The sequence below is a fragment of the Elephas maximus genome, chromosome 22 (genome assembly GCF_024166365.1).
Source record: "Elephas maximus indicus isolate mEleMax1 chromosome 22, mEleMax1 primary haplotype, whole genome shotgun sequence".
Classification (NCBI taxonomy): domain Eukaryota; kingdom Metazoa; phylum Chordata; class Mammalia; order Proboscidea; family Elephantidae; genus Elephas; species Elephas maximus.
The window spans coordinates 32,332,879-32,404,967 of record NC_064840.1 but is presented as its reverse complement, the minus strand read 5'-3'; positions in this window follow the sequence as shown (position 1 = coordinate 32,404,967).

Below are 72,089 nucleotides of genomic sequence, written 5' to 3'. Positions count from 1 at the left end.
GCAGGTTACTCTGCTGGGGTTAGTAAAATAAGCAAGACAGACAAAAAGTCCTGCCTTTGTGGATCTTAAGAGGTAGACACCAAAATGAATATGCAAATTATATAGTATGTTAGAAAGTCACGGAGAAAAACAAAGCAGGCAACAGGGACAAGAGAGCCTGAGAGGTGGGGTTTGACTTTAAAAACAGGGTGGTCTAGAGAGGCTCTACTGAGAAGGTGACATTTGAGAAAAGATGAAAAGGAGAGAGTCATGGGGATTTCTAAAGGAAGACTATTCCAGGCAAAGGGGACAGCATGTGCAAAAGCCAAGAAGCAGGAGTGTGACAAATAGCCAGGGGGCCAATGAGGTGGAGTGGACATGTGGGCCAGAGGAGCAGTGGGCCCAGGACACAAAGGGCCTTGAAATCTCCTGTAAGGGTTTGCATTGTCTCCTAAACCCCCACGATTCAGCACACTCTTCTGAAGACTGAACTGGGGGACAGCACTGAGCATGCCCACTCCCTGCAGCAGTGGGTCCCCTTGTCAGTGACAGGGATCTTTGGCTACAGGACACCAAATCTGAAGTTGGCTAACTCAGCACAGGGGATAAACTGGAAAGATAATGGACATTCCCAGAACCCTTGGGAGGCTGGAGAACTGAGAAATGAGACAAAACCAAGGCAGCTCCAAAGGGCCAGGAAAGGGGATTCCTGGGAATAATCACTGAGCAAGGACAGTGTGGTTAGGGCACCACCTCTCCAGTGAAAGGAGCTCCCACACTACATTCATCTGTTTAAGGTTGCATTTCCAGGGAGGGAACGTCAGATTGGCTTGGCCTGGGATACAAGTCTGCTCCTTGGCTAGGGGAGGGGAGCCTCCATCACAATCCCCCACCCCATTATCTCCAGGAACCTGGAGAATGTGAAATAGTTGGTTGGCAGCCAAATTAATAAATAAAACATGTATTGAGGAGCTACTCTGTGCTGGGCACTGTGCTCCTATATTACAACCAAGGAAAGCCAAGCCCAGAGAGAGAACCTTCTTGGGCAAGTTCACGCAGCAAGTGAGAAGCAGTCAGGATTCTGACTCCCAGACCCAAGCGATTGAGACATGGTTCTATGTCTTGGCTGCATCTGAGCAAACTGGGGTACTTTAGAAAAGGGGGGGGGGGTGGGGGGAAGCTTAAGCATCACTCTAGGAACCCCTTTTTTGAAACCTATGTTTTTCATTTCCCTGCAAAGCATCAAGACTGTGAACTTGACCTGTGCTGGTTCTTCCCTGAAAACCTGGAGTTTTCACCCCCAAGAAAAAGGACTTGAAGGTATCTGACAGAATAGCAACAGGCAAGTGGGCTGGGCAAGAATGGGACCAGGGCTTGCTGTGGTTCTCATTTGGGACCCTGGCTCCCTCTGTTGCAGTTGGGCCACTCACCACTAGGGGCACCATCATCTAGTGGCAGCCTGGGAAGAGTTGGACCCCTCCCTGTGGTCAGAGCAGGAAAACTTCCCTGGGCCCCAGAAGCTTCCCCAGGCCCTGTGAATCTCATCACCTGACCCAGGCTACACCTCATACCTGCATCACTCACCAATGGTGCAGCAGCTGGAACCTGTAAGAAAAGCAGCTTCCACCTGCAATGAATCTTCAGCGCCCTCTATTGAGGACTGGGACGCTCAGCGAAAAAGAGAAAAGCTTTAAAAATTCAGATTATGAACAAGCAGGTACTGAAAAAGAAGTGTGGAGCTAGGCAACATATGAAAAAAATTGGTATTTCATTACCTCACAATTCATAACCCAATAATAAGGCTAATAATAACAGCTAAATTATAGTCAGCATTTAATGTTTCTGGTGCTGTGCTAAGAACTTCTCACATATTATCTCATTTAATTCACCAAAATAAGCCCTTGAGGTTAGTTCCTTCTATTATCTGCATTTTATAGTAGTGGCCCAGGGAAGTTGAATAATTTATCCAGGAAAAAACTATCAAATAAGCAGAGGCTGGATTCAAACCCCAGTATTATTGAGCACCTTACTATTCAGAGATGCCCCTGGTCTTGTGTGCCCTGTGCAGCAGACACTGTAGGTTAACCCCCAAACTTCCATTGCCCAGCCCTTTTTTTAAAAATAAAGCCCTGAATTTGTGCAGGTAGCCACCTCCTTGTCTTGGCCACATGCCTTGTGGGAGGTGAAGCCCTTTCTCTGTGTGGGGGAGGAGGGGTTTTGGGGGGGTGAGAGACAGTGGATGGGTCTAAGCCAATCACGGTGGGCCTCTGCCCTTTGCCAGTGATGGGCTAAAGCATGAGCATGTGACCCAGTTGTGGCCAATGAGATACAGGGGAGGCATGCTTGGGGCTTTGGGAAAAGGTCTCCTCGCGCGGAGAGTGGGTGCCACAGAGACTATGTCTGTGCAGCTCTCCTTCTGGGTTTCAGCCTTTCTGTGTGGGCAGTCATTGTCTGACCAGGAGGGAGGACGGCCTAAGGGCAGGACTGACACAAGGAGGAGGATAGAGCCAGCAGCAGAAACACTGAGAAATGGGGCATGAGCCCAGAACCCCCTACCTCTGGACATTTCCTCATTGTAGAGTTAGTTGAGATAGAGCTTTGTCATACCTGAACTTGAAAATAAATTACTGACACATCTTTTTCGATGTAGTATGCTTATATGTTTCTGCACCCATGAATAGGATGATCACTTAAAAATGATCATCTCCCTATGTCAATAAACATAGATTGAGATTACTATTTTTCATATTTACAAAAGAATTTGGTAACTATGGGTGCTCCGTATTGTTAACCACCTACACCCTGGTGGTGCAATGGATAAGCCTCAGTAATGGAAAGGTCAACTGTTTGAACCCACCAGCCACTATTCAGGAGAAAGATGTGGCCGTCTGCTTCCAGAAAGATTACAGTCTTGATACTTCAATGGGACGGGTCTACTCTGTCTTACAGAGTCACTGTGAGTTGGAATCAACAACAGAGGGCTTGTTTTTGTGGGAGGATTGCTATTATTGAAAATTTTGATTAATTCAATTGTTCCTATCATGAGCACTTTTATTCTTGGTGGTGTTGGTTGTTAGGAGCCGTCCAGTTGGTACCGATTCATGGTGACCTGATGTACAACAGTAGGAAGCACTACTGGGGCCTTCACCATCTGTACAACCCTTGCTGTTTGAGCCCATCATTGCAGTCACTTGTTTGTTCTTGGAGAACGCCCTTTATTTCCTTAGGATTTAATCTGCAAGGATGGTGGTGGTGGTGGTTGTGTACTGTCAGGCCAATTCCAACTGACAGCGACCCTATAGGATAGAGAAGAACTTCCCTATAGGGTCTCTAGGTTGTAATCTTTACAGGAGCACACCGCCGGGTCTTTTCTCCTGCAGAGCAACTGCGTGTGGTTGAACTGCTGACCTTTCAGTTAAGTGCTGAATCACTATACAATTACCAAGATTAGTATCTGGTCTAAAAATGTAGCAGGTAAGCTTTAAAGTAAACGATGTTGCAGAAAACACTTTATTGACTAGTTTGAGGCTCCCAGTAAACAGACACTGCTAATGTAGATACAGACCTCTCGACCCCACATAAAACACCAGAATCCCCCTGCTTCCATGCACATGGTCTGGGGGACTATTGAGGAGCTTGGGTGGTGAGGGCCTTAAAGGAGGGGAGGTGTAAAAAGAGGAGATTGTTGATAGCAGGTTCTTAGGACTGGGTTTGAGTCCTGCGGGGAGAAAGGTCAGAAGTTGACGAAACTCTTAATGCTGCTCTGTCCCAAACAAATTTGCTGCTGGGGCCTGGTAGGAAAATGATGCGAATGTGACTTCACAGACTGCCATGTTCTAGAAACATCTGGGTCACACTGGGCAGCACTTGTGGGCTCCAAGGTTGTGAAGCTTTGGAGCCCAGGGATGAAGGTGGGAGTCTCCAGAGGGGTTTTAAGAGGCTGACCGGTATTCTCTTTGACGGACGGTTGGAGGGCAGCCCTGGTTGGAAGCAGAGGAATGAATGAGATGACCTCAGTGTAGTGAATTTCCAAGATTATAAGTCAAAGAAGAAATAACAATCTTGCATTTTCCCATAGATAAATAATAACTGCTAAACTTTGCTCCAAATGATTTTTATTTCAAAAAGACTGAGTTCTTTTTCCAGGTTAATTCCATTCATTCATACCTTTGTCACAACGTCTAAAATTTTTTTCTTAAGATATTATTGTGCCATTTTATCAATAAATAAATGACTTACACCCGTCTAAGAAAACCACCATGTCTAATTCTTAGAATCCTGGTGTGAAGAGCCAGAGGTGATCTGCTTTTGCAGCTCATAGTTTTGCAGATGGTGGAATGGAGACCAGAGTACTTACCAGGGCTCTTTAACATCCTGGTAATCATATTAGTTCCAGTATCTATAACTCAGGGTGCACTTAGAGTGGGGAGGCTCTTTTTATAGATTAGGTCCTGTCATCCCCACAGGGGAGCCCTGGTGACAAAATGGTTAAGAACTGGGCTGCTAACCAAAAGGTAGGCAGTTTCAATGCACCAGCCACCCCTTGGAATCCCTATGGGGCAGTTCTACTCTGTCCTATTGGGTGGCCATGAATTGGAACTGATTTGATGGTACATAACAACAGCAGCAACATCCTCACAGGACCCTGTGATGTAGGCACCCATTCTACATATGCGATGTCCACATACCTCAGACTGATGTTATGACCAACTCAGTGTCACACAGCACATACAAGGATGAGCTAGGACTCACACATTTTCCTGAGTCCAAATGCCAGGGACTTAACCACTACACTTTCCTACTGCCCACAGCAGATGCTGTTTATGGAGCTCCTACTATGTGCTGGGCCCTGGGTGAGGCTGGGCGAGTACAGAGATGAGTATGACAGACCCAGTGGTGGAATTTATTTGTTCAGTCAACAAATTCTCCCTGCAATTCTACTATGTGCCATACGTTATGCTCTCCAGATGCTGGGATTCCACAGAAAGCAGTTGCAGTGTTAAGAGAATCCAGGAGGGATCCCTTGAGCAGCAGGGAGGGGAGCCAGTTTCCTCTCAGGGCTCCGGACATACACTCTGACAGGGGTTGGGGTGGTTCACATCTCCCCAGGGAGACTGATTCTTCTTCTCCCACCAGCTCCTCTCCTTCGGGCCCTGTGCAGGGTTATCCAAAGGAAGCCTGGGTAATCCTGGGTTCTTTTCGTAACCACTTTCTTTAGCACTTATGTTCTTAGAAGTATCTGGAAGATGTGATAAATATCTTCTCTCCATGTTAGAAGTCAAGACTTCCCTAAGTTTGCTAAAAAAATCTCAAAGAGATCCTTCTCTCTTTTTTACTAATAAGAAAAAGAAGATTTTGCCAGTCATTGGTCTTGTATGTGTTGAGCACTTATGGGCACCTGATACTCTGGGATGAATGACATAATGTCTTTGGAAAATTGGGATGGACGAGGTATGGTGAGAGGGCAGGATAAGCTGACGGCTAGCTGCCAAGGACAGTGAAGTTTTCGTGGAGCCTGAAGCTTCCACAAGTCTCTGAAACCTCATCAAGTAGAAGAATATCAAACTGAAAATACAAATTTTAGTACAAAAGCAAATATTCCCTTATAATGAGAATACTCAACAAACTATAAACTTAAGCTGAATAATAACACTGACATCACAAAACCGAGAAAAGAACATATTTTTATTAAGTGACACCATTCTATAATAGTTTCTTTCCATTTTTATTTTATTTTTTCCCTTCAGATTTTCTGCTCACTTTCATCACTTCTACACAGCAAACTGGTTTTTAATATAATTTTCTATAGAAAGAGTAAAAAATTGTCACCTTTCCTTGAGCATGAATTATAGAAATTTGTTCTTTATTAGTCATACCTTCAAAACACATTCTCTGTCCTATATCTTTATTTGTAATGCCATGTAAATTTAGGGGTGGTTGTCAAATTTTAGAAAGTCTCTATCAAGTTTCTTTCCTGTTTGAGCTGATATATTTCTGGGTATTTCAAGGTTTCCTCATGCAGTAACTGGGACTGCCTTACTTAATGCCGGGAACATGAGTTCATTTGAAGAGTATCATTTATGGTCTTGAGCCACATCATCCTTAAGAAGCTTTTAAGGTGCACAGCATAATGTGGCTGATATATTTCCAATGCAGACTGAAATTTTTAAAAAGCAGTAAAGAAAATTCAGAGTTCTCTCTTTTTAGGGGTTATTTCCAAAATATTGTTGTATGCCGCTGAGTTGATTCTGACTCACAGTGACCCTAAAGGACAGAGTATAACTGCCCCATAGGGTTTCCTAGGCAAAAATCTTTATGGGAGCAGATTCTCAGGTAATTTTCCCTGAGGAGCTCCTGGTGGCTTTGAACAACTGACCTTTTGGTTAGCAGTGCTTAACTGTTGTAGCACCAGGGCTCCTTAATAGCTCATATGGCAGAAACCATTATTTTATTATTAGGTGCTGTTGAGTCGGTTCTAACTCAGCAGCCCTGTGTACAACAGAACGAAACACTGCCTGGTCCCGCACCATTCTCACAATTGTTGCTGTGCTTCAGCCCATCGTTTCAGCCTCTGTGTCAATCCATCTTGTGGAGGGTCTTCCTCTCTTTGCTGACCCTGCACTTTACCAAGCATGATGTCCTTCTCCATGGACTGGTCCCTTCTGATAACATGTACAAACCACATAAGACAAAGTCTCACCACCTTCACATCTAAGTAGCAGTCCAGCTGTATTTCTTCCAAGACAGGTTTGTTTGTTCTTCTGATGATCCATGGTATATTCAGTATTCTTCACCAACACCGAAGGCATAAATTTGTCTTTGGTCTTCCTGGAGTTAGAAAACCAAAAAGGAAGAACAAACTGGGCATTTCTCAAGCTGAAAGAACTGAAGAAAAATTGAAGCCTCAAGTTGCAATATCGAAGAACTTTATGGCCAAATATTGAACACCACAGAAAGCATCTAAAGATGATAGATGGAATACAAAGCGTTACTGTACCAAAAAGAATTAGTTGATGTTCAACTCTTTCAGGAGGTAGCATGTAATTAAGGAGCAATGGTATTGAAGGAAGAAGCCCAAGCTGGGTGAAGGCATTGGAAAAAACAAGGTTCCAGGAATGAACAGAATACCAATTGAGATGTTTCAACAAAGGGATGCAGCATTGGAAGTGCTCACTCATCTATGCCAAGAAATTCGGAAGACAGCTACCTGGCCAACCTACTGCAGGAGATCCATATTTGTGCCCATTCTAAAGAAACATTATCAAAGAGAATGTGGAAATTATCCAACAATATCATTAATAGCACATGGAAATAAAATTTTGCTGAAGAAAATTCCAAAGTAGTTGCAGCAGCACATCAACCGGGCGGGAATGGCCAAAAATTCAAAGCCAGATTCAGAAGAGAACATGGAATGAAGAATATCATTGCTGATGTCAGATGGACCTTGGCTGAAAGCAGAGAATACTAGGAAGGTGTTTATCTGTGTTTTATCGAGTAGGCAAAGTTATTAGGCTGTGTGAATCATAACAAATTATGGATAACGTTGGAAAGAATGGAATTCCAGAACACTTAATTGTGCTTATGAGGAACCTGAACATAGACCAAGAGGCAATTGCTCGAACAGAACATGGGTATACTGTGTGTTTTAAAATCAGGAAAGGTGTGAGTCAAGGTTGTATCCTTTCACTATATTCATTCAGTCTGTAGGCTGAGCAAGTAATCTGAGAAGTCTGACTATATGAAGAAGAAGAATGCTGCATCAGGATTGAAGAAAGACTCATTAACAAACTGTGATATGCAGATGACACAACATTGCTTGCTGAAAGCGCAGAGCACTCGAAGCAATTACTGATGAAGATCAAAAACTACAGCCTTCACTATAGATGACACCTCAACAAAACCCACACAAGTGGACCAGTAAGCAACATCATTTTTAAGGGAGAAAATATTGACGTGGCCAAGAATTTCGTTTTACTTGGATCTGTAATCAACATCCATGGAAGCAGTAGTGAAGAAATCAAACCACACAGTGCATTGGGGAAACGTGCTGCAAGAGACCTCTTTAAAGTGCTACCAAAAACCATGTCCCCATGAAAATAGGTAAGCGTGAAATACACCGAAAATTCATTGGTATAAAACGAAATGCTGTTGTTGTTGTGGTGGTGTGCCACCCAGGCAATTCTAACTCACAATGACCCCATTAATAGAGTAGAATTACCCCCATAGGGATTTCTCGGCTGTAATCTCTATGGAAGCAGATCACCAGGTCTTTTTTTTTTAGTTAGAATTCTGTTCTATATTTTTCTCCAGCTCTGGCCAGGACCCTCTATTGTGACCACTGTCCGAGCAGTTAGTGGTGGTAGCCAGGCACCATCTCGTTGTACTGGACTCAGCCTGGTGGAGGCAGTGGTAGATGTGGTCCATTAGTCCTCTGGACTAATCTTTCCCTTGTATTTTTAGTTTTCTTCATTATTCCTAGGTCCCAAAAGGGTGAGACCAGTGGAGAATCTTAGATGGCTACTCACAGGCTTTTAAGACCCCAGACACTACTCACCAAAGTATAATATAGAACATACTCTTTATAAACTATGTTATGCCAATTGAGCTAGATATTCCCCGAGATCATGGTCCCCACAGCCCTCAGCCCAGCAATTTGGTCCCTCAGGGCCTTTGGATGTGACTATGGAGCTACCATGACCTTGCCTTGTACAGGTTTTTTGGGCTTCCCCAGTATTGTGTACTCTCTTACCTTTCACCAAAATTTCCACTTATGTATTGTCTTTGAAGTCTTTTTCCATCCCCACCACTCGCCTCCCTTGTAACCAGCTAAAGTTGTTTCTTTTCGTATGTAAACCTTTTCATGAGTATTTACAGTAGCGGTCTCATAGAATATTTGTCCTTTTGTGATTGAATTATTTCATTCAGCATAATGCCCTCAGTTTAATCCATGTTATGAGATGCTTCCCAGATTCATCTTTGTCCATTATCGTTATGTCATACTTCATTGTGTGTATGTGCCACAGGTTGTTTATTTGCTCTTTTTGCTATTGTGAACAATGCTGCAATGTACATGGGTGTGCATATATCTATTCATGTGACGACTCATTTCTCTAGGATATATTCCTAGGAGTGGGATTTCTGGATCATATCGTATTTCTATTTCTAGCTTTCTAAGGGAACTGCCATATTGTTTCCCAAAATAGTTGTATCACGTTGCATTCCCACCAGCAGTGCATAAGAGTTCTGATCTTCAACATTTCTTATTTCCTGTTTTATTGATTTGTGCCAGTAATGCCTGGGTGAGATGGTATCCCACTGTGGTTTTGATTTGCATTTCTTTCTTTTTTTTTTTTAATGGCTAGAGATCATGGGCATTCCCTCATGTGTCTGTTGGCCACTTGAATGTGTTCTTTGGTGAAGTGTCTCTTCATTTCCTTTGCACATTTTTTAATCGGATTATTTGTCTTTTTTTTTTGTAGAGGTGTTGGATTTTCTTGTAGATTTAGAGATTAGACCTTTGTCTGATTTGTAATAGCCAATTTTTTTTCACAGTTTGTAGTTTATTTGCTATTTTGGTTAAGTCTTTTGATGACCATAAGTGCTTAATTTTTAGAAGATCCCAGTTATCTAGCTTATCCTCTGTAGCTTGTGTGTTGTTGGTAGTGGTTTGTATCCTGTTAATGCCATGTATAAGGGCCTCTAGCATTGATCCTATTTTTTTCTTCTATGAACTTCATGGTTTTTGGGTTCATATTTAGGTCTTTGATCCATTTCAAGTTAGTTTTTTAATATGATGTGAGGTATGGGTCCTGTTTCATTTTTTGCAGATAGACATCCAGTTTTGCCATCACCATTTGTTAAAAAGACTGCATTTTCCCCATCTGATGGACTTTGGACCCTTGTCGAAGATCAGGTGACCACAGGTGGATGGATTTAGATCTGTTTCTCAATTCACTTCTATTTGTCAGCATATCTTTTGTTGTACCGGTACAGGCTATTTTGACTAAGGTAGCTGTATAGTAGGTTCTGAGGTCAGGTAGTGCAAGTCCTCCTACTTTATTCTTCTTCAGTAGTGCTTCTTCCCTTTCCATATAAAGTTAATGATAGTTGTTTCCATCTCTTAAAAGAATGTTGTTGGTATTGGGATTGGTATTGCGATGTATTTGTAAATTGTTTTGGGTAGAATTGTCATTTTCGCAATGTTGAGTCTACATATCCATAAGCATGGTATGTTTTTCCATTTATGTAAACCTCTTTTGGTTTCTTGCAGTAGTGTTTTGTAGTTTTCTTTGTATAGGTCTTTTATATCCCTGGTTAGACTTATTCCCAAATATTTCATTTTTTAGGGGCTATTATAAATGGTATTGTTTTCCTGATTACCTTTTCATTGTTCTCTTTATTGCTGTATAAGAATCCAACTGATTTTTGCATGTTGATTTTGTGTCCTGGTCCTCTGCTGAATCTTTCTATTAGTTCCAGTAGTTTTCTCGTGGAGTCTTTTGGGTTTTCTATGTATAGTATCATATTATCTGCAAATAGGGAGAGTTTATCTTCTTCATTACCAATCTGGGTGTCCTTTATTTCTGTTTCTTGACATATTGGCCTAGCTAGGACTTCCAACACAATGTTAAATAGGAGTGGTGATAAAGCACATCTTTGTCTTGTTCCTGTTCCTAAGGGGCATATTTTCAGCCTCTCTCCATTAAGAATGATGTTGGCTGTTGGTTTTGCACATATGCCCTTTATTATGTTGAGAAATTTTCCTTCCGTACCTATTTTATTGAGAGTTTTTATCAGGAATGGGTGTTGGACTTTGTCCAATGCCTTTAATGTGTTGATTCAGATGATCATGTGGTTCTTTTCTTTTTATTTATGTGGTAAATTACATTGATTTTCTAATGTTGAACCATCCTTGCATAACTGTTATGAATCTTCCTTGGTCATGGTGTATTATTTTTTTGATATGATGCTGAATTTTATTGGCTAGAATTTTGTTGAGAATTTTTGCATCTATATGCATGAGAGATATTGGTCTGTAATTTTCTGTTTTTTTTTTTTTTTTGTGGTGTCTTTGCCTGGTTTTGGTATCAGGTTTATGCTGGCCTCACAGAATGAATTCTGAAGTATTGCTTCCTTTCCTATGTTCTGAAATAGTTTGAGTAGTACTGGTGTAAGCTCTTCTCTGAATGTTTGGTAGAATTCTCCAGTAAAGTCATCTGGGCCAGGGCTTTTATTTGTTGTGAGTCTTTTTATTACCTTTTCAATGTCTTCTTTTGTTATGGGTCTGTTCAGATTTTCAACATCATTTGGTGTTAGTTTGTAGTGTGTTTCTAGAAATTTGTCCACTGCCTCTAGGTTTTCAAATTTGTTGGAGTATAGTTTTTCATAATACTCTGTTATGATCCTTTTTAGTTCAGTTGGGTCTGTTTTTTTATTTGAGTTATTTGCATCCTCTTCTGTTTTTCTTTTGTCAGTTTATCCAGTGGTTTGTCCATTTTGTTGATCCTTTCAAAGAACCAAATTTTGGTTTTGTTGATTCTTTCTATTGTTTTTCTATTTCATTTATTTCTGCTCTGATCTTTATCATTTCCTTTCTTCTGGTGGCTGTGTTCTCTGTTTGTTCAAGATGTATAGCTAAGGTTTTGATTTTGTCCCTTTCTACTTTTTTGATGTGTGCACCTATTGCTATAAATCGGCCTCTGAGCACTGCCTTTGCTGTGTCTCAAAGGTTTTGGTATGATGTGTTTTCATTCTTATTTGATGCTGGGAATTTTCTTATTCCATCTTTGATTTCTTCTATTACCCAGTGGTTTTTAAGCAACGTGTTATTCAGTTTCCATGTATTTGATTTTTTTTCCTTGCTCTTCCTGTTATTACTTTCTACTTTGATGGTGTTGTGATCAGAGAAGATACTTTGTATTATCTCCATATTTTGGATTTTGTTGAGGGTTGCTTTGTGGCCTAAGATGTGGTCTATTCTGGAGAATGTTCCATGCATGTTGGAAAAGAATGTGTACTTTGCTGCTGTTCTACATATGTCTAGGATGTTAAGTTTGTTGATTGTAGCCTTTCAATCTTCTGTATCTTTGCTGAGTTTCTTTCTAGATGTTCTGTCCTTTACCAAGATTGGTGTGTTGAAGTTTCCTACTCTTATTTTGGAACGGTCAATTTCTCTTTTCAGTGCCATTAGAGTTTGTTTTATGTATTTTGGAGCCCAGTCATTGGGTGCATAGATGTTTATTATGGTTGTCTTCATCATGGATTGTCCCTTTAATCATTATATAGTGCCCTTCTTTGTTTTTTATGGTGGATTTTGTCTTAAAGTCTATTTTATCTGAGATTAGTATTGCCACTACTACTCTTTTGTGGTAGTTGTTTGCTTGATATATTATTTTCCATCCTTTGAGTTTAACAAATTTATGTCTTTGTTTCTAAGGTGTGTTTCTTGTAGACAGCATATTGATGGATCCTGTTTTTTCATTCATTCTGTCACTCTGTGTCTCTTTATGGGTGCATTTAGGCCATTTACATTTGGTGTAATTATTGATAGGTGTGAGTTTATTGCTGTCATTTTCTAGTGCTTTTCTTTGTGATGCTAACATTTTCTTTGTTCTACTTACTCCCTGGTGCTGAGTTACTTTTGGTTGTGGATTTCTTTTGTGTTTGTAGATTTTGTTTTTATTGAGACTGTGTTTTTCTTCTTTATTTTGATCAGTAGGTTTGTTAACTTTCTTTGTGATTACCTTGAAATTTATCTTATCTTCCTAGGTTTGAAGGAGTCTGTTATTACTTGGTATTACCTTGCCTTCCTCTCCATTAGAATTTTCTATACCTACACCATTTATTCCCTCTTTTATTGTTCTAACATTGCTGTCATTTACAGATTAACCACTCTGGTACCTTGTTGCAATTCTTCTCATTTTGGATAGTCCTTGAGAATGTATTTCCTACGTTGCTATCTGGCTGGTACAGTCTCATGTCCTACACTCAGGCTGTGGTCTGATGTCATTTGTTCTCAGACCAAAGGACTTCCTTTAATAATTCCTGTAGTTTTGGTTTGGTTTATACATATTCCCTTAATTTCTGTTTATCTGGAAATGTTCTAATTTCATCATCATATTTGAACAAAAGTTTTGCAGGATATATTATTCACGGTTGGCAACGTCTTTCTTTCAAGGTTTTATGTATATCATCCCATTGCTTTCTTGGCCTGGATGGTTTCTGCTGAATAATCAGAGCTTATGGGGTTCATTGAGATTCTTGGATGGTCAGCTTTTCATCATTCATGATATTAGGGAAGTTTTCTGTCGGCAATTATTCAATGATCCTCCCTGTGTTTTCTGTTTTTCTTTCCCTGTTCTGGAATTCTGATCACTTGCATATTTTTGCTTTTGGGTGTATCCCACATAATTCTCAGGGTTTCCTCATTTTTCTTCGTTCTTTTTTCTGATTTTTCCTCAAGCAGAATTGTATGCAAGGGTTTGTCTTCAATATGACTGACCCTGTCTTCCATCATTTCAAACCTGCTCCTCAGCCCTTCTATGCCACTTTCCATTTCTGAAATCTTGTTGTTTATCTTTGGATTTCTAATTATTGTTTTTGTATGATTTCTAGCTGTGAATTTATTTTGGCATTTTGTTCCTGTATTATTTTACTGTATTGTTCCTTCTTCTTGTCTGTATTTTCCATGAATTTGCCTTTTCCATAAATTTGTCTATTTTTTCCTCATTTTTGTATGCTTTTTACTTCAATTCATGGATAGCTCTGAATATTAGAGATTTACATTCCCTGTCAGGTAGTTCTAGTGCCTTTTCCTCTACTGGAAAGTCACCTAGTGTTTTATTTTGGATGCCTACTGGAACCATCCTCTTCTTTTTTTTATGTTTTGATATTGTCTGCTGTCTTTGGGTCATTCAGTAGTTCTTGAGAGTGTAGTTCTTTATTTCTTGATTGTAGATTTGTTTGTTTCATCCCGTTTTTTTTGTTTTATTTGGTTATGTCTGAGCAGGAGGGTTGTGTGTTCTTTGTTGTTAGCATGTCTGTAGTCATGGTATTTTTCATCTCCTTATCCAATGGGTGGGGTCAGTCAATCAGCTATGGTGCAGTAGGGCAGGTCCAGTTGAAGGGGTGGGGCTGGGATGGGTTGTTTTTGCCACATATTAGGGTCGACAGACAGAGTGAGCCAAGATAAGTGCCAGGCAGCTTCCAGTAGGCTGTGCCTGTGGTGCTCAGAGATGTGATGTTCACAGCATGGTGCAGGTAGGTAGTAAAGAGGGGGCATGTTGTGATGTATGGATCTAGTATGGGTAAGGGAAAGAGGGGAGAGAAACAGGAGCCAAAGACAAACAAAAGAAAAACAAACAAAAGAGAGTGCAAAGGGAACTTGCCGTTTGGAGTAGAGAGATGAGAACGCAAGAAATGGACAAAGGAAAAAGGAATTAAAAAAAGAAAAAGGGAAAAAGAAAAAAATGAGCTAAATATTTGAAAAAAAAAAAAGATGAAAAGAAAAGCACCCAAGGGTCCAAAACCAGCGAGGCAGAGAAGACTGGGGAAGTGCCTCCCAGGCTGTGCAGTATAGCCTGCCTTTTAGAGGGGGTATAGATGTCCCACAGCACCAGGTATTCAGGAGACAGGAAAAGAAGGTAACTATAGATAGACTAGAATGGAGAAAGGGAAAAAGAGAGAAGGAAAAAAGAAAAGAAAAAAAAAAAAAGAGGGAATACCCCCAGGGATGCCCCCAAAGCAGCTTCGGAGATTGGGATAGTGTCTCCTAGGCGGTGGAGTGCAGCCCAACTACGAGGGACTCTCAACTGCAAAAAGAGAAAGAAAACAAACAAACAAAACAGAACAGAACAAAGCAAAGCAAAAAAGAAAAAAAAAGAACAAACAGGAATCCTACCAGTGTGGTGTCGCAAGCCGGGAGAAGAGCTTCCCATTCAAGCATGGCTTCACAGCCTTTCTTGAAGAAGCAAAGATGGCGCACACACGGAGCCAGGTGTTTGAGAGAATAGAGAGGACAGTGGCGGGAGGCACAGAAGAAACCAAAAGGCACTGAAGAAGCAACAGCTCAGGACCTGGACAGAGTGGATGGCGTAAATCCAAGCATGTCGGGGCGGAAGCTGTTGCCTAATGGTGAAGAGACTGTGGCTGGCAGGAAGCAGAGGAGGCTGAAGGGGGAGGGGAAGAAAGGTGGGTGCTAGGAAAGCATATACTGCTCATTACCAGGTGCTCTGTCTCTTGCTGGAAACTTCGTGAAGCTGCTTTCCCGTATTCCCTGTCCACCTATCTGCAATATAGATGGGGCAAATCCAGGTGGCACAGACCCGGCATTTCCTGGCCAGCCAAGTCACCACAGCCAGCCAGGAAGCTCGGAGGTAGAGCAGCAGGAGGGGATGGAGTGTGGGAAAGTGTGTATCTCTGGTTACCAGGTGCTCTGTCTCCTGCCTGGAGCTCTGTGAAACTGCTGTCCCGAACCCCCGTCTGCCTATCTCCGACAGGAGTCCAAGATTCGAATCCGTGCTGCATTAAGGAAACTCTGTACGAATCTATCCTTACTCTCAGAGCTCTGTCAGTTTCTTATTCCGTTTGGTGTTTAGCTGAGTTCTTTATGTCTTCATTTGAAACTTCAGGTTCCAGGAATGATGTTTGTCTATGTTTTACTTAATTTTTCAGGTCTTTTCTGTGCAGGGAAAGCATGGTGCTTCTGTCTATGGCACCATGGTGGCGGAATGTAAGGCTACCTTTTTTTTTTTTTAAAGAATTAAAAACTTTTGTTTAGCAAAAAAAGTGCAAAGACCATCTACCGACTGGAAAATGTCTTTGTTGTTGTTAGGTGCCGTGGAGACATAGCGACCTTATGTACCCCAGAACAAAACACTGCCCAGTCCTGTGTCATGCTCTCAATTGTTGTTATGCTTGAGCCCATTGTTGCAGCCACTGTGTCAGTCTATCTTGTTGAGGGTCTTCCTCTTTTCCTCTGACCCTGTACTTTACCAAGTATGATGTCCTTCTCCAGGGACTGATCCCTCCTGACAATATGTTCAAAGTATGTGAGACACAGTCTCGCCATCCTTGCTTCTAAGGAGCATTCTGGTTGTACTTCCTCCAAGACAGATTTGTTCATTCTTTTGGCAATCCATGGTATATTCAGTATTCTTCGTCAACACTAAAATTCAAAGGCATCAATTCTTCTTCAGTTTTCCTTATTCATTGTCCAGCTTTCACATGCATATGGTGCCATTGAAAATACCATGGCTTGGGTCAGGCACACCTCAGTCTTCAAGGTGACACCTTTGCTTTTTAACACTTTAAAGAGGTCCTTTGCAGCACATTTGCCCAATGAAATGCATCTTATGATTTCTTGACCAATGCTTCCGAGGGTGTTGATTGTGGATCCAAGTAAAATGAAATCCTTGACAACCTCAATCTTTTCTCCATTTATCATGATGTTGCTTGTTGGTCCAGGTGTGAGGATTTTTGTTTTCTTTCTGTTGAGGTGTAACCCATACTGAAGGCTGTAGATTCGATCTTCGGCAGTGCTTCAAGTTCTCTCTTTTTTTTTTTATTGTGCTTTAAGTAAAAGTTTACAAATCAAGTCAGTGTCCCACACAAAAACTTATATACACCTTGCTACATACTCCCAATTGTTCTCCCCCTAATGAGACAGCTTGATCCCTCCTTCCACTCTCTCTTTTTGTGTCCATTTCGTCAGCTTCTAACCCCCTCTACCCTCTCATCTGTCCACCTGATCCAAGAAGCTCACTACTCACCAGCATCCCTCTCCAACCCATTGCCCAGCCCAATCCCTGTCTGAAGGGTTGGCTTTGGGAATGGTTCCTGTCTTGGGCCAGCAGAGGGTCTGGGGGCCATGACCACCGGGGTCCTTCTAGTCTCAGTCAGACCATTAAGCCTGGTCATTTTATGAGAATTTGGGGTCTGCATCCCACTGCTCTCCTGCTCCCTCAGGGGTTCTCTGTTTTGTTCTCTGTCAGGGCAGTATTGGTTGTAGCCGGACACCATCTAGTTCTTCTGGTTTCAGAATGATGTAGTCTCTGGTTTATGTGGCCCTCTCTGTCTCTTGGGCTCGTAATTACCTTGTGTCCTTGGTGTTCTTCATTCTCCTTTGATCCAGGTGGGTTGAGACCAATTAATGCATGGTAGATGGCCGCTTGCTAGCATTTAAGACCCCAGATGCCTCTCTCCAAGGTGGGATGCAGAATGTTTTCTTAATAGATTTTATGATGCCAGTTGACTTAGATATCCCATGAAACCGTGGTCCCCAAACCCCCAATCCTGCTACGCTGGCCTTGAAGCATTCAGTTTCTTCCAGAAACTTCTTTGCTTTTTGTTTAGTCCAGTTGTGCTGACCTTACCTGTATTCTGTGTTGTCTTTCCTGTCACCAAATGCAGTTCTTAACTACTATCAAATTAGTGAATACCCCTCTCCCTCCCTACCTCTTTCCCCTCCTCTCATAACCATCAAAGAACATTTTCTTCTCTGTTTAAATTATTTCTTGAGTTGTTATAATAGTGGTCTTACACAATATTTGTCCTTTTGAAACTAATTTCACTCAGCATAATGCCTTCCAGGTTCCTCCATGTTATGAAATGTTTCACAGATTCATCACTGTTCTTTATTGATGCATTGTATTCCATTGTATGAATATACCATTATTTATCCATTCACCCATTGATGGGTACCTTGGTTGCTTCCATCTTTTTGCTATTGTAAACAGTGCTGCAATAAACATGGGTGGACATATATCTGTTCGTGTAAAGACTCTAATTTCTCTAGGATATATTCCGAGGAGTGGGATTGCTGGATCGTATGGTACTTCTATTTCTAGCTTTTTAAGGAAGTGCCAAATTGATTTCCAAAGTGGTTGTACCATTTTACATTCCCACAAGCAGCGTATAAGTGTTCCAATCTTTCCACAGCCTCTCCAACATTTATTGTTTTGTGTTTTTTTGATTAATGCCAACCTTGTTGGTGTGAGATGAAATCTCATTGTAGTTTTGATTTGCATTTCTCTAATGGCTACTGATCGTGAGCATTTCCTCATGTATCTGTTAGCTGCCTGAATGTCTTCTTTAGTGAAGTGTCTGTTTATATCTTTTGCCCATTTTTTAATGGGTTATTTGTCTTTTTGCAGTTGAGTTTTTGCAGTATCATGTAGATTTTAGAGATCAGGTGCTGATCAGAAATGTCATAGCTAAAAGCTTTTTTCCCAGTCTGTAGGTAATCTTTTTTACTCTTTTAGCGAAGTTTTTAGATGAGCGTAGGTGTTTGATTTTTAGAAGCTCCCAGTTATCTAGTTTTTATTCTGACTTGTTAGTAATGTTTTGTGCACTGTAAATGCCATGTATTAGGGCTCCTAACTTTTTCTCCATTTTTTCTGCCGTGATATTTATTGTTTTAGATTTTGTATTTAGGTCTTTGATCTATTTCGAGCTCGTTTTTGTGCATGGAGTGAGGTATGGATCGTGTTTAATTTTTTTGCATATGGGTATCCAGTTATGCCAGCACCATTTGTTAAAAAGACTGTCTTTTCCCCATTTAACTGTTTAGGGCCTTTGTCAAATATCAACTGCTCATATGTGGATGGATTTATGTCTGGATTCTCAATTCTATTCCATTGGCCTATGTATCTGTTGTTGTACCAGTACCAGGCTGTTTTGACTACTGTGAAGGTATAATAGATTCTAAAATCAGGTAAAGTAAGGCCTCCCACTTTGTTGTTCTTTTTCAGTAATGCCTTATTTATCCGGGGCCTCTTTCCCTTCCATATGAAGTCGGTGATTTGTTTCCCCAGCTTATTAAAGAATGTCGTTGGGATTTGGATCGGAATTGTATTAAATGTATAGGTTGCTTTTGGTAGAATAGCCATTTTTATAATGTTAAATCTTTCTATCCATGGGCAAGGTGTGTTTTTCCACTTATGTAGGTTTCTTTTGGTTTCTCGCAAAAGTGTACTGTAGTTTTCTTTGTATAAGTCTTTTACATTTCTGGTACGATTTCTTCCTATTCTATCTTCTTGGGGGCTACTGTAAATGGTATTGATTTGGTGATTTCCTCTTCGATGTTCTTTTTGTTGGTGTAGAGGAATCCAGCTGATCTTTGTATGTTTATCTTGTATCCCGATACTCTGCTGAACTCTTCTATTTCAGTGGTTTTCTTGAGGGTTCCTTAGGGTTTTCTGTGTATAAGATCATGTCATCTGCAAATAGAGATAATTTTACTTCTTCCTTGCCAGTCTGGATCCCTTTATTTTTTTTACCTAGCCTAATTTCTCTGGCTAGGACCTCCAGCACTATGTTGAATAAGGGCAGTGATAAAGGGCATCCTTGTCTGGTTACTGATCTCCAGGGGAATGCTTTCAGGCTATCTCCATTTAGGGTGATGTTGGCTGTTGCCTTTGTATAAATGCTCTTTATTAGGTTGAGGAATTTTCCTTCTATTCCTATTTTACTGAGAGTTTTTATCATAATTTGGTGTTGAACTTTGTCAAATGCCTTTTCTGCATCAATTGATAAAATCATGTGTTTTTTGTCTTTTGTTTTATTTATGTGATAGATTACATTAATTGTTTTTCTAATGTTGAGTCATCCCTGCATACCTGGGATGAATTCTACTTGGTCACAGTGAATTATTTTTTTGATATGTTGTTGAATTCTCTTAGCTAGAATTTTGTTGAGGATTTTTGCATCCAAATTCATGAGGAATTCATGAGGAATTCGTGAGGATTTGACTCGAAGGCACTGGGTTCATAGGTCTATAATTTTCTTTTTTTGTGGTGTCTTTACCTGGTTTTGGTATCAGGGATATGGTGACTTCATAGAATGAGTTTGGTAGTATTCTGTCCTTTTCTATGCTCTGAAATACCTTTAGAAATAGTGGTGATAACTCTTCTGTGAAAGTTTGGTAGAACTCTGCAGTGAAGCCGTCCGGGCCAGGACTTTTTTTTGTGGGGAGTTTTTTTGATTACCATTTCAATTTCTTCTTTCGTTATTGGGTCTATTTAGTTGTTCTACCTCTGTTAGTGTTAGTTTAGGTAGGTAGTGTGTTTGTAGGAGTTCATCCATTTCTATTAGTTTCTCAAATTTGTTAGAGTACAATATTTCATAGCAATCTGATATGATTCTTTTAATTTCAGTTGGGCCTATTGTAATATCGCTTATCTCATTTCTTATTCAGGTTATTTCCTTCCTCTCCTGTTTTTCTTTTGTTCGTTTGGCCAATGGTTTATCAATTTTGTTGAGTTTTTCAAAGAACCAGCTTTTGGTCTTGTTAATTCTTTCAATTGTTTTTTTGTTTTCTATTTCATTTAGTTCTGCTCTAATATTTTTTAATTTGTATTCTTCTGGTGCCCGAGGGTTTCTTTTGTTGTCTCTTTCTGTTTGTTCAAGTTGTAGGGATAATTCTCTGATTTTGGCCCTTTCTTCTTTTTGTATGTGTGCATTTATTGATATAAATTGACCTCTGAGCGCTGCTTTCTTTGTGTCCCAAAGGTTCTGATAGGAAGTATTTTCATTCTCATTGGATTCTATGAATTTCTTTATTCCGTCCTTAATGTCTTCCATAATCCAGTCTTTTTTTGAGCGGGGTATTGTTCAGTTTCCAAGTGTTTGATTTCTTTTCCCTGCTTTTTCTGTTATTGATTTCCACTTTTATGGCCTTGTGCTCTGAGAAGATGCTTTGTAATATTTCAGTGTTTTGGATCCTGCTAAGACTTGCTTTATGACCTAATATGTGGTCTATTCTAGAGAATGTTGCATGTGCACTAGAACAGAAAGTATACTTGGTTGCTGTTGGGTGGAGTCAAGTTGGCTGATTGTGCCCTTTAGATCTTCGTCTTTATTGAGCTTCTTTCTAGATGTCCTATCCTTCACCGAAAGTAGTGTGTTGAAGTCTCCTACTATTACTGTGGAGCTATCTATCTCACTTTTCTATGCTGATAGAGTTTGTTTTATGTATCTTGCAGCCCTGACACTGGTTGCATAAACATTTAATATGGTTATATTTTCTTGGTATATTGTCCCTTTAATCATTATATAGTGTCCTTCTTTATCCTTTATGTTGGATTTATCTTTAAAGTCTATTTTGTCAGAAATTAACATTGCCACTCCTGCTCTTTTTTGATTGTTGTTTGCTTGATATATATATTTTTCCATCCTTTGAGTTTTAGTTTGTTTATGTTTCTATGTCTAAGGTGTGTCTCTTGTAGGCAGCATGTAGATGGATCGTGTTTTTTAATCCATTCTGCTACTCTCTGTCTCTTTATTGGTGCATTTAGTCCATTTACTTTCAGGGTAATTACGGATAGGCATGAATTTAGTGCTATCATTTTGATGTCTTTTTTTGTGTGTCATTGACAGTTTCTTTTTTCCACTTAATTTTATGTGCTGAGTAGATTATATATTGCCCCTTCTTCGTATTCGTTGTTGTTGATTTTGCTTCTGCTGAGTCTATTTTTTCTTTTCTTTTATTTTGATGAGTAGGATAGTTTATCTACTTTGTGGTTACCTTATTATTTACCACTATTTTTCTAACTTTAAACACAACTTGTATTTCTTTGTATTGCCATATCTTCCTCTCCATGTGGAAGATCTATGATTACATATCTTATTCCCTATTTATCATTTTAATGTTGTCCTCTTGTATATAATAACACCGCTGTTACCCAGTTTTGAGCTTTTTTTTTTTTAATATTGCTTTGTTTTTTTGATTTCCCTGTCTGGGTTGACTTCTGATTGCTCTTCGCAGTGTTCTAGTCTTGGGTCGATGCCTGATATTATTGATTTTCTAACCAAAGAACTCCCTTTAGTATTTCATGTAGTTTTGGTTTGATTTTTATGAATTCCCTAAACTTCTATTTATCTGAAAATGTACTAATTTCACCTTCATATTTAAGAGACTGTTTTGCTGGATATATAATTCTTGGCTGGCAATTTTTTTCCTTCAATTTTTACATAAGTCATCCCATTGCCTTCTTGCCTGCATGGTTTCTGCTGAGTAGTCCGAGCTTATTCTTATTGGCTCTCCTTTGTAGGTGACATTTCATTTATCCCTAGCTGCTCTTAAAATTCTCTCTTTATCTTTGGTTTTGGCAAGTTTTATTATAAAATGGCTTGGTGAGTTTCTTTTAACATCTACCTTATGTGGAGTTTGATGAGCATCTTGGATAGATATCTTCTCATCTTTCACGATATCAAGGAAGTTTTCTGCCAACAAATCTCTGTATTTTCTGTTATCCCTCCCTCTTCTGGTAGTCCAATCACTCGTAGGTTATTTCTCTTAATAGAGTCCCACATGATTCGTAAAGTTTCTTCATTTTTTAAAATTCTTTTATCAGATTTTTCTTCAAATACATTAGTGCCAAGTGATTTATCTTCGAATTCAGAAATTCTAGCTTCTACTTGCTCAATTCTGCTCCTCTGGCTTTCTACTGAGTTGTTTACTTCTGTAATTTTATTGTTAATCTTCTGAATTTCTGATTGCTGTCTGTCTATGGATTTTTCCAGCTTATTAAATTTTTCATTATGTTCCTGAATAATCTTCCTAATTTCTTCAATTGCTTTATCTGTGTGTTCCTTGGCTTGTTCTGTGTATTGCCTCATTTCCTTCCTGATATCTTGAAGGGTTCTGTATATTAATCTTTTGTATTCTTCCTCTGATAATTCCAGGAATGCACTTTCATCTAGAAGATCCCTTGATTCTTTGTTCTGAGAGCTTGTTGAGGTGATCATGGTCTGTTTATTTATATGACTTGATATTGACTGTTGTCTCTGAGCCATCTGTAAGTTATTGTATTAGTTTATGCTTGCTTACTGTGTCATAGCTTCTTGCTTTGTTTTGTTTTGGTATACCCAGATGGGTTGCTTGAGTGAGCTAGCTTGATTATTTTCACCTTTGGAGCTCTGATGTCCTGTCCCCAGGTGGCTAGAGCTGTTATCAGGTATATCAGTCTAGGAGTCCATTCAGTTTTCTTGTACAAATTCAGCTCAGGTGTTCAGGTAGCTGATCATCAAGTGTGTGGTACAGGCTCTGTCCTACAGTCTTAGAGGGGCAGGGGTGATTGGTGTATGTAACGGCATGTGATTGCAGCAGGGGGTCATGCTCTGAACAACTCAGGGGGCTGAGAACCGACCCCCAAGCATCTCCGAGGAAAGCACATCCCTGTTCCCCATAGCATGCAGGTGGATGGTTTCTGCAGATGGACCATGGGCACCCAATGTTTTTGGTTGTAAGGACTGGGAGGTACCAGTTACCCTTGAACCCCTTTTGTGGGTGGCTGGGTGACCTGAGTGGACCTACTAGTCCCTAGGCCCCTGATGTGGGCAGGTGAGGACCCTGTTCAGTAGGCAAAGCAATGTCAAACATCAAACACCCACCTCCCCATTGCACAGCTGAAATGGTTGGAGCCTGACAACAAGGGCCTATTCTCCTGACTAGGCCCACACTGGTCCATGCAGAAGGGAAGGGTGCTGAAAGTCCACGGACCGTTTTACACCTGGAGAGAAACCACTTCTGTCTTGAGCTCCCCTGGTTAGTGGAATTGGCAAATTATCTTTTCCCCCAATTGCAAATTTTTTTCCTTCTCCAAGGCTGGGAGGATGGCTCTAGGTGCTCAACAGTGCCTGGCTCAGGCCCAGGGAATTCAGCTGCAGAAGCCAACTTGGGGGTGGGGGGACACGTTAAAATATACGCAAGAACTTAGCTTTTGCAGAGAGCGCTGTTCTTCTCTGGTTCCGGAGGTGTGAATTGGCTGTGTGGCTGACTGCTTCTCCCGGAGGAAACTGTGGCGAAATGCTAGTTCCAGCCTGCTGCCACCGCTCTGGGAATGGTGCCTGAGGGCTCCCCACGATTCAGGTCTGGTAACTCCTCTCTGCTTCTGAACAGTCTCTTCCTTCCCCGTCTCTCTGATCATTTCCTAAGCTTGCCTTTGATGCTCAGGGCTCCTAGATTGCCATAAATATACTTGTTTCACTTGTTTTTTCAGGTCTTTGTTGTAAAGAGGTCTCACCAGAAGCATCTGTCTATTCTGCCATCTTGGCTCTGCCTCCAGCTTTTGTAAGGCTGCCTTTTAATGATGGGATCTCTGTAGACATTGGGTTTGGAATCTCTGCAGGTTCAGGTACTTCCAGGCATATACATGGATGCTTTAAACCCCTTGCTTGTTACCAATACACCCAGGGTTTAATAGTTCACAGACCCAGTGTTGGGGCTACAGACCTAGTTTCATATTATGAATTTCTCATGTAGGAGCTCAAGACCTTGGGCCATTTATCCATGTGCCTCAGTTTCTACATTTGAAAGCGGCCATGATGAAGAAACCCCAGATATAGCTGTGATGAGGGTTGAATGAGTTAGCTTATGTACAGTGGTGATGGGACTTTTTGACAGAATGGACACTGGCAATTCTTCTTTGTAATGTGGACATAACTGCTGAAGAAATACCCATACCTCCTCCCCCTGCATGCACATTAGCAGTGATACCATATTGACTCACACATAGACACCCTCCAACACCCATGCAAACAAGCATCCATCACGTAAGGGAAGACAGCTGCTTTTAGGTACTGTAGAACATGGACATAGATATTTACCTAGATTATATGTTTCTTTCATCACTCCCCCAATCCTCATTCCTACCAGGAAGCCTGATTCAAGGTGGCTCTCCAAATGAAAGCCCACATGAAAAGCCTGCCTTTCTTATCTAGATTTTTCCCAGGAAGTGAGTAATTCCAGAGACATGCCATCTTTATTTGTACTTGAGGTCACATGCAATTACATAAAGGAAAACACTATGAGGATCTGATCACGATGTAAGTCTCCAACTCCATTGGAGCTGTTAGGAAATCAGATTAAAACACTGGGTGAGTCTAATTCCTCAACAGACAGTGTAGGGCATACCTGTGAAAAAAGAAACACCCATTTCCTGGAGGTTGTATTTCTCATATCCATTTTGTTTGACAACTATAAAATTCATAATCCAAGGTAGAAAAATTGCTGCTGAGGGAAAAGCCTCGTATTGTACAGCTTATAACCCGATGCTACCATTTTTTGAATGACCTCTTCTTCAATCAGGCATGAGGTATTAAGAGACTATCATTCAACACTCTTCCCACCAAGAATATACCATGTATCATGAAAATATACATGTTCACATTTTTACCTCTCAAATGGATTGAAAAAGAAAGAACATAAGAGAGCAACATATCTGCATCAGAAAAAGAAATGTGGCCTTACCTTGGCCTTACATGGGGCCTTACCTTGGCCTTACATGGGGCCTTGTCATCTTCACCATCACTCAGAAAGTCCTTGAGCAGGGTTTGAATGGGAGCTAGGAGGACAGAAAGTGACTGTCAGTACATTGGTGATATTGCTCATAAGTTCCTCAGGGAACTTTGTTTGACTTAGATAAGGGGCTAGAGTGTATGCATGTAGTTGGTTAACAAACAGGGACTGATCTGATGCCAGCCCAGCCACTTTAGTGGATCAACAGTGGCAAAGGACAAAGCATGGAAGAAATGAGAAACAGAATTCTTGGCTACAAGATAAAGGCAATGTAAAGCAGTGTGAATTACTCAATCTGCAAATGTTATATATATTATGATTCAATGAAAGACTCCCAAAACTCCTCCTGCCCATTTGAAGTGCATCTAAATTGAAAGTATCTTTTTGACACCTTCAAGACCATTTTAGCCCCCAGGATCTATGTGTTCTATAGCTGCATTTATGAACTTTCCTACAGGATTTTTCAGTTTATTAACAGCCTTGTTTTATCAGGGGATAACATTCAGTTCTAGGTATAACATTCTGCTGCATTTACTCACTGATATTTGTCATTTTGTTTCTGGGTGCCATCAAGTCAGTTCTGAATCATAGCAACCCTATGTATAAGAGAACGAAACACTGCCAATTCCTGTACCATCCTCACAATCGTAGCTATGTCTGAGTCCGTAAATGCACCACATTTTCAATTCGTCTCATTGAGGTTCTTCCACTTTTTCCCCATCAGGGCTCTCGTTGGAAAAAAAAAAAAAAAAATAGGCACTGTTAATCATGTATTTTTTCTTCCAGTCTCCATTGTCTGTGCCATGTGTGAGTATCCACTGAGTGAGGTGGCTGTCCATGGTATTACTAGTCATACAACACTGGGCTAGTCCATTCGGTTGGGGCAGCCCTGGTTAAGCGTGGATGCTCTGTAACACAGTTGTGCAACAGACTTGCAACAAGAGTGATGGACACCAAGTAAATAACCAAGAGACACATTCAGTTCTTGCTGGTAATTTTCACTAAGGTGAATAGCTCAGAGTATTTGAGCATTTCTATGGATTGTGGTGATAATGTTACCAAGTGCATGAAAATAACTCCTCGGTTCTTATCTGCTCTAGGCTATTAGCTGACAAGTGACCCCAGCACTGAGAGGTTGACCTCATTTTCCTAATGACTCCTTGCTAATCTTAGAATCCGTGAGCTGACCAGAAACACGTGGGCTTTCTCTGTGCATTTCTCACTAATGACAACGCCAAAATCTGCACGTAAACACACCTATAATACTCGGGGTTGCAGGATCACTAAGGCTACTTTATAATGATGGAATCTCTGTAGAGATTTGGTTTGGAATCTCTGTATTTACAGGTACTTCTAGGCATATACACACATGCTTGAACTCCCTTGCTCTGTGACCAATGTACCGGGGCTTAATAGTTCACAACATAATCACCGGAGCTACAGGCCTAGTTTCACATTTGTGCTATCTCAAGAGCTTTGGCCATTCATCTATGTGCTTTAGTTTCTCCATCTGAGGAGTGGCCATAGTGAAGAAACCCCAGATATGGCTGTGATGACGGTTGAATGGGTTAGTATATGTGAAGTGTACAGTGGTGATTGGATTTGTAGAGAAAATGGACACTGGCAAATGTGCTGTGTAAGTCGGACATAATTGCTGAGGAAACACCCAAACCTACTCCCCTGCATGCATATTAGCAATGATACCACATTGACTCACACACAGACACACTCTACACCCATGCACATACAAGCCTACACCACCTAAAGTGAACACAGCTGCTTTCAAGAACTGTAGAATATGGACATAAATATTCACCTGGAATATCAGTTTCTTTCATTACTCCCCCAATCTTCATTCACACCAGGAGGCCTGAATTAAGCTGGGTCTCCAGATGAAAGCCCCCATGAAAGCCCTGCCTTTCTTATCTAGATTTTTCCCCAGCAAGTGAATAATTCCAGAAACATACCGTTTTCACTTGTTTTTGAGGCCACCTGCAATGACATAAAGGAAAACACTATGAAGATCTGATCATGCGCATAGGTCTCCCATTCCCTTAGGGCAGTTAGAAAATCAGATAAAACCAGAGGGTGAGTCTAAGGCCCCATATGCTAGTATACGAGATACCTGTGACAAAAGACACCCATTTCCTGGAAGTTTGTATTTCTCAAATCCATTTTGTTACACAACTACAAAATTCATAATCCTAGGTAGAAAAATGGCAGTTGAGGGAAAAACCTTGTGACATGCAGTTTATAACCTTATGTTGCCCTTTTAGAATGACCTCTTGAATCAGGTATCAGTTGGTAAGAGACTCTCATTCTACACTCTTCCACCGCGAATACAGCCTGTATCATCTAATGTGTACCTGTCCATATTTTTACCTCTCAAATGCATTGAAAAAGAAACAACCTAAGAAAGCTACATACCTACTTCAGAAAAAGAAATGTGGCCTTACCTTGGCCTTAGATGGGGTCTCGTCATCTTCACCATCACTCAGAAGGCACTCCAGCAAGATCTAAGTGGGAGCTAGGAGGACAAAGAGTGGCTATCAGTACATTGGTGATGTTTCTCATGAATTCCTCAGGGAATTTTGCTTGACTTGTACAAGGGGCTAGAGTATTTGGATATAGTTGGTTAACAAGCAGGGACTGAGCTGATGCTAGGCCAGCCACTTTAGTGGATCAAGGTTGGCAAAGGACAGAGCATGAAAGAAATGAGAAACAGAATTCTTGGCTTCGAAATAAAGGCATTCTAAATCGAGGTAAATTACTCCATCTGCAAATGTTATATATACTGTAATGCAATGAAGACTCCCCAAACTGCTAATGCCCATTTGAAGTGCAGCTAAATTGCCAGTACCTTTTTGTCATCTTCCAAGACCATTTCAGCCTCTATGATACATATATGCTATCGCTGCATTTATCACCTTTTCTATAGAATTTTTGAGTTTATTAACAGCAGTGATTTATCAGGGGATAATACACAGTTCTAGGCACAACATTCTTCTGCATTTATTCACTAATATTTGTCATGTTGTTGTTAGGTGCCACCGAGTTAGTTCTGAATCATGGCGACCATTTGTACAAGAGAACAAAACACTGCCCAGTCCTGCACTTTCTTCACAATCGTTGTTATGTTTGAGCCCAAGGGATACTACATTATCAATCTGCCTTATTGAGCATCTTCATCTTTTTTGCCATCAGGGTACTCTTTTTGAAAAATAACCACTGTTAATCATGTATACTTTCTTTTGGCCTCCTTTTTCTGTGACATGTGGAAGTATCCACTGAGTGAGGTGCCTGTCCATGGTATTACTACCCATCCAATGCTGGGCCAGTTCATTAGGGTGGAGAGGCCCTGGTTGAGCATGGACACTCTCTAACCCAGCTGTGCAACAGAGCTGCAGCAAGAGTGATGGCCATCAAGTAAATAACCAAGAGACACTTTCAGTTCTTGTTGGTAACTTTCACTAATGTGAGTAGCTCAGAGGATTTGAGCATTTCTGTGGAATTTGGTGATAATGTTATCAAGTGTGTGAAAATATCTCCTCAGTTCTTATCTGTTTTAGGCTAGTAGCTGACAAGTGACTCCAACACAGACAGTTTGATCTCATTGTCCTACACGATGCCTTGCAAATCTCAGAATCTGTGAGCTGACCAAAAGCATGTGGGCTTTCTCTGTGCATTTCTTATTAATGACAATACCAAAGTCTGCATGAAAACACCTCTACTACACTGGGTTATAGGATCACTAAGTCTACCTTTTCATGGTGGAATCTCTGTAGAGGCTGGGTTTGGCATGTCTGTAGGTAGAGGTGCTTCTAGGCATATACGTGGATGCTTGAACTCCCTTGCTCTGTGACCAATGTAACTGGGGCTTAATAGTTTACAGCGTCAGTATTGTAGCTAAACACATATGTTCACTTTCTCGAGATCTTTGGACGTTCATCTATGTGCTTTAGTTTATCCAAGTGAGGAGTGGGAATAGTGAAGAAACCCCAGGTATGGCTGTGATGAGGGTTGAAATGGTTAGTATATTTAAAGGCTACAGTGGTGATGGGAGTTTTAGAGAAAATGGATACTGGCAAATGTGCTGTGTAACTTGGATATAACTGCTGAGGAAACACCCACACCTACTTGCCCTGCATGCATGTTAGCAATGATAACACACTGACTCACACATAGACACACTCCAACACCCAAGCACACAGAAGCCTGCACCACCTAAAGGAAACACAGCTGCCTTCAGGACTGCATAATATGGACATAGATATTTACCTGGAATATCAGTTTCTTTCATCACACCCCAAATCCTAATTCCCACCAGCAGGCCTGAATAAAGGTGCCTCTCCAGGTGAAAACTTGCATGAAAGCCCTGCCTTTGTTGCCTAGGCTTTTCCCCAACAAGTGAGTAATTCCAGAAACATACCGTTTTCAGTTGTATTTGAGGTCACATGCAATTACATAAAGGAAAACACTATGAGGTTCTGATCATGCTCATAGGTCACCCATTCCTTTAGAGCTGTTAGAAAATCAGATGAAAGCAGTGGGTGAGTTTAAGGCCCCAAAAGCCAACATAGGGCATACCTGTGAAAAAAGAAACACACATTTCCTGGAGGTTGTATTTCTCAAATCCATTTTTTTTTTACAACTACAAAATTCATAATCCAAGTAGAAAAATTGCTGCTGAGGGAAAAGCCTCATATCATGCAGCTTATAACCTGATGCTACCATTTTTGAATGACCTCTTGAATCAGGTGTCAGTTGGTAAGACACTCTCATTCAACACTCTTCCCACCAAGAATATACCATGTATCATCTAAAATATACATGTTCATATTTTTACTTCTCAAATGGATTGAAAAAGAAAGGACCTAAGAGAGCAACATATCTGCATCAGAAACATAAAGGTGGCCTTACCGTGGCCTTACATGGGGCCTTGTCATCTTCACCATCACTCAGAAAGTCCTCGAGCAGGACTTGAATGGGAGCTAGGAGGACAGAGAGTGACTGTCAGTACATTGGCGATATTGCTCATGAGTTCCTCAGGGAATTTTGCTTCTCTTGGACAAGGGGCTAGATTGTATGCATGTAGTTGGTTAACAAACAGGGGTTGAGCAGGTGCCAGGCCAGCCACTTTAGTGGATCAAAGATGGCAAAGGACAGAGCATGAAAGAAATGAGAAAGAGTATCCTTGACTTCAAGATAAAGGCAGTGTAAAGCAGAGTGAATTACTCAATCTGCAAATGTTATACATAGTGTAATTCAGTGAAAGACTCCTAAAACTCCTCCTGCCCAGTCGAAGTGCAGCTTAATTGCAAATATCTTTTTGACATCTTCCAAGACAATTTCAGCCTCCATGATCCATGTATGCTGTAGCTGTTATTTATCATCTTTTCTATAGGAATTTCCAGTTTATTAACAGCCATCTTTTATCAGGGGATAACATTCAGTTCTAGGCACAACATTCTACTGCATTTATTCACTAATATTTGTCAGGTTGTTGTTAGGTGCCATAGAGTCAGTTCTGAATCATAGCGACTCTATGTACAGGAGAACGAAACGCTGCCCTGTCCTGCACCAACCTGATAATCATTGCTATGTTCGAGGACGTAGTTGCACAACATTATCAGTCTGTCTCATTGATAATCTTCCTCTTGTTTCCCATCATGGAGCACTCATTGAAAAATAACTACTGTTACTCATGTATATTATCTTCCAGTCTCCTTTTTCTACGCCATGTGGGGGTACACTGAGTGAGCGGTCTGTCCATGTTATCACTAGTTATACAACAATGGGCCAGTTCATTTGGCTGGGAGGCCCTGGTTGAGCATGGACACTCTCTAACTCAGTTGTGCAATAGAGTTGCAGCAAGAGTGATGGATACTAAGGAAATAACCAAGAGACACTTTCAGGTCTTGTTTGTAACTTTTGCTAACGTGAGTAACTCAGAAGATTTGAGCATTTTTATGGATTGTGGTGAAAATATTACCAAGTGCATGAAAATATCCCCTCGGCTCTTACCTGCTTTAGGCTAGTAGCTGACAAGTGATCCCAGCACAGAGAGGTTGACCTCGTTGTCCTACATGATGCTTTGTAAATCTCAGATTCCATGAGCTGACCAGAACCACGTGTTCTTTCTCTGTGCATTTCTCACTGATGACAATACCAAAGTCTGCATGAAAACACCTATAGTACGCTGGGTTATAGGATCACTAAGGCTACCTTTTAATGATGAATGATGGAATCTCTGGAGAGATTGAGTTTGTAATTTCTGTAGGTACAGGTACTTTTAGGCATATACACGGATGCTTGAACTCCCTTGCTCTGTGACCAATGTACCTGGGTTTAATAGTTTACAGCATCACCTTTGGAGCTACAGACCTAGTTTCACGTTTTCATTTTCTCAACATCTTTGGACATTCATCTATGTGCTTTGGTTTCTCCATCTGAGGAGCGACCATAATGAAGAGACCCTAGATATGCCTGTGATGAGGGTTGGATGGGTTAGTATATGTAAAGTGTAGAGTGGTGATGGGAGTTTTAGAGAAAATGGACACTGGCAAATGTGCTGTGTAAGTTGGACATAACTGCCGAGGAAACGCCCACACCTACTCCCCCTGCATGCACATTAGCAATGATAGCACACTGACTCACACATAGACACCCTCCAACACTCATGCACACACAAGCCTGCACCACCTAAAGGGAACACAGTTGCTTTTAGGAACTGTACAATATGGACATAGACATTTACCTGGAATATCAGTTTCTTTCATCACACCCCTGATCCTCATTCCTACCAGGAGGCCTGAATTAAGGTATCTCCCCAGCTGAAAACCCGCATGAAATCCCTGCCTTTCTTAGATTTTTCCCCAGCAAGTAAGCAATTCAAGAAACATAACCTTTTCACTTGTATTTGATGTCACCTGCAATTACATAAAGGAAAACACTATGAGGATCTGATCATGCTCATAGGTCTATTGTTCCCTTAGAGCTGTTAGAAAATCAGATGAAAGCAGTGGCTGTGTCTAAGGCCCAAAAGCCAGCATAGGGCAAAGCTGTGAAAAAAGAAATACCAATTTTGTGGAAGTTGCATTTCTAGTAAAAATTCTGTTTGACAACTGCAAAATTTGTAATCCAATTAAAAAATTTCTGCTGAGGTAAAAGCCTTATATCATACAGTTTATAACCTGTTGCTACCACTTTAGAATGACCTCTTCAATCGGGCATGAGGTATTAAGAGACTCTCACTGAACCCTCTTCCCACCAAGAATGTAGCATGTATCATCTAAAAAACACATGTTTATATTTTTACCTCTCAAATGGATTGAAAAAGAAGAACCTAAGGAAGCAACCTCTCTGCATCAGAAAAAGAAAAGTGGCCTTAGATGGGGCCTCATCATCTTCGCCATCACTCAGAAAGTCCTGCAGCAGGACTTCAATGGGAGCTAGAGGACAGAGAGTGACATTTGGTGATGTTGCTCATTAGTTCCTCAGTGAATTTTAATTTTTATTGTGCTGTAAGTGATAGTTTACAAATCAAGTCAGTCTCTCATGTTAAAATTTATATACACCTTGTTATATACTCCTAATTGCTCTCCCCCTAAAGAGAGAGCACACTCCTTCTCTCCACTCTCTATTTTCATGTCCATTTGGCCAGCTTCTAACTCCGTCCACTCTCTCATCTCCCCTCCAGGCAGGAGATGCCAACATAGTCTCATGTGTCTACTTGATCCAAGAAGCTCTTTCTTCACCAATATCATTATTTATCCCATAGTCCAGTCCAATCCCTGTCTGAAGATTTGGCTTTGGGAATGGTTCCTGTCTTGGGTTAACAAAAGATCTGGGGACCATAACCACAGGGGTCATTGTAGTCTCAGTCAGAGCATTAAGTCTGGACTTTTTATGTGAATTTGGGTTCTGCATCCCACTGCTCTTCTGCTCCCTTAGGGGTTCTCTATTGTGTTCCTTGTCAGGGCAGTCATCAGGTGTAGCCGGGCACCATCTAGTTCCTCTGGTCTCAGGCTGATTTAGTCTTTTGTTTATATGGTCCTTTCTGTCTCTTGGGCTCATAACTACCTTGTGTTCTTTGGTCTTTTCATTCTTCTTTGCTCCAGATGGGTTGAGATCCAGTCATTCATCTTAGATGGCCACTTGCTATCGTTTAAGACTCCAGAAGCCACTCTCCAAAGTGGGATGCAAAATGTTTTCTTAATAGATTTTATTATGCCAATTGACTTAGATGTCCCCTGAAACAATGGTCCCCAAACCCCTGCCCCTGCTACTCTGGCCTTCGAAGCATTCAGTTTATTTAGGAAAATTCTTTGTTTTTGGTTTAGTCCAGTTGTGCTGACCTCACCTATATTGTGTGTTGTCTTTGCCTTAACCTAAAATAGTTCTTATCTACTATCTAAAAAAACTAGTGAAAATCCCTCTCCCTCCCTACCTCTTTCTCCCTGCTCATAACCATCAAAGAATATTTTCTTCTCTGTTTAAACTATTTCTCCAGTTCTTGTAACAGTGGTCTTATACAATATTTGTCCTTTTGCAACTGACTAATTTCACTCAGCATAATGCCTTCCAGATTCCTCCATGTTATGAAATGTTTCACAGATTCATCACTGTTCTTTATCGAGGCACAGTATTCCATTGTGTGAATATACCATAATTTATCCATTCATCCGTTGATGGGCACCTTGGTTGCTTCCACCTTTTTGCTATTGTAAACAGTGCTGCAGTGAACATGGGTGTGCATATATCTTTTCATGTAAAAGCTCTTATTTCTCTAGGATATATTCCAAGGTGTGGGACTGCTGGATTGTATGGTAGTTCTATTTCTAGCTTTTCAAAGAGGCGCCAAATCGATTGCAAAAGTGGTTGTAGCATTCTGCATTCCCACCAGCAGTGTGTAAGAGTTCCAGTCTCTCTACAATCTCTCCAATGTTTATTATTTTGTGATTTTGGGATTAATGCCACCCTTGTTGGAGTGGGATGGGATCTCACTGTAGTTTTGATTTGCATTTCTCTAATGGCTAATGATCGTGAGCATTTCCTCATGTAGCTGTTAGCTAAATAAATGTCTTCTTTAGTGAAGTGTCTGTTCATATATTTGCCCATTTTTTAATTGGGTTATTTGTGTTTTTGTAGCTGAGTCTTTACAGTATCATGTAGATTTTAGAGATCAGGTGCTGATCGGAAATGTCATAGCTAAAAACTTTTTCCCAGTCTGTAGGTAATCTTTTATTTTTTGGTGAAGTCTTTTGATGAGCATAGGTGTTTGCTTCTTAGGAGCTCCCAGTTATCTGGATTCTCTTCTGCATTGTTTATAATGTTTTTTTTTTTTTAATTTTTATTGTGCTTTAAGTGAAAGTTTAAAAATCAAGTCAGTCTATCACACAGAAACTTATATACACCTTGCTATATACTCCCAATTGCTCTTCCCCTAATAAGACAGTCCGCACACTCCCTCCACTCTCTCTTTTCGTGTCCATTTCACCAGCTTCTAACCCCCTCTACCTTCTCATCTCCCCTCCAGACAGGAGATGCCAACATAGTCTCAAGTGTCTACCTGATCCAAGAAGCTTACTCCTCACCAGCATCCCTCTCCATTCCATTGACCAGTCCAATCCCTGTCTGAAGAGTTGGCTGTGGGAGTGGTTCCTGTCATGGGTTAAGAGAAGGTCTGGGGATCATGACCACAGGGGTCCTTCTAGTCTCAGTCAGACCTTTAAGTCTGGCCTTTCTACAAGAATTTGGGGCCTGTTTTTTTATCCTACTGCTCTCCTGCTCCCTCAGGGGTTCACTGTTGTGTTCCCTGTGAGGGCAGTCATTGATTGTAGCTAGGCACTACCTCGTTCTTCTGGTCTCAGGCTGATGTAGACTCTGGTTTATGTGGCCCTTTCTGTCTCTTGGGCTCGTAATTACGTTGTGTCTTTGGTGTTCTTCATTCTCTTTTGATCCAGGTGTGTTGAGGCCAAATGATGCATGTTAGATGGCCGCTTGATAACATTTAAGACCCCAGACACCATTCTCCAAAGTGGGATGCAGAATGTTTCCTTAATAGATTTTATTATGCCGATTGACTTAGATGTCCCCTGAAACAATGGCCCCCAAACCCCTGCCCCTGCTACGCTGGCCTTTGAAGCATTCAGTTTATTCAGGAAACTTCTTTGCTTTTGGTTTAGCCCAGTTGTGCTGACCTCACCTATATTGTTGTCTTTATCTTCACCTTAAATAGTTCTTATGTACTAATTAGTGAATACCGCTCTCCCTTCCACCCTTCCTCCCTTCCCCCCCCAACCATCAAAGAATATTTTCTTCTCTGTTTAAACTATGTCTCCAGTTCTTATAATAGTGGTCTTACACAATATTTGTCCTTTTGCAACTGACTAATTTCACTCAGAGTAATGCCTTCCAGATTCCTCCATGTTATGAAATGTTTCACAGTTTGGACACTGTTCTTTATTGATGTGTAGTATTCCATTGTGTGAATATACCGTAATTGATTTATCCATTCGTCCGTTGATGGGCACCTTGGTTGCTTCCATCTTTTTGCTTTTGTAAACAGTGCTGCTATGAACATGGGTGTACATATATCTGTTCATGTAAAAGCTCTTATTTCTCTAGGATGTATTCCAAGGAGTGGGATTGCTGGATCATGTGGTAGTTCTATTTCTAGCTTTTTAAGGACATGCTAAGTCGATTTCCAAAAGTGGTTGTTCCATTTTACTTTCCCACCAGCAGTGTATACATGTTCCAATCTCTCCACAGCCTCTCCAACATTTATTATTTTGAGTTTTTTGGATTAATGCCAGCCTTGTTGGAGTGAGATGAAATCTCTTTGTAGTTTTGATTTGTATTTGTCTAATGGCTAATGATCGTGAGCATATCCTCATATATCTGTTAGCTACTTGAATGTCTTCTTTAGTGAAGTGTCTGTTCATATCTTTTGCCCAGTTTTTAATTGGGTTATTTGTCTTTTTGCAGTTGAGTTTTTACAGTATCATGTAGATTTTAGAGATCAAGTGCTGACTGGAAAAGTCATTGCTAAAAACTTTTTCCGATTTGTAAGTAATCTTTTTACTCTTTTGGTGAAGTCTTTGGATGAGCATAGGTGTTTGATTTTTAGGAGCTCCCAGGTATCTAGTTTCCCTTCTGAATTGTTTGTAATGTTTTGTATACTGTTTATGCCATGTATTAGGGCTCCTAGCATTGTCCCTATTTTTTCTTCCATGATCTTTATCGTTTTAGAGTTTATATTTAAGTCTTTGATCCATTTTATTAGTTTTTGTGCATGCTGTGATGTATGAGACTTGTTTCATACTTTTGCAGATGGATATCCAGTTATGTCATTACCATTTATTAAAAAGACTGTCTTTTCCCCATTTACCTGATTTTGGGCCTTTGTCAAATATCAACTGCTCATATGTGGATGGATGTTTGGATTCTCAATTGCCTTCCATTGGTCTATGTAGATGTTGTTGTACCAGTACCAGGCTATTTTGGCTACTATGACAGTATAATAGTTTCTAAAATCAGGTAGAGTGAAGCCTCCCACTTTGTTTTTCTTTTTTATTAATGCTTTACTTATCCAGGCCCTCTTTCCCTTCCATATGATGTTGGTGATTTGTTTCTCCATCTCATTAAAAAATGTCATTGGCATTTGGATCAGAATTGCATTGTATGTATAGATTGCTTTTGGTAGAATAGACATTTTTACAATGTTAAGTCCTCCTATCCATGTGCAATGTATGTTTTTCCACTTATGTCGTTCTCTTTTGGTTTTTTGCAGAGGTGTTTTCTAGTTTTGTTTGTATAAGTCTTTTAACTCTCTGGTAAGATTTATTCCTAAGTATTTTATCTTCTTGGGGGCTACTGTGAATGGTACTGATTTGGTGAGTTCCTCTTCAACGTTCTTGTTGTTGGTGTTGAGGAGTCCAACTGATTTTGATATGTTTATCTTGTATCCCAATACTCTGCTGAACTCTTCTATTAGTTTCAGTAGTTTTCTTGAGGATTCCTTAGGGTTTTCTGTGTATAAGATCATATCATCTGCAAATCTTTTGACTTCTTCCTTGCCAGTCTGGATGCTCTTTATTTCTTTATCTAGCCTAATTGCTCTAGCTAGGATCTCCAGCACAATGTTGAATACCCAGTGCCATCGAGTCGATTGAATAAGAGTGGTGATAAAGGACATACTTGTCTGGTTCCCAATCTCAAGGGGAATACTTTCAGAATCTGTCCGTTTAGGATGATGTTGGCTATTGGCTTTGTATAAACTAAAAACCAAACCCAGTGCCATTGAGTTGATTCTGACTATGCCCTTTATTATGTTGAGGAATTTTCCTTCTATTCTTATTTTGCTCAGAGTTTTTTTTTTTTTTTATCATTTTTATGGGTGTTGAACTTTGGCAAATGCCTTTTCTGCATCATTTGATAAAATCATGTGGTTCTTGCCCTTTGTTTTAATTATATGATGGATTACATTAATTGTTTTTCTAATATTGAACCATCCCTGCATACCTGGCATGAATCTTACTTTGTCATGGTGAATTAATTTTTTGATATGTTGTTGAATTCTATTGGCTTGAATTTTGTTGAGGATTTTTGCGTCTATGTTCATGAGGGATATAGGCCCATAATTTTCTTTTTTTGTGGTGTCTTTAGCTGGTTTTGGTATCAGGGATTTCTGGCTTCATAGAATGAGTTTGGGGGTATTCCGTCCTTTTCTATGCTCTGAAATACCTTTAGTAGTAGTGGTTTTAACTCTTCTCTGGGAGACAGAGCTGAGATGGCAGAAGAGACAGAAGCATCCAGAAAGCCCTTTTTTCAACAAAGACCAAAAAAACAAACAAACAAAAAAACCCAAGTGAAATGAGTATATTTAAAAAGCTAGGAGCCCTGAACATCAAAGGCAAGCTTAGAAAATGAACTGAGGGGCAGGGGGAGGAAGAGATGGTTCAGAGGTGGAGAGGAGTTAATGGACCTGAATTGCAGGGACCCCTCAGGCACCATTCCTGGAAGTTGCAGTGGTGGCTGGTACTAGCATTCGGCTGCAGTTTCCTCAGGGAGAAGCAGCCAGCCACACAGCCTACTCACACCTCCGGAACCACAGAAGAATGGCGTTCTCAGCAAAAGCTAAGTACTTGCGTATATTTTGCTGTGCCCCCCCGCTCCCAAGCTGGCTTCAGTGGCGGATTTCATTGGGCATGTAATAGGTCCCATTGAGTACTATAGCCATCCTCTAGGCCTTGGAGAAGGAATAAATTTTCAACTGGGGGAAAAGATAATTTACCAGCTCCACTAACCTGGGGAGCTCAGGACAGAAGCAGCTCCTGTCCAGGCGTAAATGGTCCACGGACTTTGAGTAAGTTTCCCCTCTTCATGGACCAGTGCAGGCCTACTTCGGGAGAATAGGCCCTTGTTGGAAGACTCCAATCATTTCAGCTGTGCAGTGCAGAGGTAAATGTTTGATGTTTGACACTGCTTTGCCTATTAAACAGGGTCCTCACCTACCCACATCTGGGGCTTAAGGACTGGTGGCTCCACTCAGGTCACCCAGCCACCAGTGACAGGGGTCCAAGGATAACTGGTGCCTCCCAGTCCATACAACCAAAAACATTGGGCACCCACTGTCCATCTGCAGAACCCACCCACCTGTATGCTCTAGGGAACAGGGGCATACTTTCCTCAGAGACACATGGGGGATGATTCTCAGTGCCCTGCCTTGTTCAGAGTGTGACCCCTTGGTGCAACCAGATACTGGTACCTACACCAATCACTGCTGCCCCTCTAAGAGTGTAGGACAGAGACTGTACCACACACTTGATGATCAGCTACCTGGATACCTGAGCTGAATTCATACAAGAAAAGTGAATAGACTGATATACCTGATAACAGCTCTAGCCATCTGGGGACAGGATATCAGCACTCCAAAGGCAAAAATAATCAAACTAGCTCACTCAAGGAACCCATTTGGGCCTATCAAAACAAAACAAAGCAAGAAGCTATGACACAGTAAGCAAACACAAAATAAACTAATACAATAACTTATAGATGGTTCAGAGACAACAGTCAATATGAAGTCACATAAAGAAACAGACCATGATCACCTCAACAAGCTCTCAAAACAAAGAATCCAGGGATCTTCTAGATGAAAGTGCCTTCCTGGAATTACCAGAGGAAGAATACAAAAGGTTAATATACAGAACCCTTCAAGATATCAGGAAGGAAATGAGGCGATACACAGAACAAGCCAAGGAACACACAAATAAAGCAACTCAAGAAATTAAAAAGAGTATTCAGGAACATAATGAAAAATTTAATGAGCTGGAAAAATCCATTGACAGACAACAATCATAAATTCAGAAGATTAACAATAAAATTACAGAAGTAGACAACTCAATAGAAAGTCAGAGAAGCAGATTTGAGCAAGTAGAAGGCAGGATTTCTGAACTTGAAGATAAAGCACTTGGCACTAATATATTTGAAGAAATAAATATGAGATAAAAGAATTTAAAAAATTGAAGAAACCTTAAGATCATGTGGGACTCTATCAAGAGAAATAACCTACGAGTGATTGGAGTACCAGAACAGGGAGGGATAACAGAAAATACAGAGAGAATTGTTGAAGATTTGTTGGCAGAAAACTTCCCTGATATTGTGAAAGATGAGAAGATATCTATCCAATATGCTTATCAATCTCCACATAAGGAAGATGTTAAAAGAAAGTCACCAAAACATATTATAATGAAACTTGCCAAAACTGAAGATAAAGAGAATTTTAAGAGCAGCTAGGGATAAACGAAAAGTCACCTACAAAGGAGAGCCAATAAGAATAAGCTCAGACTACTCGGCAGAAACCATGTAGGCAAGAAGGCAATGGGATGACGTATATAAAAAATTGAAGGAAAAAAATTCCCACCTAAGAATCATATATCCAGCAAAACTCTCTCTCAAATATGAAGGTGAAATTAGGACATTTCCAGATAAACAGAAGTTTAGGGAATTGTAAAAACCAGACCAAAACTACAAGAAATACTAAAGGGAGTTCTTTGGTTAGAAAATCAATAATATCAGATATCAACCCAAGACTACAACACTGGGGAGAGCAATCAGAAGTCAACCCAGACAGGGAAATCAAAAAAATTAATAAAGATGATATTATGTAAAAGAAAACAACGTTAAAACAATATAGAGGGACTAAGAAAAAAAATGTTTATTTTTTTTTTAAGAAATGTAGTAATAGATCTTCCATAGGGAGAGGAAGATAAGGTGATACAATAAACATTGTGTTTAAATTTAGAAAAATAGGGGTAAATATTAAGGTAACCACAAAGGAGACAAACTATCCTACACATCAAAATAAAATATATATAAAAAAATAGAGACTCAACAGAAACAAAATCAACAACAACAAATATGAGGAAAGGACAATATATAAACATAATCTACTCAGCACATAAAATTAAATGGGAAAAAGAAACTGTCAAAAACACACAAAAAAACATCAAAATGATAGCGCTAAGTTTATGCCTATCCATACTTACGCTGAATGTAAATGGACTAAATGCACCAATAAAGAGACAGAGAGTGGCAGAATGGATTAAAAAACAAGATTTATCTATATGCTGCCTACAAGAGACACATCTTAGACTTAGAGACATAAACAAACTAAAACTCAAAAGATGGAAAAAAATATATCAAGCAAACAACAACCAAAAAAAGAGTGGCAATATCAATTTCTGACAAAATAGAGTTTAAAGTTAAATCCATCATAAAGGATATGGAAGGACATCATATAATGACTACAGGGACAATATACCAAGAAGGTATAACCATATTAAATATTTATGTACCCAATGACAGGGCTGCAAGATACATAAAACAAACTATCAGCATTGAAAAGTGAGACAGACAGCTCCACAATAATAGTAGGAGACTTCAACACACCACTTTCAGTGAAGGACAGGACATCCAGAAAGAAGCTCAATAAAGACACAAGATCTAAAGGTCACAATCAACCAACTTGACCTCACAGACGTATAAAGAACACTCCAGTCAACAGCAACCAAGTATACTTTCTTTTCTAGTGCACATGGAACATTCTCTAGAATAGGCCACGTATTAGGTCATAAAGCAAGCCTTAGCAGAATTCAAAACACTGAAATATTACAAAGCATCTTCTCTGACCAGAAGGACATAAAAGTGGAAATCAATAACAGAAAAGGCAAGAAAAAGAAATCAAACACTTGGAAACTGAACAATACCCCACTCAAAAAAGACTGGATTATCGAAGACATTAAGGATGGAATAAAGAAATACATAGAATCTAATGAGAATGAAAACAATTCCTATTAGAACCTTTGGGACACAGTGAAAACTGCGCTCAGAGATCAACGTATATCCAGAAATGCACACATACAAAAAGAAGAAAAGGCCCAAATCAAAGAATTATCCCTACAATTTGAACAAATAGAGACAACAAAAGAAACCCTCAGGCACCAGAAGAAAACAAACAATAAAAATTAGAGCAGAACTAAATGAAAGAGAAAAATAATTGAAAGAATTAACAAGACCAAAAGCTGGGTCTTTGGAAAAAATCAACAGAATTGATAAACAATTGGCCAAACTGAAAAAAGAAAAACAGGAGAGGAAGCAAACAACCCGGATGAGAAATGAGACGGGCGATATTACAACAGACCGAAACGAAATTAAAAGAATCATATCTGATTAAATGAAAAATTGTACTCTAGCATTTGAAAACCTAGAAGAAATGGATGAATTCCTAGAAACACACTACCTACCTAAACTAATACAAACAGAGGTAGATCAGCTAATAGACCCAGAAAAAAAGAAGAGATTGAAAACATAATCAAAAAATTACCAACCAAAAAAAGCCCTGGCCTGGATGACTTCACTGCAGAGTTCTACCAAACCTTCAGAGAAGAGTTAACACCACTAGTACTAAAAGTATTGCAGAGCATAGAAAAGGACGGAATACTCCCAAACTCATTCTATGAAGCCATCATATCCCTGATACCAAAACCAGGTAAAGATACCACAAAAAAACAAAATTAGAGAGCTATATCCCTCATGAATTTAGATGCAAAAATCTTCAACAAAATTCTAGCCGATAGAATTCAATAACATATAAAAAAAAAAAAAATTCACCATGACCAAGTGGGATTTATACCAGGCATGTTCAACATTAGAAAAACGATTAATGTAATCCATCACATAAATAAAAGAGAGGAATCACATGATCTCATCAACTGATATTGAAAAGGCATTTGACAAAGCTCAACACTCATCCATGGTAAAAACTCTCAGCAAAATAGGAATAGAAGGAAAATTCCTCAACATAATAAAGGGCATTTATACAAAGCCAATATAGCCAACATCATCCTAAATGGAGAGAGCCTGTAAGCATTCCACTTGAGATCGGGAACCAGACAAGGATGCCCTTTATCACCACTCTTATTCAACATTGTGCTGGAAGTCCTAGCCAGAGCAATTAGGCTAGATAAAGAAATAAAGGGCATTCAGATTGGCAAGGAAGATGTCAAAGTATCTCTATTTGCAGATGACATGGTCTTATACACGGAAAAGCCTAAGGAATCCTCAAGAAAACACTGAAACTTAATAGAAGAGTTCAGCAGAGTATTGGGATACAAGATAAACATACAAAAATCAGTTGGATTCCTCTACACCAACCAAAAGAACATCGAAGAGGAAATCACCAAATCAATACCATTTACAGTAGCCCCCAAGAAGATAAAATACTTAGGAATAAATCTTACCAGAGGTGTAAAACACCTATACAAAGAAAACTACAAGACACGTCTTTAAGAAACCAAAAGAGACCTACATACATGGAAAAACATACCTTGCTTATGGGTAGGAAGACTTAACATTATAAAAATATCTATTTTACCACAAGCGATCTGCAGATTTAATACAATTCTGATCAATATTCTGACGAGATTTTTTAATGAGATGGAGAAAGAAATCATCAACTTCATAACGGAAGGCAAAGAGGCCCTGAATAAGTGAAGCATTACTGAAAAATAACAAAGTGGTAGGCCTTACTCTACCTGATTTTAGAACCTATTATACCTCCACAGTAGCCAAAACAGCCTGATACTGGTACAACAGATACATGGACCGATGGAACAGAATTGAGAAACCAGACATAAATCCATCCACATATGAGCAGTTGATATTTGACAAAGGCCCCAAAACAGCTAAATGGGGAAAAGACAGTCTTTTTAACAAATGGTGCTGGCATAACTGGATATCCATCTGCAAAAAAGTGAAACAAGACCCATACCTCATTCCATGCACCAAAACTAGCTCAAAATGGATCAGACACCTAAATATAAAATCTAAAACGATAAAAATCATGGAAGAAAAACTAGGGACCACGCTAGGAGTCCTAATACATGGCATAAACAGTATACGAAACATTACTAACAATGCAGAAGAAAAACTAGATAACTGGGAGCTCCTAAAAATCAAACACCTATGCTCATCCAAAGACTTTACCAAAAGAGTCAAAAGATTACCTACAGACTGGGGAAAGTTTTTAGCTATGACATTTCCGATCAGCACCTGATCTGTAAAATCTACATGATACTGAAATACTCAACTGCAAGAAGACAAATAACCCAATTAAAAAATGGGCAAAAAGATATGAACAGACACTTCACTAAAGAAGACATTCAGGTAGTTAACAGATACATGAGGAAGTGCTCACGATCATTAGCCATTACAGAAATGCAAATCGACACTACAATGAGATTTCATCTTACATCAACAAGGTTGACATTAATTAAAAAACCACAAAACAATAAATGTTGGAGAGGCTGCAGAAAGATTGGAACAGTTATACACTGCTGGTGGGAGTATAAAATGGTACAACTTTGGAAATCGATTTGGCACTTCCTTAAAGAGCTAGAAATAGAACTTCCAAAGGATCCAACAGTCCCAGTCCTTGAATATATCCTAGAGAAGTAAGAGCCTTTACATGAACAGATATATGCACACTCATGTTCATTGCAGCACAGTTAACAATAGCAAAAAGATGGAAGCAACCAAGGTGCCCATCAACGGATGAATGGATAAATAAATTATGGTATATTCACACAATGGAATACTACACATTGATAAAGAACAGTGACGAAACTGTGAAACATTTTATAACATGGAGGAATCGGGAAGGCATTATTTTGAGTGAAATTATACAGTTGCAAAAGGACAAATATTGTGTAAGACCACTATTATAAGAACTGGAGAAATAGTTTAAACAGAAGAAAATATTCTTTGATGGCTGTTAGCGGGGGAGGGAGGAAGGGTGGGAGAGGGTTACTGACTAACTAGAGAGTAGATAAGATCTACTTTAGGTGACAGGAAAGACAACACACAATACAGGCAAGGTTATCACAACTGGACTAAACCAAAAGCAAAGAAGTTTCCTGAGTAAATTGAATGCATTGAAGGCCATCGTAGCAGGATTGGGGGTTTGGGGACCATGGTTTCAGGGGACATCTAAGTCAGTTGGCATAACAAAATCAACTAAGAAAACATTCTGCATCCCACTTTGGAGAGTGGCTTCTGGGGTCTTAAACTCTAGCAAGCGGCCTTCTAAGGTGCATCAATTGGTCTCAACCCACCTGGATCAAAGGAGAATGAAGAACACCAAAGACACAACGTAATTATGAGCTGTAGAAAGGGCCACATAAACAGGAGACCAGAAGAACTAGATGGTGCTGGCTACAACTGATGACTGCCCTGACAGAGAACACAACAGAGAACCCCTGAGGGAGCAGAAGAGAAGTGGGATGCAGACCAGACTTAATGGTCTGAGACTAGAAGGACCCTGGTGGTCATGCCCTCCAGACTTTTTGTTGGCCCAGGACAGGAACCATTCCCAAATCCAACTCTTCCAGACAGAGATTGGACTGGACAATGGGTTGGAGAGGGATGTTGGTGAGGAGTGTGCTTCTTCGAACAGGTGGACACTTGAGACTATGTTGGCATTTGCTGCTTGGAGGGGAGATGAGAGCACAGAGGGGGTTAGAAGGTGGCGAAATGGACAGGAAAAGACAGAGTGGAGGGAGGGAGCGGGGTGTCTCATTAGGGGGAGAGCAATTGGGAGTATGTAGCAAGGTGTATATACGTTTTTGTGTGAGAGACTGACTTGATTTTTAAACTTTCACTTAAAGCACAATAAACATTAAAAACAAAACAAAATTCTTCTCTGAAAGTTTGGTAGAACTCTGCAGTGAAGCCATCTGGGTCAGGGCTTTTTTTTTTGCGGGGCGGGGGGGGAGCGGTGTTGATTGCCTTCACAATCTCTTCGTTTGTTATGGCTCTATTTAGTTGTTCTAACTCTGTTTTTGTTAGGTTAGGTAGGTAGTTCGTTTCTAGGAATTCATCCATTTCTTCTAGGTCTTCAAATTTGTTAGAGTACAATTTTTCATAGTAATCTGATACGATTCTTTTAATTTCAGTTGAGTCTGTTGTAATATCACCCATCTCAGTTCTTATTCGGGTTATTTGCTTCCTTTTCTGTTTTTCTTTTGTCAGTTTGGCACGTTCTTTATCAATTTTGTTGATTTTTTCAAAGAATCAGCTTTTGGTCTTAAGTCTTTCAATTGTCTTTCTGTAGTCTATTTATTCTGCTCTGATTTTTATTATTTGCTTTCTTCTGGATCCTGAGGATTTCTTTGGTTGACCCCTTTCTGTTTGTTCAAGTTGTAGGGATAATTCTTTGATTTTGGCCCTTTCTTCTTTTTGGATGTGTGCATTTATTGGTATAAATTGACCTCTGAGCACTGCTTAAGCTGTGTCCCAAAGGTTCTGATAGGAAGTGTTTTCATTCTCTTTGGATTCTCTAAATTTCTTTATTCCATCCTTAAAGTCTTCTATAATCCAGTCTTTTTTGAGCAGGGTATTGTTCAGTTTCCAAGTGTTTAATTACTTTTCCCTGCTTTTCCTGTTATTGATTTCCACTTTTATGTCCTTCTGGTCAGAGAAGATGCTTTGTAATATTTCAATGTTTTGAATTCTGCTAAGGCTTGCTTTATGACTTAATATGTGGTCTATTCTAGAGAATGTTCCATGCGCACTAGAAAAGAAAGTATACTTGGTTGCTGTTGGGTGGAGTGTTCAGTATATGTCTATAAGGTCAAGTTGGCTGATTGTGGCATTTAGATCTTCTATGTCTTTATTGAGCTTTCTGGATGCCCTGTCTTTCACCGAAAGTGGTGTGTTGAAGCGTACTATTGTGGAGCTGTCTCATTTTTCAATGCTGGTAGAGTTTGTTTTATGTATCTTGCAGCTCTGTTATTGGGTGCATAAATATTTATATGGTTATATCTTCTTGGTATACTGTCCCTTTAATCATTATATAGTGTCCTTCCTTATCCTTTGTGGAAGATTTGACTTTAAAGTTTACTTTGTCAGAGATTCATATTGCCACTCCTGCTCTTTTTGATTGTTTCCTTGATATATTTTTTTCCATCCTTTGAGTTTTAGTTTGTGTCTGTAAGTGTAATGTGTGTCTCTTGTAGGCAGAATATAGACAGATCATGTTTTTTTTAATCTATTCTGCCACTCTCTGTCTCTTTATTGGTGCATTTAGTCCATTTCATTCAGCAAAATTATGGATAGGTATGAGTTTAGTGCTGTCATTTTGATATCTTTTTTTGTGTGTTGTTGGCAGTTTCTTTTTCCCACTTTATTTCTTGTGCTGAATAGATTATGTTTATATATTGTCCTTTCCTCATATTCGTTGTTGTTGTTTTTGTTTCTGCTCGTAGTTTTTTTTTTTTTGATGTGTAGGATAGTTTATCTCCTTTGTGATTACATGAATATTTACCCCTATTTTTCTAAATTTAAACCTATCTTTTATTTCTTTGTATTGCCTTGTCTTCCTCACTGTATGGAAGATGTTTGACTACATTTCTTAATCCCTCTTTATTGTTTTAATGTTGTCTTCTTTTTATATAATAATATCTCTGTTTCTGTGTTTTGAGTGGTTTTTTATCTCGATTTATTTTTGTGATTTCCCTTCCTGGGTTGACATCTGATTGTTCTGTCCAGTGTACTAGTTTTGGATTGATATCTGATATTAATGATTTTCTAACTGAAGAACTCCCTTTAGTATTTCTTGTAGTATTGGGATTTTATTTTATTTTTTATGAATTCCCTAAACTTCTGTTTATCTGGAAATGTCCTAATTTCACCTACATATTTGAGAGATGGTTTTGCTGGATATATTATTCTTGGGTGGCAATTTTTTTTCTTCAATGCTTTATATAAGTCATCCCATTGTCTTCTTGCCTGCATGGTTTCTGCTGAGTAGTCAGAGCTTATTCTTAATGATTCTCCTTTGTAGGTGACTTTTCGTTTATCCCTAGCTGCTCTTAAAATTCTCTCTTTATCTTTGGTTTTGGCAAGTTTCATTATCATTTGTCTTGGTGACTTTCTTTTAAAATCTACTTTATGTGGAGTTCGATGAGCATCTTGGATAGATATCTTCTCATCTTTCCCAGTATCAGGGAAGTTTTCCGCCAACAAATCTTCAAAAATTCTCTCTGTATTTTGTTATCCTTCCCTGTTCTGATACTCCAATCACTCGTAGGTTATTTCTCTTGATAGAGTCCCACATGATTCTTAAGATTTCTTCATTTGTTTTTATTATTTTATCTGATTTTTCTTCAAATTTATTGGTGCTAAGTGCTTTATCTTCAAGTTCACCAATTCTGCCTTCCACTTGTTCAGTTCTGCTCCTCTGACATTCTATTGAGTTGTTTACTTCTGTAATTTTATTGATAATCTTCTGAACTTCTGATTGCTGTCTATGGTATCCTGCAGCTTATTAAATTTTTATGTTCTATATGTTTTATATTAAATTATGTTCTTGAGTAACCTTTTTAATTTCTTCAACTACTCTATCTGTGTGTTCCTTGGCTTGTTCTGTGTATTCCTGATCTCTTTCCTAATTTCGTTCTTGATGTCTTGAAGGGGTCTGTATATTGAACATTTAATTCTGTGTCCAGTAATTCCAGGAAGGCACCTTCATCCAGACATTTCATTGATTCTTTGTTTGTTGAGGCGATCATGGTCTGTTTCTTTATGTGACTTGGTATTGACTGTTGTCTCCAAACCATCTATAACTTATTGTATTAGTTTATTTCATGTTTGCTTATGGTATCCTAGCTTCTTGCTTTGTTTTGTTTTGATATATGCAGATGGGTTGCTTCAGTAAGCTAGCTTGATTATTTTTGCTTTTGGAGCTCTGATATTCTGTCACCAGAAGGCTAGAGCTGTTATTAGGTATATCAGTCTAGGAGTCCATTCACTTTTCTTGTGTGAATTCAGCTCAGGTGTCCAGGTAGCTGATCATCAAGCATGTGGTACAGACTCTGTCCTACCGTCTTAGAGGGGCAGGGGTGATTGGTGTGTGTAGCAATATCTGGTTGCAGCAGGGGATAACACTCTTAACAATGCAGGGGGCTTAGAATCATCTCCCAAGTATCTCTGAGGAAAGTGCGTCCCTCTCCCCTAGAGTGTACAGGCAGGTGTGTTCTGCAGATGGACCATGGGCACCCAATGTTTTTGGATGTAAGGACTGGGACGTACCAGTTGTCCTTGAACCCCTGTCATGGGTGTCTGGGTTATCTGAGTGGAGCCATCAGTCTCTAAGCCCCTGATGTGGGTAGATGAGTACCCTATTTAATAGACAAAGCAGTGTCAAACATCAAACACCCACCTCTCCACTGCACAGCTGAAACAGTTATAGTCTGCCAACAATGACCTATTCTCCTGAAATAGGCCCACACATGTCCATGCTGTGGGGAAAGGAATTCAAAGTTCATGGACTGTTTATGCCTCGGCAGGAGCCGCTTCTGTCCTGAGCTCCCCAGGTTAGTGGAGCTGGAGAATTATCTTTTCCCCTATTGCATATTTATTCCTTCTCCAAGGCTGGGAGGATGGCTCCAGGTGCTCCACAGGTCCTATCTCAGGCCCAGGGAAATCAACAGCCACTGAAGGTGGCAAGGGGGCAGGGCGTGCATGGTAAAATATACCAAGTACTTAGCTTTTGCCAAGAGCGCTGTTCTATGGTTCCGGAGGCATGAATAGGCTGTGGGGCTGGTTGCTTCTCCCTGCAGAAACTGCTGCCAAACGCTACTACCAGCCTGCTATAGCCACTCTTGAGACCGGTGCCTGAGGGATCCCGGTGATTCAGGTCTGGCAACTCCTGTCCGCTTCTGAACCATCTCCGCTCCATTCCGTGCAGTCTGTTTTCTCACTTTGCCTTTGACGTTCAGAGCTCCTATGTTGTGATAAATACAATCGTTTCACTTGTTTTTTCGGGTCTTTGTTGTAAGAGAGTTCGCAGGAAGCGGCTGGCTATTCTGCCGTCTTGTTTAGTTTTTTTGCCAATGGATACCTGGTTATGCCAGCACCATTTCTTAAAAAGACTGTCTTTTTCTCATTTAACTGACTTTGGGCCTTTGTCAAAAATCAGCTGCACATATGTGGGTGGATTTATGTCTGAATTCTCAATTCTGTTCCATTGGTCTATGACCTGTTGTCGTACCAGTATCAGGCTGTTTTGACTAACGTCGTGGTATAATAGGTTCTAAAATCGAGTAGAGTGAGCCCTCCCACTTTATTCTTCTTTCTCAGTGATGCTTTACTTCTCCGGGGCTTCTTTCCCTCACATATGAAGTTGGTGATTTTTTTCTCTATCTCAATAAAAAATACCATTGGGTCAGTTTTGAATCATTGTGACCATTTGTACAAGAGAATGAAACACTGACCAGTTCCGCAAAATCCTCACAATAGTTGCTATATTTGAGCCCATAGTTGCACCGTATTACCACTCCGTCTCATTGAAGGTCTTCCTCTTTTTCATCATCAGGACATTCTCATTGAAAAATAGCCACTGTTAATCATATAGTTTTTCTTCCAGTCTCCATTTTCTATGCCATGTGTGAGTATCCACTGACTGAGGTGGCTGTCCATGCTATCACTAGGCATCCAACACTGGGCTAGTTCATTAGGTTGCAGAGGCCCTGGTTGAGCATGGATGCTCTCAAACGCTGTTGTGCAACAGAGTTGCAGCAAGAGTGATGAACATCAAAAAAATAACCAAGAGATACTTTCAAATCTTGTTGATAACTTTCACTAATGTGAGTATCTCAGAGGATTTGAGCATTTCTATGGATTGTAGTGACAATGCTATCAACTGCATGAAAATATCTCCTCGATTCTTATCTGCTTCTGGCTAGTAGCTGACAAGTGACCCCAGCACAGAGATGTTGACCTCATTGTCCTACATGATGCCTTGCAAATCTCAGCCTCTGTGAGCTGACTAGAAGCATGCGAGCTTTCTCTGTGCATTTCTCACTAATGAAAATGCCAAAGTCTGCAGTAAAACACATGTGTAACTACCCTGGGGTATAGGAGCACTAAGGCTACCTTTTAGTGATGGAATCTCTGTAGAGGTTGAGGTTGGGATCTCTGTAGGTACAGGTACTTCTAGTCATATATGCGGATGTTTCAACTAGCTTGCTCTGTGACAAATATACCTGGGGCTTCATAGTTCACAACATCACCATTGGAGCTACAGACCAAGTTTCACATTTTTGCTTTCTTGAAAGCTTTGCCCATTCAAGTACGTGCTTTAGTTTCTCCATGTGAGGAGTGACTGTAGTGAAAAACCTGAGATATGGCTGTGATGAGGGTTGAACTGGTTAGTGTATATAAAGTGTACAGTGGTGATGGGAGTTTTAGAGATAATGGGCACTGGCATGTATGCTGTATAAGTCAGACATAACTGCTGAGGAAACACACACACCTACTCCTCCTACATACAGACTAGCAATAATACCATGCTGACTCACATATAGACATCCTGCAACACCCATGACACACAAGCCTACACAACCTAAAGGAAACACAGCTCATTTCAGGAACTGCGGAATATGAACATAGATATTTACTTGGAGTATGAGTTTCTTTCCTCACATCCCAATCCTCAATCCCACCAGGAGGCCTGAATCAAGGTGGCTCTCCAGATGAAAGCCCACATGAAAGACCTGCCTTTCTTATTTAGATTTTTCCCCAGCATGCAAGTAATTCCAGACACATACCGTTTTCACTTGTAATTGAAGTCACCTGCAATGACATAAAGGAAAACACTATGAGGATCTGATCATGCTCATAGGTCTCCCATTCCCTTGGAGTGGTTAAGAAACTCAGATGAAAGCAGCGGGTGAGACTAAGGCCCCAAAAGCCAGCATAGAGCATACTTGTGACAAAAGGCATACCCATTTCTTGGAAAGTTGTATTTCTCAAAGCCATTTTGTTTCACTACTAGGAAATTCATAATCCAAGGTAGAAAAATTGCTGCTGAGGGAACAGCTTTGTGCCATAAAGTTTATAACCTGATGCTCCCATTTTTTTTTAAATAATTTTTATTGTGCTTTAAGTGAAAGTTCACAAATCAAGTCAGTCTGTCACATATAAGCTTATATACACCTTACTCCATACTCCCACTTACTCTCCCCCAATGAGTCAGCCTGCTCCCTCCTTCCAGTCTCTCCTTTTGTGACGATTTTGCCAGTTTCTAACCCTCTCTACCCTCCTATCTCCACTCCAGACAGGAGATGCCAACACAGTCTCAAGTGTCCACCTGATACAAGTAGCTCACTCTTCATCAGCATCTCTCTCCAACCCATTGTCCAGTCCCTTCCATGTCTGATGAGTTGTCTTCAGGAGTGGTTCCTGTCTGGGCCAACAGCAGGTTTGGGGACCATGACCGCCGGGATTCTTCTAGACTCAGTCAGACCATTAAGTCTGGTCTTTTTATGAGAATTCCGGGTCTGCATCCCACTGTTCTCCTGCTCCCTTAGGGTTTCTCTGTTGTGCTCCCTGTCAGGGGAGTCATCAGTTGTGGCCGGGCACCATCTAGTTCTTCTGGTCTCAGGGTGATGTAAGTCTCTGGTTCACGTGGCCCTTTCTCTCTCTTGGGCTCATAGTTATCGTGTGACCTTGGTGTTCTTCATTCTCCTTTGATCCAGGTGGGTTGAGACCAACTGATGCATCTTAAATGGCCGCTTGTTAGCATTTAAGACCCCAGACACCACACTTCAAAGTGGGATGCAGAATGTTTTCTTAATAGAATTTATTTTCCCAATTGACTTAGAAGTCCCCTTAAGCCATAGTCCCCAAACCCCTGCCTTTACTCCTCTGACCTTCGAAGCATTCAGTTTATCCCTGAAACTTCTTTGCTTTTGGTCCAGTCCAGTTGAGCTGACCTTCCCTGTATTGAGTATTGTCCTTCCCTTCACCTAAGGTAGTTCTTATCTACTAACTAATCAGTAAATACCCCTCTTCCACCCTCCCTCCCCCCTCTCGTAACCACAAAAGAATGTGTTCTTCTCAGTTTATGCGATTTCTCATGATCTTATAATAGTGGTCTTATACAATATTTGTCCTTTTGCATCTAATTTCACTCAGCATAATGCCTTCCAGGTTCCTCCATGTTATGAAATGTTTCACAGATTCGTCACTGTTCTTTATTGATGTGTAGTATTCCATTGTGTGAATATACCATAATTTATTTACCCATTCATCTGCTGATGGACACTTTGGTTGCTTCCAGCTTTTTGCTATTGTAAATGGTGCTGCAATAAACATGGGTGTGCATATATGTGTTCGTGTAAAGGCTCTTATGTCTCTAGGGTATATTCCTAGGAGTGGGATTTCTGGATTGTAAGGTAATTCTATTTCTAACTTTTTAAGAAAACGCCAGATAGATTTCCAAAGTGGTTGTACCATTTTACATTCCCACCAGCAGTGTATAAGAGTTCCAATCTCTCCGCAGCCTCTCCAACATTTATTATTTTGTGTTTTTTGGATTAATGCCAGCCTTGTTGGAGTGAGATGGAATCTTATCATAGTTTTAATCTGCATTTCTCTAATGGCTAATGACCAAGAGCATTTTCTCATATATCTCTTAGCTGCCTGAATATCTTCTTTAGTGAAGTGCGTGTTCATATCCTTTGCCCACTTTCTGAAAGGGTTGTTTGTCTTTTTGTGGTTGAGTTTTAACAGAATCATATAGATTTTAGAGATCAGGCGCTGGTCGGAGATGTCAGAGCTTAAAATTTTTTCCCAATCTGTAAAAAAAAAAATCTGTAGGTGGTCTTTTTACTCTTTTGGTGAAGTCCTTAGATGAGCATAGGTGTTTGATTTTTTGGAGCTCCCAGTTATCTGGTTTCCGTTCATCATTCTTAGTAATGTTTTGTATTCTGTTTCTGCCTTGTATTAGGGCTCCTAACGTTGTCCCTATTTTTTCTTCCACGATCTTTATCGTTTTAGTCTTTAGGTCTTTGATCCACTTGGAGTTAGTTTTTGTGCATGCTGTGAGGTATGGGTCCTGTTTCATTTTTTTTGCAAATGGATATCCAGTTATGCCAGCACCATTTGTTAAAAAGACTATCTTTTCCCCAATTAACTGACACTGGGCCTTTGTCAAATATCAGCTGCTCATATGTGGATGGATTTATGTCTGGGTTCTCAATCCTGTTCCATTGGTCCATGTATCTGTTGTTGTACTAGTATCAGGCTGTTTTGACTACTGTGGCTGTATAATAGGTTCTAAAATCAGGTAGGGTGAGGCCTCCCACTTTCTTCTTCTTTTTCAGTAATGCTTTACTTATCCGGGGCTTCTTTCCCTTCCATATGAAGTTGGTGATTTGTTTCTCCATCACATTAAAAAATGTCGTTGGAATTTGGATTGGAATTGCATTGTATGGATAGATGGCTTTTGGTAGAATAGACATTTTTACTATGTTAAGTCTTCCTATCCATGAGCAAGGTATGTTTTCCACTTATGTAAGGCCCTTTTAGTTTCTTGCACCAGTACTTTGTAGTTTTCTTTGTATAGGTCTTTTACATCTGTGGTAAGATTTATTCCAAAGTATTTTATCTTCTTGGGGGCTACTGTGAATGGTATAGATTTGGTGATTTCCTTTTCGCTGTTCTTTTTGTTGATGTAGAAGAATCCAAGTGATTTTTGTATGTTTATCTTGTAACCTGAAACTCTGCCGAACTCTTCTATTAGTTTCAGTAGTTTTCTGGAGGATTCCTTAGGGTTTTCTGTGTATAAGATCATGTCATCCGCAAATAGAGATAATTTTACTTCTTCCTTGCCAATCCGAATGCCCTTTATTTCTTTGTCTAGCCTAATTGCTCTGGCTAGGACCTCTAGCACAATGTTGAATAAGAGCGGTGATAAAGGGCATCCTTGTCTGGTGCCTGTTCTCAAGGGAAATGCTTTCAGGCTCTCTCCATTTAGAGTGATGTTGGCTATTGGCTTTGTATAGATGCCCTTTATTATGTTGAGGAATTTTCCTTCAATTCCTATTTTGCTGAGAGTTTTTATCATGAATGTGTGTTGGACTTCGTCAAATGCCTTTTCAGCAACAATTGATAAGATCATGTGGTTTTTGTCTTTTGTTTTATTTATATGGTGGATTACATTAATGGTTTTTCTAATATTAAACCAACCTTGCATACCTGGTATAAATCCCACTTGGTCGTGGTGGATTATCTTTTTGATATGTTGTGGAATTCTATTGGCTAGAATTTTGTTGAGGAATTTTGCATCTATGTTCATGAGGGATATAGGTCTGTAATTTTCTTTTTTTTTTGGTGTCTTGTTGTTGTTTTTACCTGGTTTTGGTATCAGGGATATGGTGGCTTCATAGAATGAGTTAGGTAGTATTCTGTCGTTTTCTATGCTTTGAAATACCTTTAGTAGGTAGTAGTGGTGTTAACTCTTCTCTGAAAGTTTGGTAGAACTCTGCAGTGATGCCGTCTGGGTCAGGGCTTTTTTTTGTTGGGAGTTTTTTGATTACTGTTTCAATCTCTTTTTTTCTTATAGGTCTATTTAGTTGTTCTACTTCTGATTGTGTTAGTTTAGGTAGGTAGTGTTTTTCTAGGAATTCATCCATTTCTTCTAGGTTTTCAAATTTGTTAGAGTACAATTTTTCGTAATAATCTGATATGATTCTTTTAATTTCAGTTGGGTCTGTTGTGATATGGCCCATCTCGTTTCTTATTCGGGTTATTTGTTTCCTTTCCTGTATTTCTTTAGTCAGTCTGGCCAATGGTTTATCAATTTTGTTAATTTTTTCAGAGAAACAGCTTTTGGCTTTGTTAAGTCTTTCTATTGTTTTTCTGTTCTCTTTGGTTCAGCTCTAATTTTTATTATTTGTTTTCTTCTGGTGCCTGATGGATTCTTTTGTTGCTCGCTTTCTATTTGTTCAAGTTGTAGGGACAATTCTCTGATTTTGGCTCTTTCTTCTTTTTGTATGTGTGCATTTATCGATATAAATTGACCTCTGAGCACTGCTTTTGCTGTGTCCCAGAGGTTTTGATAGGAAGTGTTTTCATCCTCGTTGCATTCTATGAATTTCTTTATTCCCTCCTTAATGATAACCCAGTCTTTTTTGAGCAGGGTATTGTTCATTTTCCAAGTATTCAATTTCTTTTCCCTGATTTTTCTGTTACTGATTTCCACTTTTATGGCCTTGCAGTGTGAGAAGATGCTTTGTGATATTTCCATGTTTTAGATTCTGCAAAGGTTTGTTTTATGACCTAATACGTGATCTATTCTAGAGAATGTTCCATGTGCACTAGAAAAAAAAAAAGTATACTTTGCAGGTGTTGGGTGCAGTGTTCTGTATAAGTCTATGAGGTCAAGTTGGTTGATTGTAGCAATTAGGTCTTCCGTGTCTCTATTGAGCTTCTTACTGGAAGTCCTGTCCTTCTCCGAAAGTGGTGTGTTGAAGTCTCCTACTATAATTGTGGAGGTGTCTATCTCACTTTTCAGTTCTGTTAAAGTTTGTTGTATGTGTCTTGCAGGCCTGTCATTGGGTGCATAAATATTTAATATGGTTATATCTTCCTGGTCAATTGTCCCTTTAGTCATTATGTAGTGTCCTTCTTTATCCTTTGTGGTGGATTTAACTTTAAAGTCTATTTTGTCAGAAATTAATATTGCTACTCCTGCTCTTTTTTGCTTGTTGCTTCCTTGATATATATTTTTTCATCCTTTGAGTTGTAGTTTGTTTTTGTCTCTAAGTCTAAGGTGTGTCTCTTGTAGGCAGCATGTAGACGGATCATTTCTTTATCCAGTCTGAGACTCTCTGTCTCTTTATTGGTGTATTTAGTCCATTTACAGTCATCGTAATTATAGATAAGTATGTGTTTAGTGCTGTCATTTTGATGCCTTTTTGTGTGTTGTTGACAATTTCATTTTTCCACTTACTTTTTTGTGCTGTGACGTTTTTCTTTGTAAATTGTGTGTTCCTCATTTTCATAGTAGTCGAATTTATGTTAGCTGAGTTGTTATGTTTTTCTTGGTTTTTATTTTGAGTTATGGAATTGTTAGACCTCTTTGTGGTTACCTTAATATTTACCCCTATTTTTCTAAGTAAAAATCTAACTTGTATCGTCCTTTTCCTCTCCATATGGCAGCTCTATGCCTCCTGTATTTGGTCCCTCTTTTTGATTATTGTGATCTTTTACATAATGACTTGAATGATTCCCTGTTTTGAGCTTTTTTTTCTTTTTAAAATTAATCTTATTTTGCTTTTGTGATTTCCCTATTTGAGTTGATATCAGGATGTTCTGTTCTGTGACCTTGTGTTGTGTTGGTATCTGATATTATTGATTTTCTGACCAAATAATTTCCTTTAGTATTTCTTGTAGCTTTGGTTTGGTTTTTGCAAATTCTGTAAGCTTGTGTTTATCTGTAAATGTTTTAATTTCACCTTCATATTTGAGAGACAGTTTTGCTGGATATATGATCCTTGGTTGGCAGTTTTTCTCCTTCAGTGCTCTATATATGTTGATGCTGCCATTTTTGAATGACCTTTTAAATCAGGTATCAGTTGGTAAGAGACTCTCATTCAACACTATACCCACCAAGAATATAGCATGTATCATCTAAAATAAACATTTTCATATTTTTAACGCTGAAATGGATTCAAAAAGAAGAACCTAAGACAGCAACAATCTACTTCAGAAAAAGAAGTGTTGCCTTACCTTGGCCTTAGATTAGGCCTCATCATCTTCAGCATCACGCAGAAGATACTCCAGCAGATTTTCAATGGAAACTAGGAGGACACAGGGTGACTGCCAGTACGTTGGTGATGTTGATTCTGAGTTGCTCAGGGAATTTTGCTTTGCTTGGACAAGGGGCTAGAGTGTATTGATGTATTTGGTTAACAAACAGAGACTGAGCTGATGCCAGGCCAACCCCTTTAGTCCTTGGAAAAGGACAGAGCATGAAAGAAATGAAAAACAGAATCCTTGGCTTTTAAATGAAGGCAATCTAAAGCTGCATGAATTACTCAATCTGAAAATGTTATATAAAATGTGATTCAATGAAAGACCCTGAAAACTCCTTCTGCACATTGTAAGTGCAGCTAAATGCGAGTATGTTTTCGACATCTTCCAAGACCGTTTTAGGTTCTAGGATCCATGTGAACTATAGCTGCATTTATACCTTTTCTATAGAATTTTTCAGTTTATTAGCAGCAGTCTTTTATCAGGGGATAACATTTAGTTCTAGGTACATAATACTACTGCATTTATTCACAAATACTTGTCATGTTGTTGTTAGGTGCCATCGAGTCAGTTCCAAATAATAGCAACCATTTGTGCAAGAGAAAGAAACACTGCCCAGTCCTGCACCATCCTCACAATCCTTGCCATGTTTGAGTCCACAGATGCACAACATTATCGATCCATCTCATTGCGGGTCTTGCACTTTTTTGCCATCAGGGTGCTCTCGTTGAAAAATAACCACTGTTAATCATGTATACTTCCTTCTGTCTCCTTTTTCTATACCATGTGGGAGTATCCACTGAGTGAGGTGGCTCTCCATGGTATAACTAGCCTTCCAACACTGGGACATTTCATTAGGGTGTGGAGGCCATGGTTGAGCACAGATGCTCACTAACCCAGTTGTGCAACAGAGTTGCAGCAAGAGTGGTGGCCACCAAGTAAATAACCAAGAGACAGTTACATTTCTTGTTGGTAACTTTCACTAATGTGAGTACCTCAGAGGATTTGAGCATTTCTATGGATTGTGGTGATAATGTTATCAAGTGCATGAAAATATCTTCTTGGTTCTTATCTGCTTTAGGCTAGTAGCTGACAAGTGACCCCAGCACAGAAATGTTGACTTCATTTTCCTACACGATGCCTTGAAAACCTTAGAAACTGTGAGCTGACCAGAAGCCTGTGGACTTTTTCTGTGCATTTCTCACTAATGACAATGCCAAAGTCCACAGGAAAACATACCTATATTACCCTGGGTGATAGGATCACTAAGGCTACCTTTTAATGATGGAATCTCTGTAGGTACAGGTAATCCTAGGCATATGCACACATGCTTGAATTCGCTTACTCTCTGACCAATGTACCCGGAGCTTAATAGAGCACAACATCACCACTGGAGCTACAGACCTAGTTTCACATTTTTGCTTTCTCGAGATCTTTGGCCATTCATTTATGTGCTTTAGTTTCTCCATCTGTGGAGCAGCCATAATGAAGAAACCCTGGATATGGCTGCGATGAGGGTTGAATGGGTTAGTATGTGTAAAGTGTACAGTAGTGATGGGAGATTTAGAGAAAATGGACACTGGCAAATGTGCTGTGTAATTCGGACATAACTGCCGAGGAAACACCCACACCCATTCCTCCTGCATGCACATTAGCAATGATACCACATTATTTGCACATAGACACACTCCAACACCCATGCACACACAAGCCTACACCACCTAAAGGAACACAGCTGCTTCCAGGAACTCTACAATATGGACATAGGTATTTACCTGGAATATCAGTTCCTTTCCTCACACCGCTAATTCTCAATCCCACCAGGAGGCCTGAATGAAGGTGGCTCTCCTGATGAAAGCCCGCATGAAAGACCTGCCTTTCTTATCTGGGTTATGACCCAGCAAGAGAGTAATTCCAGTAACATACATTTTTCATTTCTATTTGAGGTCACCTGCAATGACATAAAGGAAAACACTATGAGGTCTGATCATGCTCATAGTTGTCCCATTCCCTTAGAGCAGTTAGAAAGTCAGATGAAAGCAGTATGTGAGTCTAAGGCCCCAAGAGCCAGGATAGGGTATACTTGTGAGAAAAAACACATTCCCGTTTCCTGGAAGGTTGTATTTCTCAAATCCATTTTGTTTCACAACTACAAAATTCATAATCTAAGGTAGAAATATTGCTGCTGAGGGAAAAGCCTCGTACCACACAGTCTATATATAATCTTTTGCCGCCGTTTGTGAATGACCTCTTGAATCAGGTATCATTTGAATGGAGTCTCTCACTCAACACCCTTCCCACCACGAATATAGCATGCATCATCTACAATATAGACGTTCATATTTTTACCTCTGAAACAGATTGAAAAAGAACTTAAGGAAGCAAAATATCTACATCAGAAAAAGAAAGGTGGCCTTGCCTTGGCCTTAGAGGGGATTTCATCATCTTCACTATCACTCAGAAGGGGCTCCACCAAGATTTCAGAGGGAGCTAGGAGGACACAGAGCGACTGTCAGTGCATGGGTGATGTTGCTCATGAATTCCTCAGGGAATTTTGCTAGACTTAGATGGCGTGCTAGAGTGTATGGATGCAGCTGATTTAAGAAACAGTCATTGAGCTGATGCCAGGCAACGCTTTTTTATGGGATTAAGGATGGCAAAAGACAGAGCATGAAAGAAATGAGAAACAGAATCCATGGCTTCAAGAGAAAAGCAATCTAAAGCACTGTGATTTAGCCAGTTTGCAAAAGTTGCGTACAGTATGATTCAATGAAAGAATCCTAAAACTCCTACTGCTGATTTGAAGTGCAGCTTAATTGCCAATATCTTCTTCCCATCTTCGATGACCATTTCAGCCTCCACAGATCCATGTATGCAGAGCTGCTTTTATCCCCTTCTGTACAGGAATTTTCCGTTTATTATCAGCAATCTTTTATTAGGGGATAGTATTCAATTCTAGGCACAGCATTCTATTGCATTTATTCACTATCTTTGTCATGTTGTTAGGTGTTATTGAGTTGGTTCCGACTCATAACCACCGTATGTATAATAGAAGGAAATATTGCCAGTCCTGCAACATCCTCAAAATCCTTGCTATGTTTTCCTTTTGCTGCAGCCGCTGTGTCAATCCATCTCGTTGAGGGTCTTCCTCTTTTTCACCTTTATGGCTCTCTCGTTGAAGAATAACCACTGTTAAACATGTATTTTTTATTCTAGCCTCCTTTTTCTAGGCCATGTGTGTGTATCCATTAAGTGAGGTGGCTGTCCATGCTAGTACTATCCATCCGATACTGGAATAATTCATTAAAGAGGGGTGGTACTGGTTAAGGTCTCTAACTCAGTTGTGCAAGGGAATTGGGAGAAATGTGTTGCCTAGCAGTTTAATAATGAAGTAGTTACTTTCAGTTCTTATTTGTCCTAGAGTGAGGAGATGGCAGGATTTGAGCATTTCTAGACCTCATGGGGATAATGCTATCAGTTACCACCAAAGTATTTTCTTGATTTTTGTTCAGGTGCTGAGGACCCCAGCACTGGCAGAAATTGACAAGAATAGCATAAGTAGTGCCTCTGAACGTTCAGAATCTGTGAGCTGTCCAGAAGCATGTGGGATTTCTATGTGCTTTTCACTCTAATGACTGTGACGTGCCTATGGCAATATACAGTGATAGCTGCCTGGGCTGTGTGCCCCACGAGGCTACCTTCTAATGATGCACAGTGTTTGTGATCTCTGTAGGCCTGGGTACTCTCAGACATATTTACTGATGCTGAAACTCTTTTGTACTGTGACTAATGATCCCATGGCTGAGCGTTGAGGGCAGGTCATTGGTTCAGAGCATCAGCATTACAGCCAGGTCTGATTGGACATTTCGGCACTTCTACTTAGGAGTTCATGACCTTGCTCACGTTCATCTCTGCAGCTCAGTTTCTTCCCCTGTGGAGTGAGGATAGTAAACAAGCCAGGACTATGTCTGTGGTGAAGGTTGGATGAGTTACAGTATATGTAATGTGTACAGTGTAAATGCTCAGGAAGGTTCATGAGAGGTGAAATATCTTGCCTGAGATCTCAGAGTTGAAGACTCGGAGCTGCACTCAAAGCTGGGAGTCTGAGATCCCAGGTCATTGCTCTGTACCTGGCACATGGCTGCTTTGCCTAAAAACAGCCACTGTCTCTTAATCCAAACCAGCACTGAATTAATCAGACAAAGCTGTCAAAGAAAGTTGCTGGTGACTGTGTGAGTCCACAATCAGTGGCCACTCTGCCAAAGTATGCAGGATTGTTCTCCAGAATGAATGGGTTGTCTGGCCCTTGGTCAACAGACAACTGGTCAAATGAGATAAACACCCATTTATGGGGGGAAGAGCATGATCTATCATAAAGCTTCTTGTTTTCTAAAACCTGTGAAACAATATCATCTGGCATTTTATTGCTCATTATATGTGCCTCAAAACAGAGAGTTGCCAAGTCATGGCAATGGCTATAGCATAGCTTTTAGAGAGATCTCTGGATGAAGCCTCAAAAGACTAAGTCACACATTACATCAAAACAATATTGAGACTCATTTGTTTTTCAAGCTGCTTAGTGTACTTAATTTTCTTGAAGTCTCTATCATTTTGTTACCCATTGTGTGTTGAGAGACTGGCTACTCATTGGGCAATTGAGATAAAAATTCACCATATTTTCTCCATGCTTATCTCTGGGAGGTGAATGGGTCGGGTGGTAGGGTAGAATTGATTCTCCTTAATGTAAGAGTTTTGGGTAACTCCCATGTATAAAAGTAAATGCGTGTTTCTTTTCAAAACTGATGCCTAGACACACATATTCTTATGATTTGTTTCGGTAGTTATATTAATGAAAGCAACATGCCTGCAGGTACCGAACTAAGTACACATTTCTGGATATAGAGTAGAAGGAAACTATACTAAACACAAGGGTAGGTGGACTTCATCGTGTGAAAGGGCTCCCTACACTTCACAACCATTCCAGATTACTCCAAAACCCTGAAACTAATAATTTTATTAGGTTCTTGATGAGGTCAAAGCAGCATTAAAATAGACCTTGCCATATTTCCCCAGTGAATACTTAATGAAGAGGTGGGAGGTACAAGATGTAATAGGAACCTGCTTGATAAAAGAATCAAATATGTAAATTACAGTATAAAACAAATCTATAAAACACTTTTATAACTTTTATAACCCCGCATGGCTGTATGAAGAGGAGAATTTTTTTAAGTGAAAACATATTTTGAGAAAATTTTCCTAACCCATTTGGAGGGGCAGCATTCAAAAGGTCAGTGAACATACCTCTTAAGCAGCAATTCATATTTCCCATCCTATGAAAGTGGTGTGAAACCTAGAACTTTTCTATGTGCTCCTAACCCTTAAAGCCTCAGTCCATACAGTGAGTGACAGAAGAGAGGGCAAGATGTATATCACAACATAACCATGGAAACAGGTTATCACAGAATTTTCAGACTGATTGTACTGTATTCTCCACTATTCAGACATGCTGCTATTTAGACGTGTGTTTTTATGTGTACAAATGTGTCATTTAAGAGTAAATATTTTACTTAAAAAACTGAACCCCGGACCCACACGTTATTATTCTCTGTTTTTGAAAACAAGTTGTAGGAGGGAAATGACCTGTAAAACAGCCCCTCCCCGTAAGTCAATAAATAGTGGTGGTTTCAGGGTAAAAAGAAATGAAGCTGACACATTGAGAATAGAGATACTATTTTTTATGTGAAATGACATCCCATTCATTTCTACCATTCCTGAGTTACCAAATATTTCTCGAACGAATAATTTAAAATTTGCTCTGGATTATATACAGAAAAAGGGGTTCTGGTTGCACAATAGGTAAGCTCTCAGCTGCTAACCAAATGTTGGTGGTTCCAACCCACCAGGAGCTCTATGGGAGAAAGACCTGGCGAATTGCTTCCATAAAGATTTCAGCTTAGAAAACACTATGAGGCAGTCCTACTCTGTCAGTGGTGTCATTGTCAGTTAAAAATCTCTCTAAGAGTACGTACCAACAATAGCAACAGATTAAAAAACAGCATGAATGAAATTCAGTTTTAAAAAAGTCAAATTTCCTCGAACTGGGAGTCTGTCTGCACAGGAACCCCAGATCCAAAGGACACGCTCTTCTGCTGGCACTGCTTTCTTGATGCTATGACATCCCCAAGTTTCTGTTTTCCTCTTACCTCTTGTAAAATAAAAGGTGTTAAAGGCCACAGCTCAGGGAAACTCTCTTTACATTGGATTAGGGATGTGACCTGAGCAAGGGTGTTTTATCCTACCCTAATCGTGGTGTAGTGGTTAAGTGCTATGGCTGCTAACCAAAGGGTTGGCAGTTCGAATCCACCAGGCGCTCCTTGGAAACTCTATGGGGGCAGTTCTACTCTGTCCTACAGGGTCGCTATGAGTCGAAATTGACTTGATGGCACTGGGTTGTTTGTTTTTTGTTGTAATCCTCTTTAATCACATGAAGAGATTGTGTTTTATAACACATAAGAAAATCACAAAATTGAGGGCAACCACGCAACACTAGAAATCATGGACTAAACAAGTTGACACATACTTTGGGGGGACACAATCAATCCATGAAAAAAGGTAACAAAACTACGCTTCAAAATAAAAAATAAAGAAGAAAAACATAGGTCTCATTAATCACAGTATCTACAGAAATGAAAAAAGAAATTCACAAACAAAAGGAATTAAGCAGAATAAGAGGAGAAAAGAAAACGTCAGCACTACAAAATTATAGCAATAAACTCATACCTATTAATAATCACACTCAATGTAAATGGCTTAAATGCACCCATAAAGTGACAGAGCCTAACAGAATAGATTAAAAAAAAAAAAAAGGAACCATTAATATGCTGTCTACAAGAGACACACCTTAGACACAAAGACAAAAATATATTAAAAATCAAAGGATGGAATAAGTATATAGATATACACAAATCAAGGAAACAGCAAACAAAAAAGGGCAGGAGTGGCAACACTAATCTCAGGTAAAACAGACTTTAAAACAAAATCCACCATAAAAGACAAAGAATGACATTATATACTGATTAAAGGTACAATCCACCATGAAGATCTATGCACTCAGTGACAGGGCACTAAAATACATAAAACACACAGTAACAACACTGAAAAAAGAATTTGACCATCTCACAATAAAAGTAGGAGACTTCAAAACACCACTCTCCATAAGGAAGAACATCTAGAAAGAAACTCAACAAAGATACAGAAGATCTAAAGGCTACAATCAACCAACTTAACCTCATAGACATATGTGGAACACTCCACCCAACAGCAGGAAAGTACACATTCTTTTCCAACATGCAGGGAACGTTCTCCAGAATAGACCACATCTTAGACCACAAAGCAACCCTCAAGAAAATCCAAAACACTGAGATAATACAAAGTATCAACTCTGATCACAACACCACCAAAGTAGAAAGTAATAACAGGAAGAGCAAGGAAAAAAAAATCAAATTCACGGAAAAGAAAAACACTCTGCTTAAAAACCGCTGGGTAATAGAAGAAATCAAAGATGGAATAAAAAAATTCCTAGCATGAAACAAGAATGAAGACACATCATACCAAAACTTTTGGGACACAGCAAGGGCAGTGCTCAGAGGTCAATTTATAGCAATAGGTGCACACATCAAAAAAGAGGAAAGGGACAAATCAAAACATTCGTTACACAATTTAAACAAATAGAACAGCAAAAGAAGCCCACAGCCCCCAGAAGAAAGGAAACAATAAAGGTCGGAGGAGAAATAAATGAAATACAGAATAGAAAAACAATAGAAAGGACCTGCAAAACCAAAAGTTGGTTCCTTGAAAAGATCAACAAAATGGATAAGCCACTGGCCAAACTGATAAAAGAAAAACAGGTGAGGAAAGAAATACCCCAAATATGAAAAGAAATGGGAGACATTACAACTGAGCCAACAGAATTAAAAAGGATCTTAACAGAGTACTATGAAAATCTATACTCCAACAAATTTGAAAACCTAGAGGCAATGGGCAAATTTCTAGAAAGACACTACCTGCCCAAAGTAACATAAACTGAACATGAAATCTGAAGTGAACCATGACAAGAGAAGAGATTGAAAAGGTAATTTAAAAAAACAAAAAACTGCCAACAATAACAAAAACAAAAAGCTCTGGCCCAGATGATGTCACTAGATTATTCCACCAAACATTCAGAGAAGAGCTTACATCAGTACTTCTTGAACTATTTCAAAACATGTAAAAGGAAGGGATACTGCCAAACTTATTCTATAAAAGCAGCATAATTCTGATACCAAAAGCAGTCAAACACAGCACAAAGAAAATTACAGACCAATATCTCTCATGAATATAGATGCTAAAATTCTCAAAAAAATTCTAGCCAATAGAATTCAGCATCATATAAAATAATAATAATACACCATGACCAAGTTGGATTCATACCAGGTATGCAAGGATGGTTCAACATTAGAAAATCAATGAACTTAATACACCACATAAATAAAAGAATCACATGGTCATCTCAATTGATGCAGAAAAGGCATTTGACAAAGTTCAATGCCATTCCTAAAAAAAGCTCTCAATAAAATAGGTATAGAAGGAATGTTCCTTAATATAATAAAAGGCATCTATATAAAACCAGCAATCAACATCACTCTTGTTGGAGAGAGGTTGAAAACATTTCCCTTGAGAACAGCAACAAGGCAAGGATGTCCTTATCACCACTCCTATTTGACATTGTGCTGGAAATTCTATCTAAAGGAACAAGGGAAGAAAAAGAAATAAAGGGCATCCAAATTGATAATGAAGAAGTAAAACTGTCCTTATTTGTGGATGATATGATACTGTACATAAAAAAAAATGACTACAGGAAAAATCCACTGGAACTAACAGAAAGATTAAGCTGAGTAGCAGGATACAAGTTGAACATAAAAAAAATCAGTTGGATTCTTATACAGCAACAAAAAGAACTACAAAAAGGAAATCAGGAAAACAATACCATTTATAATAGCCCCTAAAATATTAAACTACTTAGGAATAAATCAAATCATGAATGTAAAAGCCCTATACAAAGAAAACCAGAAAACACTACTGAAAGAAACCAAAAGAGACCTACATTCATGGGAGAACATACCATGCTCATGGATAGATAGACTCAACATTGTGAAAACGTGAATTTTACCCAAAGCAGTCTACAAACACAATGCAATCCCAATCCAAATACCAACAGCATTCTTTAAAGAGGTGGAAAAACTAATCATTTACTTTCGATGGAAAGGGAAGAGACCCCAGAGAAGTAAAGCACTATTGAAGAAGAAGAATTAAGTATGAGAACTCCCACTACCTGACCTGAGAACCTACTATACAGCTACCTTAGTCAAAATAGCCCAGTACTGGTACAATGAAAGATACACTGACTGGTGGAACAGAAATTGAGAACCAGATGTAAATCCATACATCTAAGGTCATCTGATCTTCTACAGAGGCCCAAAGTCCATCAAATAGGGGAAAATAAAAACAATCTTTTTTTTTAAATGGTGCTGGTAAAACTGCTTGTCCATCTGCAAAAGAAATAAAACAGGACCCATACCTCACACCATACACAAAAACTAATTCAAAATTGATAAGGACCTAAATATAAATCCCAAAACTATAAAGATCATAGGAGAAAAACTAGGGTCAACAGTAGAGGTCCTAATACACGGCAGAAACAGGATACAAATCATAACAAAAAATATACAAACACCAGCAGATAAGCTAGATAACTGGGATCTACTGTAAATTAAACTTATGCTCATCAAAAAACTTCACAAGGAGGTGGGGTCAAGATGGCTCACTAGGTAGAAGCTACCTCAGATCCCTCTTGCAACAAAGACTCAGAAAAACGAGTGAATCGATCACATACATGACAATCTACAAACCCTGACCATCAAACACAGATCTAAAGAGTTGACCTGAGTGACAGGGAAGCGAAAAGCTGCGCACTGAAACACCGGGTGTCTCTGGAACCGGCGTCCAGCTCCACAGCCTTGAGCCCTCGTGGTTTTCCCTGGTGCCCAGTGGCGGGGCTGATTGCAGCTTGCTGAGGTGGGGCAGGCACGGGACACAGCCCTAACCCCTAGCCCGGTAACCTAAGTAGAGACTCAGCCAGCGCAAGAAGGCTGCACACCGACGCTCTAACAGCTAACGAGAGAATGAACAACCACGGGGAAGGAGTGACTGTTTTCAGAGCCTGGAGCCAGCGTCCCAGTCAGAAAACCTTGGTGCCGGGCTTTGGACTGGGAACAGGGGAGCTGAGCACGGCTTCCTGAGAGGGCGCAAACATTGGATGTAACCCTAGCCCCCTGAAATGACCTCAGAGAAAGCCCAGCCAGTGCATGCAGGCAGCGCAACGACGCAGCTGACAGGAGGGGAAGTCACCGGGAGGCAGCGACTGGTTTTGGAGCCTGGAGTGCTGTGTCCCAGCTGGGGAACCTTGGCGCTGGGCTTTGGACTGGGAGTGGAGGAGCTGACCAGGGCTTCTGAGACAGCACAAGCACGGGATGCGGGCCTGACCCTCAGGAGCAATCTCGACCCAGCCAGCCCACACAGGCTACATGCCCCTCAGGAATCTCAGATAAAACAGTCATCACCAAGCAGGATAAGTAACTTTGTCTATATTGCTGGATGCTACTCTCTCCTATCTAGATCCCTCCTCTCCCTGCCACAGGCAGCTTCATTAACATCGGAATTTCCCCGGCCAGGGAGTAAAGTGCTCTGCTGTTTTTTTTTTTTTTTTTTTTCTTATCCTAACCCATTCTCCTGGCCTGAGAGAAGCAGCTACTAAAAATCCAGGGATGAAGAATCCTTCCCTGACTTACCTTAATTGGAATGAAAATACAGAACAAGCTCCACCCAAGCATATGAGATCCACAGTCTTTGGCTTTCATCCCTACAGGGAAGGCATTTCTGATAGAGATCTGACTGTAATTGTTTTAGCGGATCACTGGAAAGACAAGTTTTCCAGGTCTGATAGCTCTACCCATTAAACAGAACCCTCACTGATCCACAATGGGGAACTGAGGGCTGAAGCTCCACCCAAACCACCTAGTTACCTGCCAAAGGGGTCTGAGGATACGGACACCTGCCAGTCTTTAGAGGTACATGCATTGGGTGCCTAAGGTACAGCTGCAGAGACCACCCACCAAAGTGCTTTAGGAGTAGAGACACACCTACCTCACTGGCACGTGGGGGAAGGCTGTCAGCATCCTGCACCCCCCTGGAGTATGACCCCCTGCTGCTACTGGAATCTGGTGCACACAACTATCACCACTACTCCTCTAAGTTAATAGGTGACAATCTACACCACATACTTGGTGACCCAAAATCAGAACACCTAAGCTGATTCTATTCAAGGATAGTGAATGGACACTTAAGCTTATATATCTGGTAACAGGCCAAACCAGCTGGTAATAGGACATAAGTGATTCAAAGGCTACAACAATCAAGACAGTGCAATCTAGTAGCCCATCTACATATATTGAAAGAAAACAAAACAAGATAAGACTCAGTGAGCAGATATAAAATAAGTCATCACAATATCTTATAGATGGGTCGGAGACAGCAGTCGATATCAAACCACATAAAGAAGCAGACCATGATTGCTTCTACAACTCCCCAAATTAAAGAATCAAAATCTTTCCCAAATGAAGATACAATCCTGGAATTGCCAGGTGCAGAATATAAAAAACGAATATACAGAATGTTTCAAGACATCAGGGATGACCTCAGAAATGAAATAAGGCAATCTACAGAAAAAGCCAAGGAACACACTGATAAAGGCATTGAAGAAATCAAAAAGATTATTCAAGAATATAGTGGAAAAGTTAATAAGCTGCAAGAATCCATAGAGAGACAACATTCAGAAATCCAAAAGATTAACAGTAAAATTACAGAATAAGACAACTCAATAGGAAGTCAGAGGAGCAGAATCGAGCAATTGGAATGCAGAGTGGGGGACGCGGAGGATAAGGTAATTGACACCAATATAAAAAAAAATATATAGTTGAAGAAAAATCAGATAAAAGAATTTAAAAAAATGAAGAGACTCTAAGAATCACGTTAGACTCTATCAAGAAGGATAACTTGCGTGTGATTGGGGTTCCAGAACAGGGAGGGATAACAGAAAATACAGAGAGAATAGTTGAAGGTCTGTTGGCAGAAAACTTCCCTGGCATCGTGAAATACAAAAGGATATCTATCCAAGATGCTCATCAGAACCCCATATAAGATTGATCCAAAAAGAAAATCACCAAGGCATATTATCATCAAACTTGCCAAAACCAAAGATCAAGAGAAAATTTTAAAAGCAGCCAGGGATAAAAGAAAAGTCTCCAAAAAAGGAGAATCAATAAGAATAAGTTCAGACTACTCAGCAGAAACCATGCAGGCAAGAAGGCAATGGGATGACATATATAGAACACTGAAGGAGAAAAACTGCCAGCCAAGGATCATATACCCAGCAAAACTGTCTCTCAAATATGAAGGTGAAATTAAAACATTTACAGATAAACACAAGCTTACAGAATTTGCAAAAACCAAACCAAAGCTACAAGAAATACTAAAGGAAATTATTTGGTCAGAAAATCAATAATATCAGATACCAACACAACACAAGGTCACAGAACAGAACAACCTGATATCAACTCGAGTAGGGAAATCACAAAAACAAAATAAGATTAATTTTAAAAAGAAAAAAATGCTCAAAACAGGGAATCATTCAAGTCATTATGTAAAAGATCACAATAATCAAAAAGAGGGACTAAATACAGGAGGCATAGAGCTGCCATATGGAGAAGAAAACAAGGTGATATAGGATGATACAAGTTAGACTTTTATTTAGGAAAATAGGGGTAAATTAAATATTAAGGTAACCACAAAGAGGTCTAACTATTCCATAATTCAATATAAAAACCAAGAAAAACATAACGACTCAGCAAACATAAACTCAACTACTATGAAAATGAGGAACACACAATTTACAAAGAAAAATGTTGCAGCACAAAAAAGTAAGTGGAAAAATGAAATTGTCAACAACACACAAAAAGACATCAAAATGACAACACTAAACTCATCTATAATTACACTGAATGTAAATGGACTAAATGCACCAATAAAGAGACAGAGAGTCTCAGACTGGATAAAGAAACACGATCCGTCTATATGCTGCCTACAAGAGACACACCTTAGACTTAGAGACACAAACAAACTAAAACTCAAAGGATGGAAAAAAATATATCAAGTAAACAACAATCAAAAAAGAGCAGGAGTGGCAATATTAATTTTTGACAAAATAGACTTTAAAGTTAAATCCACCACAAAGGATAAAGAAGGACACTACATAATGACTAAAGGGACAATTGACCAGGAAGATATAACCATATTAAATATTTATGCACCCAATGACAGGCCTGCAAGACACATACAACAAACTTTAACAGAACTGAAAAGTGAGATAGACACCTCCACAATTATAGTAGGAGACTTCAACACACCACTTTCGGAGAAGGACAGGACTTCCAGTAAGAAGCTCAATAGAGACACGGAAGACCTAATTGCTACAATCAACCAACTTGACCTCATAGACTTATACAGAACACTGCACCCAACACCTGCAAAGTATACTTTTTTTTTTTCTAGTGCACATGGAATATTCTCTAGAATAGATCACATATTATTAGGTCATAAAACAAACCTTTGCAGAATCTAAAACATGGAAATATTACAAAGCATCTTCTCACACTGCAAGGCCATAAAAGTGGAAATCAGTAACAGAAAAATCAGGGAAAAGAAATCAAATACTTGGAAACTGAACAATACCCTGCTCAAAAAAGACTGGGTTATAGAAGACATTAAGGAGGGAATAAAGAAATTCACAGAATGCAACGAGAATGTAAACACTTCCTATCAAAACCTCTGGGACACATCAAAAGCAATGCTCAGAGGTCAATTTATATCAATAAATGCACACATACAAAAAGAAGAAAGAGCCAAAATCAGAGAACTGTCCCTACGACTTGAACAAACAGAAAGCGAGCAACAGAAGAATCCATCAGGCACCAGAAGAAAACAAATAATAAAAATTAGAGCTGAACCAAATGAATTAGAGAACAGAAAAACAACTGAAAGAATTAACAAAGCCAAAAGCTGGTTCTTTGAAAAAAATTAACAAAATTGATAAACCATTGGCCAGACTGACTAAAGAAATACAGGAAAGGAAACAAATAACCCGAATAAGAAACGAGATGGGCCATATCACAACAGACCCAACTGAAATTAAAAGAATCATATCAGATTATTACAAAAATTTGTACTTTAACAAATTTGCAAACCTAGAAGAAATGGTTGAATTCCTAGAAAAACACTACCTACCTAAACTAACACAATCAGAAGTAGAACAACTAAATAGGCCCATAAGAAAAAAAGAGATTGAAAACGTAATAAAAAAAACTCCCAACAAATAAAAGCTCTGGCCTGGATGGTTTCACTGCAGAGTTCTACCAAACTTTTAGAGAAGAGTTAACACCACCGCTACTAAAGGTATTTCAAAGCATAGAAAATGACGGAATACTGTCTAACTCATTCT